Below are 72,089 nucleotides of genomic sequence, written 5' to 3'. Positions count from 1 at the left end.
ATCTAAATCACATACTCACAGAATATGCTCAGCTGGAAGGCACCCACAAGGATAATCGAGTCCAACTCTTCACCCTGCACAGGACCATCCCCAAGAGTCACACCATGTGCCTGAGAGCATTGTCCAAACACTTCTTGAACTCTGTCAGGTTTGGTGCTGGGACCACTGCCCAGGAGAGCCTCTTTCAGTGCCCAGACACCATCTGGATGAAGAACCTTTTTCTAATATACAACCTAAACCTCCCCTGACACAACTTTAGGACATTCCCTCAGGTCCTGTCAATGAGAAAGGATGTAACTAAGTGTTTCTATTCTCTGCTGGTGGTCATTATTTGGGTATGGTGTTCATTCAGAAAGAAAATGTCAGGGCAAATAGTCAAACCTGGTGCAGCTGGCAAGAGCAAATGTACACATGCAAACTGGAAAGAAATTTGAGAATTAGTCTCTGGTTCAACACTGGCAAGTATGTTTGGAAAGAGCGTCTGCCACAAAAAAACCCAAAGGGCTGCAAACATGTGAAGGTCTTGTCATGATACAAGGCTGTAAATATGGATCTGGAGATATATTTTGTTTACAGCTTAACAGGAGAAAACTTAGCAGATATTTTTTCCTATTTCCTTCTATTCCACTGTTCGAATTATTTTTGTACTTTATAGTTTTGGTAACAGAAAAAAAGGAACATGATATTGCTAGAAGTTTTTGGGTGCAGGCTGAATTGACTCAGTTGGAAGGATGAAGGACATAGAAAACAGATTTATAAGAGGTGCTTCCATAGAGAAGTTACTTACTACAGAGAAATAATCCAGTAGAAAACACATGATTATGGGTCAGAGGTTCTTAATTATACTTCTGGCTCTGTCAATTACCTGCTATATGACTTTGAGTCACATGATTTCTTCATTTTTCTCTATCTAAACACACTACCTCCTTCTGTTGAGATTTTACACTCAGTATTTAAGCTTTCTCTTGGAAGCCTTCTTTGCAATCGTGATCTAAAGTGGACTCTCCTCTCAGTATTAGTCCAAAAAATTCTCTAGAATTAAAAATGTCTGAAACATGGGAGAGGAGTGTACTGATTTTAACTCTTTTTCCTACATGGCAAATTCTTAATTAATTTTTTCCCCTAGCTAAAAGCACAGTGTGTTTCCTCACCTTGTTACTTTAGAATTTTCAAAACAGTTAAGGCACTAAATGATGAAGTAAATTCTGTACAATATCACACCCTGTTTTCCCCACTCCCATGTCCCCCAGATCAGTGAGCAATATGTAAAAGCACAAAAAGACAACAGGCTCATATAAGAATCCATAGCATAGCATTCTAGAGGGGTTTTATTGGTATGTTGCCTTAAAGACATTTAGTCAACAAAATATCCTATACAAACCATTCGAGTAATTCAGCAGTTACAATGCTTTGACTCCTACTTCTAAGATTGCTAGAAATTAATAAATTGAGTCTTTTGACAGAAAGAAACTAATTTATTCCTGTGAAAGCACACTCTTGTGAAGTATCCAACTGTCTCATACAATGGAAGGCTAAAACTGTGCAGCTAAGTTTGCAAAGTGTCTAAGGATTTTACAAGGCCTGGATGACCAACTTAAAACATCCTTTTGCCCAAGTCCTGAACACTACAACCCACTCTGGGGCTTTTGGGAGCTTAGACATGCTGTATCTGATCACACTGTTATCTCTAGCTGGTTTTTACATCATGGTTCATCTTCCATATACATTTTGGCTAAATGCATTACTTCACTAAGGTCTTGTTTTAGCCACATCCAACACAGCAATAGTGTTCTTTAGATGTTTTGCAAGTTCATCTGCTTTTAGCTTACCTATAATTTCCAGCATTGTGTGGAGAGAAGTGAGAATCAGCTACCATTCAGTGGCTGCCTGTAATCACAATCACTCTTTTCTGTTGAAGTGCTCTGCCACTAGAAAGTAAAGGTAGGTAGCTAGAGTAGAAGCTTACAGTTAGTTAGTATAGCCAGTACTCATTTGTATGCCCTGGAGAAAGCAAATTGATAACAAAGTGAGGAGCTGCTCCCTGGCAATACCTGATATCTTGTACTTCCTATAAGGTTCAGGGTCCCCAGAAAGAGAAACACTACTGTATACTACAATATTTTCCTTTATGTTTAATGAGATGAAAATTTTACAACCAATCAAACCTCTTAATAGCCCTAATAGTCCTCTGTGAAAAGACTAGAAAATATATTACTCACTACCTGTACAAATTGGCCTGTTGGGAGCTACTCTTTTTGCTTGGCCATTGCTAATTTGGTCTGCCAATTCTGAACAAACACCATTGCCAAACGGTATTAATTCACCATCATATAGCTTGCTATTGGCAATGGCCAGTCACTGCTGCTAGGTAATATCCATCCATTTTCTGTACTTCCTTTGTTCCAACATTCCATGTTTTCCTCATGTTATGTAATTTTGCAGGAAAGAGCTGTAAAGTGATATATTTGAAGATGATGAACTCATTTTTAAAAAGAAAATACTTTCACAGACAGTAGTACACCTGGCTACTCTGAAGTCTTAGAGAGAAGAGATCAAGCCAGAGATTAAATTACAATGATGTAACGAGCTACTGCTCATTATCCAAATAATTGGATTCATGATAAATGATTGTGTGCAGACATATAGTCTGACGAATAAAATTTATTACATGAATCTCCTTTGAAGGTAGGTTGTTACACTACAGTAACACTTCTGATTGAATTGCTTTACTACTGGTGTCATTTTCCCATCCACCTTCTGCCCAGTAAACTAATCAGGAATTTTTACTAAATGTGTAATGGTAGGACTGAAAGGAGAGAACTTGGAATGACAGCTTATCTGAGAACAATATTGGGGTTTGTGTAAGGATGAATTTAGGAATTTACAAGCTACTTTCCCTCTGCTGAGAAAAAAAACAAACAACAAAAAAACCCAAAACAAAAAACCAACCAAACAAAATCCCCAAACAAACAAAAAACACGCACAAATAACCCCAAAACCAAACAAACAGAAAACCCACCAACAAGACAAAGTTTTTTATTGTTCAGTTGCTAGCAGTCAAGACTCTTACCTAGGGCTTGGTTACTCAGATTACAGTTCTAACTTTACCTGACCTAGAGGTGACAAATGCTCAGGCCTGCAGAATCACACCATCTAGTGACCTTAGCAACTCATCCTTTAGGGGAGAGATTTTGACCTTAAAACCGTATTAGCCATAACATGTACTCCGTATAAGACTGTGAGATTAATAACTAGGACACAAAGACCTAAAATCAAGTCTTTGCTATCTTCAAGTTCACGCAAACATTTCAGGACTTATAATTGACCTTTACTATAGCTCAGTAACATCCTGGAAGATCGGATGATTGTTTAGATCTAGGATGATCTGCTTTTTCTGTGTATTTTACAGGCATGTGCTAAGCCAGAGAACATGGGTGATGCAAGCTCTAAAATTCTCTGTCTCCAGCCATCCTGCTCTCCAGTTTCTGTCCATAGTGATTGGACAGAAAGAAGAACACAATAGGCAGCCTAATGTGGACACCACAAGCTATCATTAGTACTTCTTACTCAGCACAGGCAAGAATTGTTTTCTTCAGGCTGAGTCAACCATCAAATGCATACATATCCTAAGACACCTGCATTTTAGATGACTATTATAACTGCCAAGTAATTAATTGGATCGATCTCTCTTTAAATTTAACTAAGAATTCCATATCTGACGTGAAAAATCCTTACCAACTAACATTTTATTGGCAACAACACATTTCTGGGGGAAAAATGCAGTTTGGCAAGTAATATAAATAAATATAGTTTACTCTAAAAACTCTCAACTGGTTCTAGCAAGTGCCTGAGTTATCACTCTCAGTATTTTCAAGCATAAATGTACAAGACATATGTCAGTGTACCTCCAATTTTCTGGTAGCTGAAGCCTATACTTGTTCTGTAGCTTAAATACATTGTTCATAAGACAAAATATACCAAATAACTGGATCTCAAAAGTAGTTAGGCAAGTAAGAATATTTCAATATTATCAGGCACATAACAGGTTAAGTGTGTTCTGAGAATACTCTATTTCTGGCCTGTGAATCATCAGCTGGCATTTGAAGGGGGGATTTAAAAAAAAACTGAGGTGACATCATCTCATCTTCCTCCTGTAACCATGTGTTTGGGGTTTTTTTTATTTAATTTTTAGTCCAACTTTTTGCTAGTATCTTACCACAACTAAACAAATGGAAAAGCTCTTTTTTCTTAGCTTGGCAACTGTTTTTCCATAAGATGGTGTTTTCTGGTGCTTGTAGGAGCAGCAACTGAAGTAAAATTAAATAAAGCTAAGTGTATTCAAATCTCAAACAAATACACATTTTAAAATACACATTAAAACCAACAAACATCACACATGAAGAGTATGTATGTGAAACCATCTCATCATGCATAGAGAGTTTAGTCCTTCCTTTGTGCCTCAGACTTTTTCGTCTTTCTACTTGATTTCTTTTTCACTTGGATTTGTATGAAGAGTTTGTAAGCCTCTTTCAGAGGAGAATCTAGATGTAAGAAACCTCCTTTGCAGAAGGCTGCAGCACCTCCTGAGGAATTTAGCTCCAGGTTTAGGGCGGCTCAGGTGCCACATTAGTGCCATAGAGCTGACTGTCTTTGGGAGGCAGTATGCTCCCGCTGCTTCCCAGCTCCAGCCTCGCTTGTTTATGAACAGGTCGGATTTCTCTGCATGTGGGTGTGTCCAGAAGCCTTGGCCAAAGAAAGAGCCTGCGAGAGGCAATCCTATTATTAGATACCAGCATCCTTCAGGTACACACACACACAATTTTTTATTAAATATGGAAGCAACACCTTGTCAGCTGCCTGTAGAGATGTTTCTTCTTTTAGTAGCCTTCTCATATTAACGTGACTGGCTTTGTTTGTTGTTCATCTTCTCATTTGGCAGTGGTAAAGCATTGTCAATGCTTGAAACACTGATGTGTATCAGTACTAAGTGATCTGAGGCAGTTGTTGAATGTGCAGTTGACTACCCCTGACATTGTTACATGGTGATTATATTGCATATTCCTAGTATTACATCCCCTCACAGCACACTGATGTTTCGAAGTGCATGCTCTGCATTCCAGCCAGACATCTTATCAAGCACCATTCTGTTCCAACCCTGTGTGCATCTCATGGTATTCATTAAAGGTTTTGTAAGATTCCCTCCAGACATGAATAGTACTTTGAAAGTTTCATTTACAGCATAGTCTTATAAGCCTTTTTATAGCTCTGCACAGTTTTTTTCCTCCAGGACAGTGATGTTTGTCAATGCTCAGCCAAGGTAGCATTGGTACTAAAGTTCTCAGAACAGTGAGCACAAACAGGCTGCACACACAACCTAAGTCATGAATTTCTCAGAAACAGGACCGCAAGACTGAAATGTTATTCACAACCATCTACTTTATTTTCAATAGATAGGCACTTCCTAAGACTGTTGAAGTAATTGTAACATTCCTTGCATCATGCTATCTGGTCACTATTGTTGCTGATGCAGGGCTGAAGATGACTTTGGGTTAATGTGAAAAGTTCAAAGTTATATGCTTCAGGTAAGCTGTTTTTCATATCCCATTCTATATTGCATTCTTAGGAGCTTGGTCCAAGGTTTCTGAACAATCCTTTAAGTTTTCTGCCTAGGTTTCCTGCACTAATGAGGTTAATGAGGTGGGTGGAGAGAGTAGGATAGAAAGAATGGCATTTTGATAGGGACTGATAAGTGCAGGCATGCTGAGGGTATTTTGGGAAGCAAGCTAGGATGTTGCAGAAACAGGCAATTGCGTAAACACATTTGCAGTTAGTTGTTCTGGAGAATGATATTTTTTCTTTCTTTCTTGCCTTGCCTTGCCTTCCTTTCTTTCCTTCTTTCTTTCTTCCTTTCATCCTTCCTTTCTTCCTTTCGTCCTTTCTTTCCTTTCTTTCTCTCTTTTCCTTTTTCCTTCTGTCTTCTCATTCTCTCTTTCTTTCTTTCTTTCTCAAAACTGAATTGCAAATGTACTCTTGCAATGGAGTATCCTAGTTAACCAAATCATGACATTAAAACTACTGTGAAATTCAGAGCTTTGTTTCTCTGTATAACTGGCAACCGTCATAGGTGCTGGAGAGAATTTATTGCTCTGTAATTGTAATGATTCTACACTTGGATAAAAATCACCAGTGTGAGAACTGAGCTTATTCTTTTAACTAGTGGGCAGGTATCGTGCATCTTTTCTGTGGTTTCTTTTCCAGGGAAGACAACAATTTTTCATTTTCCCAAACCAGTCTATGAGGAAACTGGTCTTCAGTCTAGAAACTATGGAGTTAAATTCTTAGCTTACAATTCATTGTAAAACTACTGAAGTCCAATAAAGCTATGTCAGTCTACCTATTCCTATCAGCAGTGTGGTCCATTAACACTATAGTGTATAAAGAGTCTTGGGAATTGGGGACTACTTAAAAAGTTTCAAAAATTGATGTTTTTAAAATATTGCTTAAAGGAAAAAAAATACACAGGACTGGTTAACTCTGAGCCCCAGGTTATCTGATTCTTATATAAGTTATGCTCTATTTCTTCCTCTTTGAGTCCTGTGACTATCTTGTTTTTGCTCTATGACTCAGTCTTGAAGGAACTACTACAGTGAAAAGTGCCAAGACAATAAAGGAAGCACAAGCAATTTCATAGGAGCATAAGATCTTCATATAAATCCCCTCAGGAAAGCTGAACTACAAAATGACTCGTTTTCTAGTTTAAGGGCTTGTCAATACTTGAAAGCTATTCCAGATAAAATGTCATTATTCAGTACTATGCCTTATGTCCACAAACCTTTTTTTGTGCATTACTGGTGCTTTAATAACTGGTAATTATCCTCTGATGCCTTTGGAGCCAGAGGTGTGGGGATGATGAATTTCTAACCCATACCACATCTTGCTATCTGACAGCGGTACCTGCCTGGTAAACGATGTTGCATTTTAGCTATTTGGATTATCTGTCATTTCACATCTGTGTCACCTACTGGTTCAAAGTTAGCCTAACCAAGTGGCAACTCAATTTTAAACCAACGTTTTTGTAAGCCATCTAGAATTATCCTTCCCAACTGCCATCAGCTGCAAAGTTCACACAGATGTGCATGTGATCATGTATCTTAACCATGAATATTCACTCCACGGTTTTGTGACTCAGACTGCACTGACTTTCTCAAGAGAAACCTTGTAAATATAGTGCTGCTCTAATAACAAGAATCACATGAAATCAGTAGTTTTTAATGTGGTTGTGGAACAAATGTATGAACAAAGACATTTCAAAGGACAGTATACAGACTATAAATTTAATACCAGCAACAATTCTATAACTAGTTTCTCACAGTAGTGCATAACTAGTATCAAGCAGCAGCACACAAGCCTCATTAAGTCCAATCTACTGCTTAGAATGGATAACAGGAATGAAAAGGGGCTAAAAGCATCGAGATTTAAGCATTAGCATTAGCATTTGTATTTAGCATTAAAGTATTAGCATTTAAGCATTATTCCTTAGAACAGTGAATATAAGAAGGATTATATTAATCTCTGAAATTCTTTTCACTTATTTAAAAATACAGTAATTATAGTGTTTGATTAGAAACAATGATACGTCTCTTCAACACAGTGTTATCAGGTTATTTGTTACCTGACTTTCTCAAAGATTTGTTTTCAAAGAAACACTGCCAACATGTGGATAGACTTGCGGTGAAATAAATACACCACCACAAAATTCACCATGGGCAAGTGGAAAGAACTCTAGTTTCTGCATATATACTTAAATTAGAGCTCAAAAACATTGGCAGGACTTCATGCTTTCTTGTTGCCTTGAGATGCAAGTTAGATTATCATGGTTTTAAGTATACCACTGATACGCACACCTTGTTTAGCGCATGGCATGTTCTCTATCCTGTTACTCATGTTATCTGACTGAAGGCTAAATTTTCATATCAAGTAAAAGCTCTACAGCCTTCTAAATTTAAGATTATGAAAGAGTGTCACTAAGGAACGCTATTTTGCGACAGAAGCATTATTCACACTGTTTTTTCACTATTTTCGTCTATAATCCTTTTTAGATGGGTGCAAGGGGTTTTGTTCCCATGAAAGCCTTGCACAACTAGAATCAAATCAGGGATGTCAACACTGAACACTTCTGAGAAGTATATGTAATAATATGGATGTGTTCTGTATCAGCACCTTGACCATTCCACTATGCCTTATTCCTATGCTTGATATGGCTTATGGAAGACCAAGAACACATCAACCAAATTAGTACCCCTATGGCAGGCATGTGCACAAAACACAGCATATCAGCATCAAAGTTTCTTTGGATGGTTCACCAGTCTCCTGTTTCTCATATTCAATACTTCCATGATTCACATCTCTTAACTTTGTAATACTAGCACAGAAGTTATTAAATACATTAATAAAAATACATTGAATAAACAGTGCTAGTTTTTCACTATGTCTGATGAGTGGCTGATAATTTCAGTTCATAGTTCTTCAGCAGTTTTCCAGTTTGCAAAAGCAGAAAATAATACTATTAAGTTGCCTAACTGGGTACTTCAGAGGTGAGCTGTGAGCATGGATGACTTCTTAAATTCCACAGTGTTATTATGACTATAAAGAAGGGGCTACTTATGCATCATTTTTATAACTTATTTATTAAACACAGTAATTGAAGTTCTTGAAATCCACGATAGTTGTTGTTGCTTTACTGCTGTTGATGTCATTTAGAGTTGACTTCTATGCTGATTTTGACTGGAGTAGAGTTAACTTTCTTCACAGTGTCTAGTATGGGGCTGTGTTTTGGATTCGTGCTGAACACAGGGTTGAAAATACAGAGATGTTTTTGTTACTGCTGAGCAGGGCTTACACAGCATCAAGGCCTTTTCTGCTCTCGTACTGCCACACTGGGGAGGAAGCTGGGGGTGCCTGAGAGATTCAGAGGAGCCACAGCTGGGACAGGTGACCCCAACTGACCAAAGGGATATTGCAGAACATATGACATCATGCTCAGTATATAAAGTGGGGGGAAGAAGGAGGAAAGTGGGAGGGGAAGTTTGGAGTGATGGTGTTTGTCTTCCCAAGTGACTGTTACACGTGATGGGGCCCTGCTCTCCTGGAGCTGGCTGAACACCTGCCTGACCATGGGAACAGTGAATTAATTCCTTGTTTTGCTTTGCATATCTGTGTGTGGCTTTTGTTTTCCCTATTAAACTGTCTTTATCTCAACCCACAAGTTTTCTGGTTTTTGCCCTTCCAATACTCTCCCCAGTCGTGCAGGTGGGGGAGTGAGTGAGGAGCCACGTGGGGCTTGGCTGCTGGCTGGGGTTAAACCATGACACTTTAATAAGAAAAAAGTCCTGTCAACAGTGAGTGCTTTTGAAATGCTCAGTGTGTATTTATTTTGATCAGATTTTCTACTTTATAAAACTTCTGCCTTAGTGAATCAATTTGCTGCCATTTTTTCACAATATTCAAGAATAGTTATTTTCAATGCCATGAAGCTTCAATTAGTGGTGGAAAAGAGGAAGCTGAGAATGGAATCACTGGAAAAAGAAAGACAAATCTAGAGTTGGGATACAAACATACTAGAAATACTCCAAGGGAAAGAGAAAAATACACTGATTTAATTTTAGGACCTGAAAATTTTTACAGTAGCTTATTTATTTTTATGATTTAAACAAAATCATCAAAGAAAGAAAAGCATTTGTGGGCAAAGTGACTATACTGTAACAAAATGTTCTAACCCTGGTATGACTCTCCCTTCTTAAAATAGCCTGGGTTTTTTTATCTGTAATGTAGCAGGGTAATCCATCCAAAGGTTCATGTGCCACAGATGTTTATTTCTACATGACTACTGAGAATGGGACTGCAGTTGGCATCATGTCAAATCCTTGTTCCAGGCCACAGAGAATAAAAAGTTTGCGGGATTCTATGAAAACACTCTTGAGGTTCCTGAAATAGAAATGGAGAGAGGAAAGGAATAGTGTAAACTTAACTAAACTCTGTGAAAAATGGAAGGTAGATCTAGGAAGTATTGTGGGAAGGTATGTTGTAAGATAACATGAAGCACAAAGCAATGATGTTTCTGTGCAGCAACTGCTTCTCCTACCAAGCATCTGCAAGGAGTTAAGATATGCAAAGACAACCACGTCTCATTTATCTTCACTGTTCACAAAATCATTTACTTTAATTGTTTAACTGGATACACCTGTAGAAATAGACACATAGTTAGATAAGAATATTTATTTTGTAAACACTGTGCTAAGGATTGCTTGGGATAATACTCTGAACAGACAGTAGTTATCAACAGCTGTAGTTCCTGCTGGCAAGGGATGAGGGTGTCAGATTTATGCAGAGTAGTGTGCACAGCAATAAAACAATTTTGGCTTTAAATACAAAACCTTAAATTAAGGAAGAAATTAACATACTAGAATTAACCACTTGAGTCAATGAGTAAAAAGAACTTCCCCCCATTCCTTATCTCTCTGCTCAAGCTTTAGGCACAAGCATTAGTTGGGACAATCTTTTCATCTTGGTTTAAGGTTGTCAGCCAAATGAGTCACCAGTCCCACACCTGATTCTGAGCTACCTCTAACATGTTCTAGCAAGACTGATGAAATAACTCCCTTGCCTTCAAATCCCTGGAGGCCCGGCAACTTCTCAACTACAAAGCTCTACATCTTACTGTTTGTAGTTGCTTCTTATGGGCAGATCAGGTTGAAAACAATTGACGACTTTCCACTGCGTCAAAGGCACCCAAGGGCTACTGACATTTGTGCTGTTCGTGAAACCTTTGTTTGTTTCACCAGAAAAATAAACCAGAACAAAGAAGGTCTGTGTCATGTTTCCGGCTGTTTAGAAGCTGAAATATCTACAGCATTCTTAGAGATAACATGTCTTCAAAGATGAGAGGGAGGTGGGGTTGCTAGCAAACATGTTTTACCCCATGGAAAAGACCCAATTAAGATATTGCTGAAGCTACCAAAGTAAGTTGCAATATAGGTCATTACAGATGCTTTAGGGATATACTTAGGGTTTTGAGCAATCAAAGAAATGTTTTATTCTACGTCTCAAAAAAAAAAAAAAAAAAAAGACGTTGTAATAGTTGACTTAAGATTTGGACAAAGGTACCAATCTAAAATTCTTCACTTTTATAAATCTCTCATACTATAAAATATAACTAAAACCTATATTTTAGAGGAAAGGGATCTGTAACTTTTAGACACTTTTTAAAAAATCATATTGTAGAAATTCTAGCTTTTTTTCCCAACATGAGCAAAGATGAAGCTTCAGAGCCATTCAATTTTTGTTCTAAATGATGTTATACAAAACTACAGTGAAACCCTTATTCTTCTGCTATTGCACAGATGAAAATAGGTGCTACTGTGAAATAAGTTCTTTACCTGTATGAATAATTCCCATTGCATTACCTTAAAACCTGATGTTAATATGAAAATGTGGATATGGAAATTGCTGCACATGGAGCATGATCTTATTTTAGCTTTTCTGCTTCAGAGATGTATCATACTAATTAAGGATTTTCAATTAGCAAAATTGAAGAACAGTGAAAAGAAGTGATGAGGAGCTCGAAAACCACCATTCAGACTTCTCTGAAGCCTCTGCATAACACCGTGTAGGATCCCAGAACTGCAGAGTTAGACAAATAGTTATTAATGTTTCTTTAATTTATTTAAATACAGGCCAGACAGAGGCAGTGGTTAGAAAAGAAAGCTCTTGTAACATGTCATCCTATTAAAAGAAATGCTTTGCTGATTTAATAATTTGATATATGTTTTTCTTTTGCGGATGGGCTCTTGTGACATGTTAAGGGGTGTCTAAGAATACATAAATGGTTATTAAAACTCACATAGCTCTGTGCTCAGCATTAGGGCCAGTATTAAACTCCAAGGACTTAGTGTTAAAAATGGCTTTGACTTAGTTTGTGTTACAGGGTTGTCCTTATAACTAAGTCTATGAAACATACTCAGGTATGAAAAAGTGCACTTCTAGGTTTATGAAACAGTGAGAACAGGTACAGGGCTGCAATAGGGCCTGGGCTCTTGTGGACCTCTGGCCTTCATCTCCTCTCTCACCCAAAGAACGATTAATCTTAAGATTTTTATTGCTGTTTAAATAAATATGGGGCCATTAGATTTTGTTTTCTTTGGGATTAATCAATTCCCGTTTTCTCCCTTCCCAAAAATCAGCGGTTAAAAATCTCTCGTATTAAAGAAGAAAAAAAAGCCATTCAGTACATCATGTGACAGCAGAAGCATGACGGCAGGGGAGGAGGTAAGTCAGTAATGAGGCTATTTATCAAACACATGTAATTTATATATGTTCCTTTTCCACGCTAAGTATAGGTGGCCTGCCCAACTTGGTCAAAATTGGTAGAACGTTGTTCCAAAGCAACGGTATGTGACGCATCATGCCGTGACTCCTTTGTCACCTCTCCCTACAATCCGTCCCCGATGTCAACTGGATTGCAGTGGCTTTATTATCACAGTGTTCACTTTGATCTTATGGCTCTTTGTTGGTGTTTGCCCATATTCACAAGCTTTTGTCACTCCTCCTGACTCCTCTGGGAAGGTAGGGAGTGGCAGCAAGTGTTATTGTCACTTGTCAATACTTTATTATAGATATTAATACCTATTGCAATAAGTGCAGTAGTACAAGGTGCTACATAGATATTGAATATTACTTAGTTTAAGATGACACAATACAATGTGCTTTACAGCAAACATTTGCACAATGTCCACAGAAGTAAAAAGTGCCCTGGAAGCCAGGACATGGGCAGCTCTCTCTTGCCTCGAGCTGGAGAGATGCAGAGCCTTCAAAAGTTCAAATTGCCATGACACCACTTCCTATGTGTGCCAAGGGGAAAACCCATAAACACAATAATTATAGCATTTGTTAGTTCTTGAATGTGTTCTTGAAGATGTTTCTATTCCTCTACTTTTTCCTCAGCAGCCTCTTCTGATGATGTTTCAGTACTTTCATTTCTCACAGCGACATGCACCACATACGGTTTTCTTTCACAGAAAAACCAAGGCCGGTTTTGTATGTTTCGATCTCTTGCATTTGGTTCCTGGAAACACTCTATCCAACCTTTCTCTTTAGCCTCGTTTGATAGTACTTCACACGGTTCGTTGTGCCTTTTGGCTCTTGCGTCTCGCACAGAAGAACGGCACCCAACAATACGGGGAATTATTATTATTATTATTATTATTATTATTATTATTATTATTTTTACAAAAATTAAATTGCGAGACGCAGGCAAAGCTGCCACGGCCTGCCGGGTGCCGCAGCGGCCGGGTCACCCCGGCTCTGCGAGGCAGCCCCGGCCATCCCGCGCTGGGCTCCCGCTCCCTCGCTGCCCTCAGCGCCCGCCACGGCATCGCCGGCGAGAAGCGAGCCCATGCGAGGAGGAGGCGGCGCAGCGGGGCCCAGCCAGGGGCGAGGAGGAAGCGAGGGCTGAGGCCCCGGCGGGAGATGGTCGGCAGGAGCTCCCTCTCCCGATAGAGCCGCCGAGCAGGGCGCGGGCCGCCAGCGGGGCGGTGCTGGCGGTGGGCAGGGACTACGCCCGCCCTGGGAGCATGCGGCGGCAGGAGGAGGAGGAGGAGGAGGAGGAGTGAAAAGCCGTGTCAGCGCCTCCGCGTCGTTGCCCGCCTCGCCAGGGGCTGAGAGCGGACTCGGGGAGGAAGATGGAGCCCTTTCCCAGCGGTGAGTACCCGGGCGGCCGGCGGAGCCCCGAGCGGGGCCTCCCGGTTGGAGGCGCGTCCGGCGGGAGCCACTTGCCCGGAGCAACGGGAGAGGCTTCTCAGTCGTGCTGCCCCCGCGGTCCGCGTCTTGAAAATTGCCTCAGGGCAGGTTTAGTTTTGGTTAATTAGGCATAGGTGCCTTTAGCGAGAGAGGTGAGAGGAGGAGCTCTCTCTTTCTCGGCGCTGTTGCGCTTCTCAGAGCCCGGCCGTGCTCTGACCGACACCAAGGAGCCGGGGCGACTTCTACGCCAAGGTGTGCGCTCGCTGTGTGTTGCACCGGTGAAAGAGCCTTATGGGCGTCTGGAGTGCCAAAGCCGTCATGACTGATGGGAAGGAGGAGCCAGACTCGCTGTTCATGGCGTTTTCCTGATCGGGGCACTCTCGTCAGAGCGTTTCCTCCCACCGAGCGAAAGGAGAAATAAAATACAGAAGTGTCTGGGGTGTGCGAAATAATGTTTGAGGGTGCTCACGAAAGCCAGAAGGCTTTCAGAACTGCCCGTGCAGTGACAGAAGTGCTTGAAATACCGACGTGGTTGCATATGCTCCGAGGTGAGCATACGGGAGCGTTTGTTGACATCGTGATACAGCAGTGTGCGTGCATCCTGCTTGAGACTCAAGTGAAGCCGTGTGAAGTCCGTGTTGCTACTACCTCGTCTAACAGCAACTCGTTCTGCCCGTCCAGGACAGAGGAGGAAATGAAGCTCTCAGATCAAACTGAAACTAGAGTACGTTTGGTTAGATGCAAGACCATGGCCAAATATGGAATTAGTACTAGACACTGGGTAAAACAGCAGCCTTCCTGTTGAAAACACAACACTTTTGTTACAGGTGGGATTTGGTCTGTTAAATAACTTGCACATTGAATAATCATCGTTAAAACACCGGGTAGAGTTTGCTGCATTATATTTTAACTCCTCAGAGGCCTGACAAGTCAGAGTATAAAAAGCCCCATGCAGTAAAAAGTAAATTTTCTGTGTCATGGCAGGTGAGTTGGAACTAGATGATCTCTAAGATCCCTTCCTATCCAAACCATTTTATGATTTTATAAATTTATTATCACTGCCTTGTGTTTTCCTTTTCTCAGATACACTAAAAATTCTCTGTAATTTGATGTTGCTGTTAAAAATCTAAAGATTATGAGCTTTGGGCATATTTTGGTGGTGAAACTAGCAAGATAGACCTTTTCCCTCCTTCCCCCCCCCCTTTTCTTAAAATTGCAGTTCGTAGAAGCAGTTGATGTTTTAGTTCTGTAGTTAATCCTGGCCTTTGTAAGAGATCTTTCAACTTCAGCTTATTTCAGTCACAGGGTTGTAATCTGCATTCCTGTATGTGTTTTAAAAAGACCTTGTATTTAATAGTAATGCAGTTTGGGGGAGAATTTTTTTTCTAAGTCATCTTGCTAAGTATGTTCTCTTTAGAAGAGACAGACATCATGTTGCTTTAGAAGTCTATTTGACATAATACTCTTACTGCATTATGCAAGAAAACATAAAAAAAATTCAGCTCCACGTGACTGGAAGAAATGGCCTTGTGGGCATAAGCATGTAGCTTAAAGGTACTGAGAAGCAGTGTTCATGGACAGAGCTTCCTAATTGTGTTCCCTAAAGTAAAAAGCCTGGAGGTGATGGTGAGACTGTTTGGAAGAAAATTTGGAGTTGAAGCTGGTCAATAAAGAAAGCTGGCTCTGCTGGAATGGACACTACAGAGAATGTGCAAATATTAGAGCAGAGATGTTGTTCCTTGTGTTTGATGACCTTGAGATGTGTTTGGTGCTCAATAGCAGCTGCTAAAATCTGAAGTGAAGAGGTTGCTTACATTGTTGGCTTTTTGAATTTTCCTTTTCGTGGCTGTTAATCTAGAAGCTCTTGTGGACATCAAGTCTTTCAAATAAACTGAAAGGGTGTTTGTTTTGTCTTATACAGTAGTAATGAGTTCTGTTTGTGAGTCTGTATGTTGATTTCTCGTGAAAAGTACTGTGTAAATTCAGAGGAAAAGATGTCTATCTTACAGTATCTTACAATATTATATCTGTAGGTCTCCTTAGTTCTCTAGGGCTTTTGCCCTTGTAAAACAGAGGGAACAGACTGGATCTTAAGATTTTCCAGAAGTGTTTCAGTTCAGTTCAGAACTATGATGCCCATTTGTAAAACTGGCAATAAGACAATGTCTTGTTTTACTTTATGGATGTAGAGCTGTATCAGAGTGGATATGTATCTTTAAATAGTCTTTTTAAGGCAACAGATGCTCTAAAGTGGGTATGGAAGATCACTGGTTTTCTACTTCAGTATTTGGTAGGGTTTTTTTTCTTTTCCTTAAATAAAAGAAAAACCGTACCCATAATGCGCTTTGAAAGTCAAAGAAACCCTTGTCCTTTCCTTGAAATGCTAGTGGGTGTGCTGAACCTTATATTGTTTTAGTAGTTTTTGCGGTGGAAGTCTTCAGATAACCTAATTAAAAATACTTAAGGTTTCTTTTTTGATTTCAGCCCTGTACTGGTATTTTGGTCCTCTTTGCAGAGATCTCTGCTATGCCTTCCCTACTGCCTTGGAATTTAGTTGAAGATAATATGTGAGGTCTGTAACTCTGGAGTAAGTCAATTGAAGATTTATTTTTAGGGCCTGGAATAGCTGAGTTAATCATAGAATATCTTGAGTTGAAAGAGACCTATAAGGATCATAGAGTCCAACTCCCTACTCCTCACAGGACTACCTAAAACTAAACCATATGACTAAGAATGTCATCTAGACTTCCTTTGATCTCTGGCAGCTTTGGTGCTGTAACCAATTCCCTGTTCTAGTGACCAACCACCCTCTCAATGAAGAACCCTCTCCTAATATCCAGTTTGAACTTCCCCTGAAATGTTATGAATGCTATAGATTAATAAATATTTTAGAAATGCTACTAGTAAGACTTTTTTTTTTTTTTGAGAGGAATTCCTCTGTTTTACATGACCATCCTTAATTTGAGATCTTTTCCAAAAAATGAATAGTCAAAGTTTAATTAGAAGAGCATGTAAGTCTTCCTTATTGTTGCACACTGGTTTTTCTCCTATGTTGTATGATCTCAATTTCCTCTGAATTGGAAACTGCAAATTAATGACCAGTATTACTTTTGACTAGTCATTTGTTACTTCAACAGTTTCACTATAATAAAAAGAAACAAGCAAAAAAACCAAAGCAAACAGAAAAATTAAATAAAGGGAGTATGTCACATCTTTTGGGATGTCTCTCTTTTGGACATTATTACAAATTATTTTGCAAGTCTTTTGCCTTTTTTTAGGTTGCATGTGTTTCTGAAAGATCATTTCCTTTTTAATGCATTAAACATGGAACCTGTCCATTTGAGATGAAAGTAAAAGGTAGAAGTGACCTATTACATGTTTTTCACTTAAGACAGGTGGTATGCATGAACATGCAACTGCAGAAGGGATAACTTATGATGATTTGCTGAAATACAAATAACATTCACATTCACTGACATCCCTGATTTATTTTTATCCTTTTTATACACAGCAAATGGAATCTTTGATATTAATTACATGACTAAACTGATGAACAAAATAAAAAAAAGTCTTTCCACGTGGAAAGAAGTAGGAGTTTTTGTTTGGTTGGTTTTTTGTTTTGTTTTGGTTTTGGGTTTTTTTTGAAAGTAGAAATAAATCAAGTTAGCCAGTTCCTCTCAATTCCAAAATGTTTTCTTTCTTTGTGTTAGTTTCGTTCAGTATGTGAATGTATTGGAGAGTGCAGCAGCATGTTCTGTGTGCATAGCCTAAGTCTGTTGGGTACAACAGGCAATACTATATACTCTTGTGTCATGGAGAAGAAGGATTGCTGGGTTTTATTCAGTCCTAAACAACAGACTGAGTAATCTTTTTTTCGTAAGATGGTAGATAAAAAAATCTAAGAGGTCTGCTCTCAATGTCTTTTTTTCCCCCACCCATATTTTGCATATCCCATGAAATATTACTGACAGAAAAAAATGCTGATTTCATCTGTTCCTAAATTTGAGTTTTATATTGTTCAAGTGCATGTTGCTGGATAGAATTTTCCACTAAGCTATGTTATAGTATCTGCACTTGTGTTCCTGTGCCAGCTAAGCTAAACAGAAACCTGTTTTCTCAATGTGTTGGGTATGTATTTGCTTTTACTGCATTTCTGTGAATTCCCTGTCTAACAATGGATGCTCAGAAGGGAATTCAGTAAATTAAAACTGTGTCTGAAGATCAGAGTATAGGTGTTCACCATGGATTGTTTGTTAGTAATTTTCTACTAAGGAATTAATATTCTACTTGCATATTTGATGGACATTGATACAGTAATTACATAAGAATAAGAAATTGAATTTATCTTTCTTATTGCATCCTCTGATTTCAGTAGTGATGAATTCAGAGAATACAAGTTTTTCTTTTCCTCCTTTATTCAGTGATTTGAGTGAAAAGAATTCAGTGAATTTCCAGATCTGCAGAACAGTATTTTTTTCATTAAAAACAAAAGTAAAGAATTCGTAGAAGAGCAAAAACATTAAAATGTCTTTATGAGTGAAAGCAATATTATTCCTTTTTCTGTGTTGCTTATACTTCTGTCCAACAATAACTTAAAATAACATCAAATTAACTTTTAAAATACACCAGGATTTTGTGTGATCTGGGTTTTAGTTGCCTGTAAATGTTTTAAGGAGTACATATGGACCTTCTAATAGTTATGTTTTGACTATTCATGATACTGCTTTAAATAGTGGAAGTATACTAACCTAAAATTCTACTAATCCCAAAAATATTGTGTGCCTTCTTGTCAGAAAGAAAGGAGGAGGACAGATAGATACTCTTGAAGGAAATTTGGAGGAAGGAGGAGAGGGAACATCTGTGGAAGTCTCATCCAGTTGATCAAAGAGACAGGAATTTCAGGGTAATACAGTGTTTTGGGTTCTGCCCAGTTTGCATCCCTAGGGCACAGCCGATGCTTTATTACGTCATAAGTGTTGTCTTGCAATAGATATTCAGAGAAGACCTCAGAGGCCAGTTCTTCTGATGGATTGTTCATGATGTGTAGTGGTTTACTGCACCACTGGTCCTCTTTACTACATCTAGTGAAGAGTGAAAAAGTGAAATCCTGATTCCGCTGAAATATGTGACACTTTCGGTCATTTGTTTGTTCATGTAGAAATAAGGTGGATTTTCATTTGGGGATTATTTTTCCCCCCCCTTCAGAGCTCCCACGGAGATGTTTGGAGTCATCTGTTTCACTGCACTTTATTAAGCATAACTGAGTGCAGAGAACTTTTATTTGGTTGTAGACACTCTGACATTGAAGGAATAGATTCTGTAAACACTGGAGTTCAAGTGTAGCAATTCTTCCATCAGTACTATTGGCTTTTATGGATAACCAGCTGTGCTCAAAACTAAGAATGTGCCTGATTCACCTACTGCTTTAGGGCCTAATACTGCTTTTTATTTAAGGCTTTCTTTTTGTCTAAAAGCTGATAATTTTTTTTCTGCAGTAACAATGAATTGTTAACACATCAATCGAACCACTTGTAACTCTGTTTCATGCATGAAAGCTAAGCTTCTGGAAACAGCAGATTGTATCAATGGGAGTCCAAAATCTTCTATATACTTCAGAGGCCTCCTTACTTCTGAGCTGTAAACCGTTATAAGAGAACAAGGAAATGAGGCTGTGAATACAGCATGTATAAGCTGTTAGTTTTGTTGTCAAAATTTGTACCTTTTATCATTGATGGAGATATTAATGAGGCCTTGGTATGTCTTTTGGCACAAGTGAATATTCATAAGCGTGAATCATAGAATGGTTTTTGTTGCAAGGGACCTTCTGAAAAGTGTCTGATATCTGAGCTCACCACTCCCCCATGGTGGTGGTTGTAATGAAGATAATTTCCAAGCTAATACGTAATACCTGGTTAGGGCTTTGAAGTAATTTAGATCTCAGTATTTCTGGAGCTACCATGCAGACATGCTGCCACTTCTATCTCTGTCAATATCCTTTGTCTCGTTATATCGTGAGACTGACAAATATTTAGGTAGATGTCTTGTTGCTCTCTTAAGAGGGTATAAAATTTACAGCGTTGCAAGTCACAGGCAATAACCTTTAGACATTTTTGCTTCTGTGAGATGAAACACCAGTTATGGAGCAGAGACTTTTTAGGACAAGAGGGTATGATTCTATGAATCTATTGCTTAAAAAGAAAAAAAAAGACCAAGCAAGCATCAAGTTGTATGCAGTCTGTCAGGTTTCATATCTGACAATCTGTTAGATGTTTCACAAAGCTCTCAAAAAATTTTTCATTAGAACGACTGACACCAGCAGAGAAATGTTTTGTATTTTCAGCTGTGATGAACCTGGTATTTATCAGCTATGAAACTGATGGACGGCTGTTTTGAAGAGGATAGTCAGCAGTTCTGAATAGGGGAGTTGAGTAGTTCAAGAAATTCAAGAGACAACTTCCTGCGTGTCTCCATGGCTCAAGGCCTTTTCATTAGACCCCTGTGGTTAAACATTTTATATGATTTTAATTGCAAAACGTACCCTTGGTAAGATTGAAAACAGGAAACTAAAACCCCATGTTCTATAATTAAATGTCAAAGGCTTCTTTCCTAGCCTGTATTTTGTTCAACCAATGGCTGAGGATTGAACATTGGCTTCATGTTGTTGGGTCTTGTGGAAGGTTTTCTTTCTCAGTAGTGCTGAAAGAGTAAAGTGTCATTTAAAACAACCTCCTCTTCCCATCCCTCCACTTCCCCTGCCTTGCACAAGATTGAAATTTGGAATTATATGGATGGTAAGGTGTGAATGGACATGGTATATCTCTGTTGGATATGAAAACCCAGACTAACCTTGAATTGGTTAGCCTTAAATTCTCTGCTTATCTCCATTGACCTTCTTCAGCCTGAGGTCCTGCCAAAAAAATGCAATTGGACTTCACTTAAAAATCAGGAAGAGACTTTCAGAAAACCTTTTAGAAGCACCCAAGACCAATAAACAATTACTTACTTGAGATTACACTCTTAGCTTATGTTTCTTGTGGCAGCTTCAGATAGAAGAGGGTCTTAAAATACATAATCACATATTGGTTTTATTTCCATTATACAGTTAGTTGGCAGAATTTTACTCCAATGTACGTGCAGAAGCTTGTCTTGCAGTATTTGATCTGATATTCATTTAAAAAACCCACACAAACAAACAGCAAAACTAGACTTCCCAGTATAGGTTGAAGGAGCGAGTGACCTTGTAAGGCTTGGAATGCAAATTCCCTTCCTTATTTTGGAGTGGAAAGGAACATTTATGCTCCTTTACAGTACAGTAAAACCTGTTAATTCTCAAGTTATCTTTTTTTGTGAAAAAAGGCTTTTTTTTTTTTTTTCCAAACCAGCATCTATGTAGTATGTTTTTTGTCCATACCATGTGACTTAATTGTGGAAACTGTGATATGTGCTTAACTAAACAGATTCTTGTAAACTTCTACCAGTTAGATTACAGTTTGTCTTAGCTTTATTTGTCTCTTGAAATCAAACCCTTACAAAGTGGACTTCACGTACTGCCTGCCCTTTGGTAAGAGCTTGTAGTAAAATTGTGCAGTCATCATACCTGTTTGCATGTAGATGTTGAGTACAAAAAACAACAAAACCCTGTTTTGTTTTATTGGAGTCAATGTGTGCCTTTTTTTTTTTTTTTTTTTTGGTACCTAAGTAATATTAGAAAGACTAGAAAATGTTGATTTAGGCTCATTATCCACGGGAAGCATAAGTGGCTTTCATGTTTCTGTTTCTTTTTAAATGATTGCATTCAGTGTAGAAAAGTATATAAGCATATATGTCTGGGTTTCATCTATTAAAAATGTGCATATGTAATCTTGCAGCATCATGGGAATTAAGGACATGATGTTAGCCTATCTGTTGCTTCTGTTCTATCTCTAAAAAGCAGGTAAGTCAACATGGATGATTTAGATTTTAATAACAATACTTCATATTACCTAATATTCCTTGGTTATTTTTTTCTATTCGATTATATCCTTTTTTCCTCTGAATTCAATAATTTTAGAGAGAAAGTGGTGACATCTATCTTCTAGCAGGCTAACTTAGGTTTTTTTTAGAAATGTTTTTCTTCTGTGAAAGTTCTAGAAGTGAGATTTAACACGTTTAAAATAACTACAAGCATGAAAGTTTTTATTTCTAAATTCAAATATTTGTGCCTTCCTGTAAGTGGCTATATATTGCCCTTATGCACTGATTATATAAGTAAGTAAAAATTCTGCTTAAACTTTCTTCTTGTGGGTAAAACCTGACAGGCAGCTAAGCTCCATGCAGCCACTTGCTTACCCTGACCCAGCAGGATGAGGGAGGGAATCAGAAAGATAAAAGCTGGAAAACTCGTGGGCTGAGATAAAGACAGTTTAATAGGGAAAGCAAAAGCTGTGTACACACAAGCAAAGCAAAGCCCCAGCTCAAGGTCATAGGTGAAACCATGGTGAAACGAGAGCAGAGTGGTTTCCAGTAGGACTTACTGATTTCTCTGAAATTCCACAGGCTAGTTGTGTCCTTATTTGTTGTTGGAGTGAAGGCTATAATTGTATGTTTTCTTATTGTAAAGAGATGCTGATTTGAAATCACATGAATGGCACTGTGCACTCTTCCTGTTTTAGTAATAGCAAATAATTTTTGTGTATGGAATTTGATTATTTTCCTGCTCTGAAGGAATTTAAAATGCATGGAACTGTTAGGGATACACAGTAGAGAAGAAGGAAACCTTTAGTCAGAATCTTAGCATAACTAATATGTTTGTAGATGTAGCCTTTGTTTGCTGAACAAGCTTGTTGGAAAAGACAAGATAAGCTTTCCTCCATTGCCTCCAGTCACAAGAGTTTTTTATGAATGAGTTGGAGAAAGCCCAAAGTATAGCAGTGCAGGAAGTTATTCACATTATAGAAGGAAGAACTAAACTGATATGACAAGGAATAATCATCACAAACAAATAAGTACCTTTTTTTAGAGCATGCTGAAAAGAAACCAGGCTCGCCAGTGATGAGCGATGGGATGGTGTGCCAAAACTCAAAGAAACAAGCACTAATGGGATCCCTCAATCTGGTTCATGAGGTGTTGGCTACAATGTACCACGCCTGAAATGTTTCTACACCAAATGTCCTCAGCATGAGGAACAAACAAGAGGAGCTCAAAGCTTCGGCCCAGTCCCAAAGCTTTGGCATCGTTGAGATAAATGAAACCTGGTGGGATGAGTCCTGTGACTGGAGTGCCCTGTTGGATGGTTCCAGGCTCTTCAGGGGGGACAGGCAGGGCAGAAGGGTGGCACTGTGTGTAATAGAAGGGTTAGGATGTATGGAGCTCACAGTTGGCAAAGGCACAGTTGAGAGCCTCTGGGTAAGAATCAAGGGGCAAACAAATGATGCAAATGTCATCGTGGGAGTCTGCCACAGACCTCCCAGCCAGGACGATGATGCTCACGAATTCTTCTTTGAGGAACTAAGGGACACTTCCAGGTCAACTGCCCCTGTCCTTATGGGGGACTTCAACTTGCCAGAAATTAACTGGGAGCATCACACAGCTGGTACAGTCTGGGCCAGAAGATTCCTAAAATAGAGTGGGGAATGAGATGCTGGAAAGCAGTACCATGGAAAGGGACCTGGGTGTCCTAGTCTATGGCAAGCTGAGTCAGCAGTGCCCTGGCAGCCAGGAGGGCCAGCCCTGTCCTGGGGGCATCAGGCAAAGCATCACCAGCCGGGTGAGGGAGGGGATTGTTCAGCTCCACTCTGACCTGGGGCAGCCTCACCTTGAATATTTTATGCAGTTTTGGGCACTGCAATATAAAAAAGATATGAAGCCATTAGAGTTGTGTCCAAAGGAGGGCAGTGAAGATGGTGAAGGGCCTTGAGGGGAAGCCATGTGAGGAGCAGCTGAGGGCACTTGGGGTGTTCAGCTGGAGAAGAGGAGGCTGAGGGGAGACCTCATTGCAGTTACAACTTCCTTGGGAGGGGAAGAGGAGGGGCAGGCACTGATCTCTTCTCTGTGGTGACCAGTGACAGAACCCAAGGGGATGGCATGAAGCTGAGTCGGGGGAGATTTAGATTGGATATTAAAAAAAGGTTCTTTCCCCAGAGGGTGGTTGGGCACTGAACAGGCTCCCCAGGGAAGTGGTCACAGTACCAAGCCTGACAGAGTTCAAGAAGTGTTTGGATAATGTTCTCAGGCACATGGTGTGACTCTTGGGAATGGTCTTGTGCAGGGCTAAGAGTTGGACTTGATTCTCATGGGTCCCTCCCAGCTCAGCATATTCTGTGATTCTGTGATTTTAAAATTAAAAGTCGACCTTTTAAAAAATTACTGCTTTCTTGAATTGTGTAATTTTTAATGTATGATGTGCCTGTTGACGCTTATCCACGGGAAGAAATAGTGTAATGCAATACTGAAGTGTTGATACAGTTACTGAAATTACATCTTCAACAACATGCAATTGTCCAGCAAGAGTTTTGAAAATATGAAGGTTTTTACTTGTTTTACTCGTTACTTATGTTTTACTTACATACTGTTCCACTAACAAAGTACAGCATCTTTCAAAAATTAGATTTCATAAGTAAATTTTCAGTTTCTTTTTTTTTTCCAGAAACGTGTGCACTCAGAGATTTGAATATGTCTTGAATTTAAGGAGTTATGCTTGTCTTCTGTAGGATCCATGCAAGCAACTTAACTGCATAGAGTTTTTCTTTAAGTGTCAGGGTCAGAAATCACTTCAGATGAGTAATTTGCTTTCATGCAGACTCTGAATAAATATAACTTCTTGCTTGATGTTCACCCTTACACTTCCTTTCCTCTGGGGAAGGAGGACAGAACCAAAAATATTACTGCTTGCCTGACCCATGAAAGCATGAGGTTTTAGTTAGGATTTTGGATAGTTTTCCCAATATACTCTAGGGCTTTGCATGTGATCATCAAGAGCCTGTGCCAATATTCTTCTGCTCTTTCTGCAGGTGAATTTCTGTGTCCCAGAGAGGATGAAAACAGCAACAGGGAATATTTACTGATTATGCTGTAAATCAGTTGTCTGTGGGCAAAATTTAAGAAAACTGATATGACTTCTATTGGGTGGTGTTTTAGAAGAACAGCAAAGCTATTTTTTAAATCAATATTTGTTAGTGAAGTACTTTTTTCCACTTTAAAGTTTTTTTTATCGGTTCATCAAAAATTTCAAGGCATTTATTTTCAAGCTGTGACAAGACTAGACATACAGTGACAGGGAGGGGAGAGCTGGCAGTTAGAGAGGGGAGGAAATAGAAGTAAGGTGAATTCTATATGTTTGCTTGGAAACCAAAGTAAGGAAAGGACTAGTTAAGAATCTGTGACCATTCCAGGCTCCAAAATAAGGAACTACATTAATTCTTGTGTTAACTGGTCTTGGAAATAGGAGTACAGTCCTACAGGGTATCGGTGGATATAGTGCTCAGAGGAGAAATAGGAAGAACTTGCATACATTTTTAATCATTTTATCTTCTGGGTAGCAGCAGCAGGATGTCCAAGAGCTGTTATTCTGAAAGGAACAAAGAGGAGAATGGAAAACAGAACAGTATTTGCATTATCTTGAACACAGGTGTCTGGAAAGGAATGGTGGGATGTGGTGAGAGGATGATACATCTTTCCATTAGAGAAAGGAATGAGTTGGGAGAGGGATTAGTCACAATGATGTTCACTGTGTGGTGCTCTACCAGTTTGAACAGCAGGGAATACAGTATACCATGAGCAAATAAATTGAGAAAGTCTGCAAATTGAGCAATGCACTTGATTAGGACAGAGTTATAAAATTTGTACCTGATATTAAAAATCCCCACAGTAAGCAATTAATTTATAGAATCATTTAGGTTGAAAAAAACCTTTAAGATCATGAAGTCTAACCATTAACCCAACACGGCCAAATCCACCACTAAAACATGTCCCTAAGTGCCACATCCACATGTCTTTTAAATACCCATAAGGATGATGATGACTCCACCACTTACTGGGCAGCTGTTCCAATGCTTGATAACCCTTTTGGTGAAGAAATTTTTTCTAATATCCAATGTAAATCACCCTTGATGCAACCTGAGGCCGTTTCCTCTTATACTACCACTTATTACTTGGGAGAAGAGACCAACTCCACCTCACTACAACCTCCTTTCAGGTAGTTATAGAGAAACGAAGTAAATTGGACAATTTCTTTCTTTCTTAGTTGGGGTTTGGGTTTGTGTTTTGATCTTATTTTCTTTTTTTTTCCCCCTCCAGAATGTATAATTGAAATTTGATATAAAAATGGGAATTCTTTATCTTGTTTGTATGCGAACTGTCATACAATTAAATAACTCAGTATTTTGGCTCTAAATTTTCTACTATTATTTCAAGTCCCTTAAATTTAGCCTGATTTACTGGTTGATAGAGCAAATGAAAAAGAAATATCCCAAAACAGATTTAACTAAGTAAGAATTTAATTTCTGGAAAGAAAACATTAAATCTATATACTGCTTTGAGTTCCTTCATCATGAGCATACAGAGATGGCTCTGTGAGTTGATGAGGTCATAATCTGAACAAAAGATACTCTTTGTTTTTATTCCTATTAAGAGGAATTGCTTAATGATCATCAATTTTTTTCCAGAAAAATTTTCATGACTGTAACTCAATGTGTAAGTTACACTTGTTCAGGTGTTTTGACCCTAAGCCTACACAGTAACTCAGACTCTCTGAGAGGTAGGTATGGGCATGCAATGACAAAGTTGGCTGTCAAGCCTCTGAATTGTGGCTTTTGTTTTTCAGCAACAAACAAATTTCAGACTTCTGTCTGCTTGTTTCGTTTTTCTTTTAAATAACCCACTCTATACCCATATGTGATGTATTTGAACTGATAAATACAGAAATCTTTATGAACAAGCCCTGGGTATTTTCATTCAAGTTTTAAATTGAAGAGCAACAAAAACTGAGAAATGGAAAAGTTAGTAACAAATAGTTTTCTGAGTATTTTTGTTGGTTTACCTTAATTGGAATTCACATACTGTGAAGGTGAAAAATGGCTCTGTGCGATGGGAAAGAAGGATCAACAAACAAAAGACAAAAAAATTACTGGTTTGGAAGAAATTTTGAGGGCAGTCAAAATATCTGCATAGAAGAATGTGCAAATGAGATGCTGTTTTCACTTGGGCTGCTGAGATTCAAAATAATTCATCTAAGAAGAGATCATTGCTGAACTATCAAGTAACACCCTTATCTCTTTTTTAAACCTCTGTTTTACAAAAGAGGAGAGAGATCTTTAAGAGACCTGGTAACAAAAACGAGCTGTTGTTAATCACAGCCTTTTTATTTTATTTTTCTATTGTCTGTACCAGTAGTTTCAGAAATCATACTGTGGACACCTCTGTAAAGATAAATTTGTAGTAACTTCATGGCCTGTTTAACCACTAGAAGCCTTTTTTGTTCAGTTTGAGCCTTTTGCTCAAACCTTTAAGTGCTACTTCTGACTCAACATCTGTCACTGAAGGGATCTACTCTTACTGCAGCCCAAGCTACAGGCCATATTAAACCTTTAAGGCCAAGAGTTGCCTTGGAGTAATATGTATTTTTAAGTGCAGTTATAATAAGTGGAAAAATATTTAGAGGAATGATCTCATTCCCAAATAGATCAGAGAGTTTTGTAAACCAGGTGAAATAACTTCTTTTAAACCTGTCAGAATTTTTTTCTGAAGTTTTATACTCTTGGGCACAGATTTATGAATGCTGCTTGCTCGTCACTGTCTTCTATCCAGAAGAACTTATTAGCAAGCAACAAGTGAAGATTATGTTCTCTCAAAAATAAATACCTCTCAGATGGACTCATCCATACAGCACTTCTCTTAACTGTTTATAAGCACGGGTCTGATTGACTGTTCTTAGTATAATTTTCTGCTAAATGTGTAAAATGTCTGCCTTTTTTCTTGGCCCAATTTCTATCTTTTTTTTTTTTTTTTTTTTTTTTTTAAGTAAAACAATCTGCAGAACCATTATGTACTGATTTTGACCACCATAGTGTACATCCAGGAAAGTTAAGACACTAGACCACAACAGTCAACAGCTGATAAAAATGGCAAATCTAATCCTTAAAGAATGGCTGTTATGTAGAACCTGCAGTTCTGGGAATAATTGCCTGCTGAGCATGGAATATTGCTAGCAAATAAACTACAGAGGAGTGTATTTTGCGTTACTGACATTATGGGATATTTGATTTCCACTGCACCTTTTTTTTGTTGGATGCTGAAGACTTTTCCCTTGAGGTAGTGAGTAAGCAGTTAAATAAATAGAAGGTATTCCTAAGATAAGGTAAAGGGGTTGTGGGATTTGGTTTCAAATTCATATAATTTCATTCTTTTGAGAATAGATTTGCATGTGAAGTGTCTAGCTCGTCCATCAATTCTTTTGGTTGTCTGTGACAGTAAGAACTGGACTGCATAGCTCCAGTCAGTACTGTATTTCTGGTGTTTAATTCTGTGATTCAGCAGAGTTGGAAAGGAATTCTGCTTCACAAGTAACTTTGGAGGTGGTCTCCTTTCAAGTGTCAGAAGGTAGTGAAGCTTCTATGTACTCAGGTGAAGTTCAGGTGGATTGAGAGGCTCCATCCCGTTCTTTTGGACTGGCCATAAACAGACTATTAAGATGACAAGTACTTTTGCATATGAGTAGGTCTGTTTACCTGTTTGCTCTAGCTAACTTTGAATGTAGACTTCATATTTATATTCAGTGCTCAGAAAGCTTGGCTTTCCTTTCACAGCTGCTGATGCTGCATCAATAGGTAATTAAAAATTAAAGGTTAACTACTGGTGTAGTTACTTTTAGCCAGTTGATTCAAATGTCTCTTGTATAATTTTGTTCAGATCATGAAGTGAAAATGATTTGCCTAAGCAAGAAATCTATCATAAGCCTTATTACAGAACTGAGGTTATTTCTGGTTTGATCAGCAACTTTTGAAATTGCAGTAACACAGAAACCAGCTCTGAGTCTGCATCCAAACATTCATAAAGAGCTTAAAGAAGGCTTTTGATAGCAGGAGCTCTGTCACTCTTAAGCACTTGTAGACTGAGCAGTTACTGGCATAATCAGTCAGGGATCAGTCAGTGCCAATTATTTGTATTCTTTGAGAATTTTGTGGGGGAAAAAATCAGATGTCATCTAGAAGAGAAATAGTCATCTCTGTGTTCAGATCCTGTGCCAAAGATCTCATGATACAGCATATAAATAGAGCATAATAGATAGATATGAATTTGAATTATGCCTAAATAGAAAGGGAAGTGAGACCAAGAAAATCAAAAGAACCCATTGCCTCAGTATTCATATCTTTTGGGGATTTTATTCTTAAAATACTTATTTATTTATCTTCCACTAAACTATTGATATAAAATATCAATATATATGATATAAAATATGTTCTGAGTTGTCACTTCTGGTTTTTTATCTTCTTTTGTCTTATTTCACTTGCTGAAGTGGTTAAGTAGGGTGGGATGTAGTGGCAGTTTAGTTGCTTCCCTCTCTGCTGCATTTTTGAAACTCCGTTCTATCTTATGAGATTATGCAATTCATAAATGGCATCAGCTAAACTTTGCAACCTTATTTTATCTTTAGGTTTAGAAAAATATTAAGTTTATATATAAGAAGATGTTAACAATTAATGTTTTAGGTGTGCATTTTCAAAGGCTACTAGTTTAGATTTTTAGTTGTCAATTAAGCCTCTTCTTTGCAAGTCAAGGCTGTTTTGTTACTCATCTGTTGGGAAAAAATATTGCATAGCAAGTTGTACTTATCTATACTACTTGGGCATTCTTATTTCCATTGACTTAAAGTCTATTTTTTTTATTTAAAAAATACTGATTTGCATTAGTAAAAATTATAGCTAGTGTTGTTTGGAACTATGACTTTAATTGCAGCCTCTAGTGAGGAACCTTTTGGATTTCTAGTGTAGTATTTAGAATCAAAATTTTCTTCAAAATGCCTCTGTATGCCAGTTTCAGCAGCTGTGACAATGAATCTGTGTTTGGGCACTCCCTTTTGGGCTACCTGCCTCTCTTCTTTTCTCTCAGCCAAGGCAGAAGCAATAACCATGACAATAGTTTTGGCTGAGAATAAGGTCAAGATTTGGAGCAAGTCTCAAGCAATGAATCCAGCATGGGGTGCACAAATAAGAGTGAATGTTCTGTTCTGTACTCTATAATAATGTTAATATTTGACAATTTGGAATTGTGGAGATGGATCTGTTTCGTGTTAAGCAGAACTGGTAAACTACCATTAGTAGGAGCAGAAGCGGAGTATATAGTTCTAATTTTTACAATCTGTTAAATTATGTTTTTACTAAGTAACTCAGCATAAATGGATTTATTGCTTTGATTAATTAAATGTGGAAATTATGCCAAATTGAAAAAAACCCAAGCTTAGAAAAAGGTGATAAAATCCATATGCTATGTTTCTTTTCCATAGTAACAATTCTGAAATTTTAGTCAGGACAGTTCAGACAGATTTTGAGTATTAAACATTTCTCTCTCTTTACCTTCCTTTTATTTGAGGTTGAAGATACAGATTTGGGGACAGACAGTTCAGGAGAAAAAGTGTAACCCCTTAATAATCTTTCCAAATCCTTGGTGCCTCAGATGTCCTTACACACATTTTAGATGACTCTTTAGTGTGAAAAGTTAGTTTTGTTTCTACAATCAGGTCAAGCTTTCCTCTCCTCCCTAAAAGGGATATTTTTTTTCTGGTGATAGCTTTAGTGGCTTGTACATTTAAAATGTTGACTTATTTTAAATTTATATAGAAACTAGTATTTGTTTATCTATTGATTTAATCTTAACAAACCCATAGCATTTCTGAAAACTTGCTGAATGTTCCCTACACTGTTTTCCAGTGGCTTGTTTTCTTCCTTCTTTCATTCAAACTGTACAATGCAAGTACATCTGGTTTTAATTGGCTCTCATATTTCATCTCGTTCTGGTCACTAGCTTGGGAGGACTGATGACATGAGGTATGTGTGAGAAATTTCGCTGTGTAAACCTAAGTAGATGTATTTTTGGTTTCCTCTCTCATAAATGTAGATGAATAAGTGATCTGTTCATCTTTTCCCTAAAAGAACAGATTCTATAGCAGGTACACCTGTAAAATTTCTGGTGGCATATCTGCACGTCAACTGCACAGATTCTCTTAAAGACAATGCAAGTATAGCATAAAAATTTTATACCTTTGTCCTGGCTATAATAGGTTCTTTTTAATTTATGGAGTGCTTCCAAATTTTTTTTTTTCAGATACAGTGAGAAACTTTTATTTCACTAAGCAAAATATAAATTTTAATGAAAGCATTCTTTTGATATCTAATTTTCAACCTTTGTTTTTTCTTCTTTTTTTCTGGAAACATGGTTATACTGAATATAGTGCTTTTGATATGAGGTAGTGCAGCAACTTCACGTCTCATTATTTCTGCAAAATTCCTTCATGGGCTTTTCCATGTGACATGATGTTAGTTGCTGACAAGGATTAAGTAACTTAAAGAGCAGTAGGATTTGACAGTTTTGTATCCATGGCTGTGTGTCAGTGACCTGCTTTGGCCTTCACTATCACATTCCTTTCCTTTCCTACTAGTCCCAAAGACCAATAAAAGAGAGAAGATCAAGTTCCATGTGCTCTAACCAGTCTTACTATGTTTATAGGTGACACATACATATAAGGACACAGCTCTCTGCTTGAATTGTGCTTACCTGCTTCACACAATGTATTTGCAAGTGCTTGTAAGTGCTTCAAATCATTCCCTGGAGTCTTGGAAACAAAGGGTTTTATGCTGATTGCTAAACCTTAAGGGCGTAAAAGTAATTTTACAATTCTTAAGGAACAGTGGAGTCTTTGCTCTTTTGGCTTTAGACTATGTGGCGCAGTATTTGTGCCCAATGGCATTGTTTTCCCAAACTCACTCTACCATCCTGGAAGCAAGCTCATTCATATATTAGGAATCACATATTCTGATCTTACTATCTGTGCCAAAATCTTGCAGGTGTTTCACGGCTACTTTTGTGTGAGGAAGCATTTAGACCAGTACACGAAGATAAAATGTATCTTTAAAGGGAAGAAATCCACCTCAAAGTTGCCTTTTGCCCTGTTGGATGACCTCAGCAAAAGCAACTAGACTTTAATAGGAGCAAATCTATAGAATTTGCTGTTTCGTCAGCAACTGCTTCTGCTAAATTAAAAAGGCCAATGCTTTTAAATTTGCGCGTAAAAGTTAGGTATACAAAACAGTATTATGGGTCTTAATAGCTAATGGCATTGTTAAACATCTGTAGCTATTCCTGAGATCACTGGACAGAATTATTCTTTGACATGATATCACTGAGGTGCTTGGTAGCAGAACAGGTACTTGATTCACGGTGTTTCTGTGTTCTTTCCTGATCTGCCAGGCACAGCTGTCTGATTTGGGGCTGGAGTAACTCTGTACCTTCTCTCCCATTGTCTGTGTACAACTGAAGTAGTTTACATTTGCTGGGAATCAGTTTTTACTCCGGGTAGTCAGCACACTTTATACCACTTTACACAGCGCAGTTTGGTCTGGACTTGGGTTTTCCTACATCTGCTGGTGTGTGCTACCTTATAGTTGTTTAACTCCAAGGTTTCTCCAGGGTAATAGAAGGTTTCCTATTATCTGCAGCTGGAGTCTGGTTGCTACAAAATGCTGGGTGTTACTGTAATTCTTTTAATATTTTTTCAGTTTAAGCCTTCTGTGATATTTACTCACTATTTAAAGATGGTGTTGTGCTGAACTTCAGAAAGTGGCAACAATCTGTCTGAATCTAATAGGATTTGTTTGTTTATTTTTTATTTTAACCTCTTAATTAAAATAGAGAAAGTTGGAAAAAATGCCTTTGAGTATTTTCTGCATATGTTTTAAAAAGGAATGAACTTGAGGAATGGGTCACTTAGATTCATATAAGAATTTTGACTGTTGAGATTTCCATTCTGACATATAATGCCCAGACACAAATCCTGATAGACAAGTTTATTTATTTTGCTTTGCAAGAGAAAAGTACATACTTCTAGAATTAAAAAGAGTTATCAATAGCATTAGAGGAAGATATTGTCTCAGAAAATAAAGGAATAATAATTTTTTGTATTTTAGAGAGTATTTGTAATGAATTCCAAAGCCAAAACATCTTAAGATACTTTGTTGTTGCACATACTAAAATTGAGTAGGTGGTGTTGCCTGAGGCTTTTACAGTTCAGGGAAAAGCTTACATTCTCCTCATTAATGAAAACAGAGCTCTTCAGACAAAGTAAATACTTGGAGGAAATGCCAGACTGTTTTACTGCAACACCTGATTGTTCCTGCGTGATCATGTTTCATACTGAAATTGAGTATTGTAATAAAGTTGCTTTCTAAGTTAAGAGACTAATTTGTGAAGGGTTGTAGGAGTGAAAAACGTATGTGTTGTAGGAAAAAGCTGTGTGACTTGGTCTGATTAATCAGTCACCTTTGTGTCCTTGAGTCATGCCACCGTTTACCAACTAGATATGACTACAGGAATCACGTTATCAAAGGGTGCAGTACATACAGAGAGGTTGTTGTACTGTTGGTTTGGTGCAAACTGCATTTGAAGTTTGTGACTAAGCACTGTCCTCTTCATAGAAAACAACAGACCCAGGTTGTTATGATCCCCTGAACATTCTTGTAATGAGGAGATATGTTGAGATAGGTTTATGGGCATTTCTGCTATAGGAGGCAACTCTGAAGAAACTTTTTCAGAACAATCCATTTGGAGAAAATGTCTGCCTTCCTTCAGCTTTTCAGTATGAGGAGGATTGGTTTTTTGGATTTGTCTATCACATAGCATTTAACCTCACATCTCTTCTCAGGATTGTTTCTAAGCTGTGACTATTCAGATTGTTCTCTGCTAGATGTGACATTAGGTATGTATTGGGGAAGACGTTGAAAATCGCTAAGTTTTGGATTAAAAATTTTTAGAAGAATTGTGTAAAATCACTTTTATTTGGGTGTGTTTAAGCTTTTAGCTGCTGTAGCTAAAAGCTTAAGCTTTAGTCTTTAAACATTTAGCATAATTTCATTAGTGCCATTTAGGGAGCAAAAAGATTCAACTCCATGATTTTTTTTTTTTTTCTTAGAGGAAAAAAAACCTCTCACACTAAGGAAAGATTTAGGTTCAGATTACCATGCCCGATGACAGATAGTTTTTGTAGTGCATTTTAGCAGCTTGGATCGGTACTTCTGTAATTGTGGACTAGTGTGACCACAAATGTCTCTGGTGCACCTGCAACCTCTGGCATGTCAGTGGTTGTTCATTGGAACCATATAGCTTCTTTATGGGTTATGCTTCCTAATCTTGCAGTTGTACAAATTTTTCCTATGTTATATTTGGAATCTGAATTAATCTGCTTGAATATCTGGATTAACATGCTTTTATTATGTTTTACAGTGAGAATGTTTGCCTCTTGGCCATACATGGTATGAGAGATGACAGTGAAATGTGATGCTTGCAGTCATGCTCCTCAGGCTGCTGCTTACTCCTTGTGGGTTGTTTCAGTTTAAAAATACTAGGTTTTCCCTTTTCTGTGGGCAGCCCATGGGTTAAAACCGATACATCTCAGAAGTTCAGTTCGCTCACACTGTCATGTTATCAATTCCAGTGAACCAAACAGGAAGTTTACAGTTACCAAACTGTAAAAGTTTTAAACAAATTTACCATGGTTCATCCTCAGAAAATGTATTCTATGAATAAAGAAAATTATAAAAATATATCTGTGGTTCTGTGAATGCATATGTCAGCATAAATACCTTTTGGTACCTTGTCAGTATTCTTTTCAGTGGAGAGTAGTAATCTGGTGATACTCTTCATCTGCAATAAGGTTTTGATCTTACAGATTTTGGTTACTTCCAATTTTTGCAAACACTTCCATAGAAATTGGCTAAAACTGTTGTTTCCTAGAAATTAATGTCTCTTAGGTATTAAACCTGTGAATTGTCTTGAAACTAACTTCTAGTTTAACTTTTCTATCTTAGTTTCGCTTTGATATTTTCTTTGTATAATTCTTTTTGACTAAAATAGTTGTTAGTGCCTGCATGCAACTTTGCAAATATTAAGGTAGTTGTCTTTAGAAGAAACTTATTAGAGAGTAAGCTCTTCAAAAAGCAAACTGTTCTATGAGCAGCACAGCTGATGAAACCTACTTTCTGCTAGATTTATGCGCTTTATCTTTCTCCTCCTTCCCTCTGCAGTGCCTCCCCTGTCTTCTACCTCTTTTGCTGGCCATGCAGCAGCACATGCCATGGCTGGGTTTGGAGCTGTGTACTGATTGACTGCTACCTTTTGGAGTGGTTAAGATGTGAGTTTTAATACCTGCCTTTTCTACATCACGGATATGGATTTGGGTGTTGTCCACCAGCAGCTAGTTGTTTTGGGGTGGGGTGGCACTGGGACTCAAAATTTGGTCTCGACTCTGTTTTCAAATTGAAGCTAGTCAGCAGGTTTCAAAATCAACCAGCTGAGGGAAGTAATCAAATACCTCTGCTAGAAGCAGTATGATGAATTCCTGATGGACTGTTCCTCGGTAGAGGAATTGTGAAAGAGCTTCTGTCTCACAGCACTTTTGTCTTTCCACCTTTTTCTCCCCTAGTTTTTCTGTGTGTTTTCATTTGTAACTTAAATTAGCTTTCTATCCTCTATATTCTGTGGCCTCCAGTCTGAAATAGGAGTGCACGTGCTCCAGTGTAGAGCTGGAGCCATAGTACTGGGCCACTGAACTGCAGCTGCCAGCCTGAAGGGTGGCACATGAGCGCTGTAGTGGGAAATGCCACAGGGACAGGAAATTTCAGAAGCACTTTTGCCTAGGGCTTTGAACAGATAGCCTTCTGAAGTCAACTCCAGCCTCAGGTATCTTGTGACCCTACAGTGCCATTCCTAGTTAGAGCAGCATGTTTCCAATGGGACAAAGGGTAAGCAGGTAGATACAAATTCCAACAAATCCCTGCTCTTATGCATCTCCATGTCTCTTGTCCAGATTGGCTAGTGCACCTTTTTCTTACTGAATTTTGTGGGTTAAGATTTTTTATTTTCTTTTTTTTCTTATTTTAAGGCCTTTTAAGTGTTACAGCTACTGACACTATAGTCTTCTGAGTTTGTGGCCTGAAACAGGAAGTCTTGATACATGTTAGAGTAAATGCTGAGGACTCTAGTACATATGGTTTGAAAGTATTCTTGCCATCTTTTCTTTAAGATACTTTATTTTCACCTTTGCGAATTTCAGCCATATGAAAATCTGACTCTAATAAAATACAAAATAAAATAAATAATGTATTATAGGAACACTCGTATTCTAAAATATATAGAGATTGGCAAAATGTACGTTCTTATCAGAAATTAATAAAAGTTGACCCACTTTTCAGTATGTTTAGATCCAAAGAAAAATTCAGCTTTCTCATTCTGAAAACACAAAATATGGAAGATAGGGGTGCAATGGGATAGTTGTTCACTTGGCAGTAGACCTACATGTCTGAAAGATTAGTTTAATTTCTGAAGCCTTGCAGTTGAACAAAAGTTTTGTCTAGTCCCTTAGACAGAACTGTGACAGGAGAATAATTCAAATTAATTTCAAGCCTCTAAAAAGTTGATAGTGTGATTTCTTGAGCTTTTGGGAAAGAAATCACCATATAGATAGCTTTTCCATTTGAATGATTTCGCTTTCTAGTCAACTCTGCGGTGTCATAAGAAAAGCCAATCAGCATCTTTTCTGTGTTGTTTATGGTGATTTGGATTAAATACAATATGAAAACAAAGTTCCTTGCTGCTAAGTTAGCTACTTTTGGATGTCCATGTCCCATTCCCTATACAAAATTCCAACAGTGTTTTTGTTTTTTTCCACTTTCCACTGAGCAGATTAACTGAAAGATAAACTTTTACATAAACAAAGATAAACTTTTACATAAACAGTTACAGGTATGATCAGAATTTTCATTAAAATATAACTACATGCAGAATATGAGAGTATCTGATGCTTTTAGAATTTGGTATGAATTTCAATTCCTCACTTATGTTCAGTGATACATTATCTATTAAGGACAAATTTTATGGAGGCCAGCAGTTTGATTGGCACTGATTTACCTTCTTAGTTGCATGGACAGTTTAAAACACTGTACAAGCTAGATCTTTTATGAAGATCAATTTGAACTGTAATTTTTATACTGCTATTTTAATGTGAGAAATACATTTTTATAATTTTGGGGATGTGTGTGAAAAATGAAGTTTAAAAATGTCAAATGGATGTTTTATTTGTGTGGCTGCCAACACACTGGCAGATTTTCTCCTCTGCTAAAGAACTTAGTAACTAGTATATTTGGAAGCACCTCTAAGACTATATTGGCTACGGTGCTTTACCGTGCAACATAGAAAATAATCTAACTCAGATAATTGAGTCAAATACAAAAATAGGTTACTGGGGCAGAGGAAATGCAGCCAAGACAGTAACATAAGTGAACTGTGCAGTGATTTAGCTGATCTCCAGTTATGGTGCAAAACATTTACGATCATGCACAAGCATCCTTTTGAAGATACTGAAAGCAAAATTACACTAGGCAGAAAGGCACAGAAATATTTCCTGGAAACAAACCTAGGAGAGAAAATTGAAGAGGTCTTGGTGGCATGTGCTGTAAAAGTGTTTCCCACTCTGTAATTCGGTAAAGTATCTTTGAGGTATTATGCTCAAGCCTTTTGTTTGTGATGTAATATATATGGTTATTTCTTTTTCAGATCGAATTCAGTTACCCAGGAATATGATTGAAAACAGTATGTTTGAAGAGGAGCCCGATGTGGTTGACTTGGCAAAAGAGCCTTGTTTACATCCCCTGGAGCCTGATGAAGTGGAATATGAACCAAGGAGCTCCCGTCTCTTGGTGCGTGGCCTTGGAGAGCATGAAATGGACGATGATGAAGAGGATTACGGGTCATCAGCAAAACTACTGGGGATGTCCTTCATGAACAGAAGCTCAGATCTGCAGAATAACATGTCTGCATATAGACAAAATCCAAATGGATCGTGCTCAGTGCCCTCTGTGAGGACCATGGTGGTTTGCACAGTTGTTTTTGTGATTGCAGTTTCGTTAGTAATAGTGATTTATCTTCTTCCCAAATGTACCTTTACCAAAGAAGGCTGCCATAGAAAAAATCACACAATGGAACTAATATACCCTTTGGCAACCAATGGAAAAGTATTTCCATGGGCAAAAATTAGGCTTCCTACTGATGTTGTACCACTGCATTATGATCTTGTCTTGCAGCCAAACCTAACTACTTTGAAATTTGCAGGCTCTGTAAGAATAGTGGTCAGCATCCTCCGGGTAACTCAGAAGATTGTACTTCACAGCTCAGGACTTAATATCACCAAGGCAACCATTACTTCATCACAAGGGCATCAAGCAAAGCCAGTTGAATTCCTGGAATATCCATTGCATGATCAGATTGCAGTCATGACTCCAGAGGCTCTCCTTGTAGGACAGAATTATACTATCAACATAGAATATTCATCTAATTTGTCGGACACCTACTATGGCTTTTACAAAATTTCTTACAAGGATGAGAATTCTAAGCAAAGGTATGCCCACAAATGCAGCTTCTCTCTTCTGTCCCTTCTAGGCTGTGCTTTGGTAACAAAAAGGGTTGGGGGTTTTATCAGACGTTTTCTACAACTTATTCCTATTGAGAAATATCAATCTTTATAATCTATCTGAAAAATGTCTTTCATGGGTGAGTTCATTAAGTCAGGGCAACCTCTCCTACAGTGGAACGTAGTGCAGTATAGGGGTTGTAGGTAGTTGTAGTGTGGCTTTTGGTTTGTTTAATTTTTAGTTTTTCTCTTTTGAAATCCTTCCCACATCTCTCAAGTCCTTGAGTCTCAAGACACGAACAAGGGGAACAAAGTCCCATCATTACAGGAGGAGATCAGGTTCAAGACTGTTGGAAGAACCAGGACACTCAAGTCCATGGGCCTCAGTGAGATGCACTGCACAGTGTTAGGGGAACTGGCAGATGTTGTTGCCAAGCCACTCTCAATCATATTTGAAAAGTCATGGCAGTCAGGCAAAGTCCAGGGAAACATAACATTCATTGGCCTCTTCCTGAAACTGTGGGTTTTTTCTAGCCTGATGTAGTTGAAATTTTCTTTTCTTCTTGTATTTACTGTAGTAGAAAGAGAATGTGTGATCACAGAGGAAAAATATGACCTATAAGTTCGTTCTTGAGTTTCTGTCCCCCTTTGGTCCAATGCTACCTACTTGTGTTCAGGAACAGGATGTAGCACATGTTTTAACCTGTATGCTTTTCAGTAAATCTGTTTCAGGTAACTCTTTGCTGCTGTCAACACTGCCGTTGCCTTGCCTGCCTCTTCTATTTGCAGAGGCATTGTCTCTGTGTGCCTAATGTCTGTGCTTTTACAAATGCAGACTATTCTGACAACCTCTGTTGTTACTGTATTTTCTGTATAAAAGTCAAGCTGTCAAGCTGATTTTGCTAGAAAATGTATTTTCTTCTAGTTTAGTTTTACTTTATTTTAAAGATGTTTTATACTGTCACAAAAATATAAAAAAAAATATAAAATGGCAAAATAGCTCACTGTTGCCAGAAGCAAAATAAAAAATTAATAAGTTGGGCCGTACTTATAATTTTTTGCGGAATGATTCTTTATTATTTGTTTTTCTTCTGTAAAATCGTGGAGTAAAACTCCACCGACTTGTCAGGAGGAAGAGAAGAGTGAGAAGTTGAAAGCAGGCATGGAGTTTAGTCTTATGAATTGTCAGCAGTGTGCCTTCTCAGAAAAGTTGTACGTCTAAAAATGTTGGAGTCATAGTGTGGAACAAATAAACCCCCAAAAAACTTGTGGGTAACTTGGCAGTAGGTAACAAAACAAAAAGGGGGAAAAAAAAAAAAAGCAGTGTGAACCACTGCTCTCTCCACTGTTTAGCTCCAGTAGATACACAACTTCAATTAGTAAGCTTCTCATTGAACTCCTGTTGTTCTCTTGCAGGAGCAGAAGTCAGAGATGCTCACTATCAAAAGCCATAGTTTCTGCAACTAGTTAGTATAAAAATACTACATTAGTAATGTACACTGCTGAGAAGTCTGTGATATGACTGACTTTTGGATGGGAGACAAGGCACTGCATGAACTTAGACAGAATCCATCTCCTAGCCAGCACAGGGAGCAGGCATACATTTGGTTGAGCTGTGGGAGCATCTGCAGGAAATGGCATGGCAATTAGATGAAAAAACTTCCTTGTAGTCCTGTCTGCTGCTGAGGTTTCAAAACTCTTGTTTAGTGGGCACGCCCTCTAACTTCATTTTTCAATCTCCTTTTTGTTCCTCCTTTCTGGAAACTGGCTGGCTTATATTTTGGTGATTGTTCTGTAATTGTGTTATTCCAAATGTATTTTCCTTTGTTCAGAAAGCAAAAATCAACCAAGCAAGATTACTCCTCAAATAAATACAGTACTGAGTTTTAAAAAAACTGTTAATGAAATGTTTATTCTGGCTGGACCAACCTTGTAATTTACAATTCAAAATGCTACTTCCACAACAAGCTCTCAGAAGGTTCAGGAGAGAAATTACTATTTTATCTTAAATAAGCTACGTTTGTCCTTTCCATATTTCTTATTTTGCTCTTCTCTACTCTTCCCATTAGGTGGTTTGCAGCAACTCAGTTTGAGCCTCTGGCAGCAAGGTCTGCTTTTCCATGCTTTGATGAACCTGCATTTAAAGCTACTTTTTTAGTCAAGATCAAAAGAGATGAGAAACTTTCCACTCTGTCAAATATGCCAAAGGTACATGCTTTTGTAGAGGAATTCTAGTAGAGCTGCTGCTTAGGTAATCTGTTTAACTGCTTTTGATTGTGTTTTTATTGCATTAATGTCCAGGGAATTGACTAATAACGCCAAGGTCATGGGTTCAGTCTCCTGTATGGGCCATTTACTTAGGAGCTGGGACTTGGTGATCCTTGTGGGTCCTTTCCAACTCAGAACATTCTGTGATTCTGAGACTTGAGTGGATAAGCTATAAAGTGTATGACTGAGAAACAGGTGTTTTATTCCAATCTCAAAAGCTTGAACTTTCTAGAGAAAACAACTGTTCAATGCAGTGCATGGTGTAGGATGTTGCTGTCGGACAGTTAAATGGTTGAGGGATTCCTGTTGAAATTAAATGAGTGATTATTTTGCAGGAGTTTTGTTGGTGGTGATGTTGGTCTCAACTGCCTCAAGTTTTCTGTCCTTGCTAACTATCTTTACCAGTAGTTTGTGTAACTAGCACCAACTCTGTGAAAGATATGCCTGATCTTGAAGGTCACACTTCTGTACCTAAACAAGGGGAAGTGAGGTGTGAATACAGAGTCAACTCCAGATTGAGGGATCTGAAATTCCTTCAGTTAGATCTTTTCAGGCAAAATCTTGTAAGAGCATATCTGAATTTTATGATGATGTTTTATGCCATTAAGCCTTTGGACAAGCCTTTATAGAAGCCTAATTTATTCAAACAGACCAGCAAGACTAACACTTTCTAGTCTGTGTGAACTAGGTCCTCTCTCATCAAAACGTTACCACAATTTATCACCCAAAAGAAACTCAATGCTGACATTGATCTAACCCATAATGAAAAAAATTACACCCCTGTTGTTGGTGGGACATGCATGTGCACTGTGCAGCTTGTGCTCTAGAAAGTTGTCTAAAGCTCAGGTGCTGATGCAGCTACCTTGTTTTTGAAAACGCAGCTAATGGTTGCAATCTTGTGGAATAATATCTTTTCACAGTGTACAAATATTTATGTTCCTGGATTTGTGTTGATACTTTAGAATTACTTTAACTTTAACTTTAGAGTTGCAGCACTTTAGTTTACATCCAGAGCTAAGAGCACTTTATTTGCTGTTCTTTTCTTCACTGAGATTCTGGTGGACCACTCTTGTATTTTATGTAAAACAAGGAAGGGTGCTCGCTCATTCTCTTCTGCTAGGAGCTGGACAAGTGCCTAAGGCATCTCTCAACAACTTGCCTAGTCCTTCATGTGCAGAAAGTAAATGATGGTTTACCATTGCTGCATGTTTGTAGCAGACATTCTGAGATAATTGTCCATACTCTATGAGCAAGAGATCTCAGAAGCAGGCCCTGTCAGCTAGCATGTGCATCACTAACAAGGCAATGTATAGTGGCTGACACATTAAGGATAGAAATAAACTGTGTGGTTTGGGCTTATGGTGTTACTGTTTGTGGGTTTGTTTGGTTGGGTTTCTTTCTTTTTTTTAAAATGAGGATAACTGATTTTTTTTTAACCAGTTAAACCAGTTTAACCAGACTAATATTAAAGAAAACCTGCGTACCAAAAGTTAATTTGAGATACACTGTGGTATCTTATTTCAGAAGACTGACCACTCAGTTACTTTTGACTGTGTATGTTTAAACTGGGCATGATTTTGCTTTCAACTAACTGGAATCATAGATTTTTCCCCAGTTTTTTTAAATGCAATTTCTTTCAGTTTTTAAGAGTGAATGTGAGGGGTATTGTGCTCTGTTTTAAAATAATTAATGATTCTAGTTACCTAGTTTTGAAGAGACTTCTAAGAAGAGACAAATATGTAACTCATGCAATACCAGTATTTTTAGTAGGCTATTCTGAACTATGTCTCTGATCTAGCCTAGAACTCCCTTGAATTAATGCTAGTCTTTATGTTGACTTCGGATTATACTGGGACTTTTAAGTGTGAATTAAATTAGATGGACTGTTTCTCCAACAATGTAGTTGTTTGGTAATACTTCATAATAAAGCTTGACAAATAATTTTTGGGTAGGCTTAAATGTTTGTTTTCTTCTTAAGTTTGTTACACTGTTGTAAGTATCATCTGTCCCACTGAAATATAACCAAAATATGAAGATATTTGTGTAAATTTGCCTGTAAATTGTTCCTAGCATGAATTATTTAACATTGATTCCTTGTATGTCTTAGTGTTCTTTTGCCTGCATTAATAATATTTAATTTCACCTGCAGAAATCCACTACTCCTGTGACAAATGGAATTGTTCAAGATGAGTTTTTTGTGAGTTTGAAGATGAGCACCTATCTAGTAGCTTTCGTTGTTGCAGACTTGAAAAACATCAGTCAGGAAACTAATGGGAGTCTGGTATGTGTTTGTTTCACTTTTTCTGCATCACCTGCCCAACCAGCCTACCAAAACAAAACAGAAAGATTCCCAAACCAACAAGCAAACTCTGTTTTCTTTTAAATTTACATTTTTTTCTTGGTTTTATTTTACTCATTATAGGTAGGGAACAAAAGCCATATATTGTAAGTTGAACTGAGTTCAGGGCTTATATCAGGCCGTGAATATTTTTACAGCAAGGGGCTCAGCATCAGATCTTGTTAACGAGGGAAATTTACAAAATGTAAAATTCCTAAGAGCTGTTAGAGCTGGAAACTTTAAACTCTTTGTTTCGCTGCTTCATCTGTGAGCAGTAATGTCATGCAAGCCAAGAGTTGTTCTTAGGATGTAAAGAAACGTTACAGTTTACAGGAACACCTACACTTGGTTTAAAGCAGTGTCACAAGTATTTTCTGTACCAGCAAAGATAACCTACCTTAAGAAACCCATCCCCTGCAGTAAAGCAAATTTAGGCTGATTTTAAATCCACATTTAGTTACTTAAATGCAATTACTTCATCGTGAAGGTTTTGTTTTTCCAAAGGTTCAAAAAAATCAAACAGTTGGTCCTGTTTGATCTTTGTGCTTTGCAAGGATGTGACCTGTTTCTACGTGTGCAATTAGAGTAACTAAAGAAAAAACATGGTAATATTAGGAGTTGCTTCTTCATCTTGTTTTAGAAAGTGCAGAAGTTTCATGACAGCAATAACTTTCATGACTCTCTAGCAGGAACTTTCCCTTTGTGGTGAAATGTCATTATGTACCTAGAAAGAGCCAGAGGGAATAGTGCTAGTAGCACTGCAGAAGAAGAAGCCCTCACTTTAATCCTATATACACAAAGGCTTTGATTCTCATTTAGACAAATATTTCTGTATACAGCTGAATGGAACAGACGGTTTAACTTTTTTTCCCCCCTTGTGGCTACTATTCAGGTCTGTATTTGAAGTGTGTTCTGGTAAAACCATATAACCAGTTCTTTGAGGCAAAAAACTTTTTAGCTTATTAAAAATACTTATTACGTTCTAAAAAAAATTTATTTACTTACTTATTTACTATTATTTTTATTTATTAATATTTTTAACTTCTTAAGAGTACTTACCAGCTTGAAGGGAGAATAAAAATGATCATACCAGAGTCCAGCTAGTGGGTTTTTCTGTTGCCAGCAGTGTCTAGTAGGCCAAGGAATTCAGTAAAAAGGAAGCATATAATGACATTTCCCATGAAATACAGACTCAAGATGCTTCTAGCAATTTGTCGCTGGGAGATTCAAAGCATTTGAGCTAAGCAGTTCACATGGAGTAAGTTTATTATCATGAATGCTCTAAGACAGCTTGGAATTGAAGTAAAGTTGCTTTTCTCAACTCCACAAGATCCTGGGGCTTTTTTATACTTTGGTTTTGAGCTTAATATGTGCAGCTAATAATACTTTTGAACTCCAGGAACACTAGGCTAGATTCTTACTTGTGTATGCTTCATTCAAACTCAAAAATCAAAAGGTCACCTTATCCATCTATTTGAAATGTCATTTGTTTACTAATTTGTATCAAAGTGAGAGGGACTTTTTTTTTTAAATGAAACTGGAAAATTGATCTCCACATATTTTTGCTTTTGTTAATGAGAGGGTGTCCTAAACCTCAGCCGACCTGTAACCTAATCAAAGTTGTTTTCTTGATACAGACAATTCAACATGAATAGAGGGAGACTATAACCTCTCAGTTTTTATGGATGCTTCTTGCATCATGTCTGATGTGGCCCTACCTTAGATAGGGAAATGGAGCTTTATGCCAGTTATTGTTTCTTGAGAGAATTTCTGGCAGGTTGCACCAGTGTTATCATAATGATAGTGATACTAAAAGTAGCAGAGACAAACCTCTTAACCCCAGTCTGTAGGTGTTAAAAAGGTCATTCTTTATTCAGCATGCTGGTTGTTCAGAGGATAGCTCCTCTAACTGAACATACTGAATAACAGACAGATAGGCCTTTTTATTACCCATACTGTTTACATAGTCATTAGATACTCTCACTTACCTAATAAATATTCATTAGCTTGCTTTACATAGTCACACCCTTGGTGGAAGTCCTTTTTTGGTCCTTCTGCATCTTCTTTTGACATCTTGACCTCAGTTCTGGAGCAGGCAGAGCGTCATAGCATTTCACCGCCGAAAACTGTAACATTTGTTCTTTATCTTATTTGGGTACACAAGAGTTTAGTTTACATCCATTGTTTGAGTTACATCCTTTGTCTGATTCTCTAGGACTTTTCTAGGATTATATTATTCCTTATTTGGGCATTCTGGGATACTGTGAGTAAATTGTGTGTGAATTGTTCTTGCATACACATTGGTCAGTTAGACACTGTGCCTGTATTTTGGCTAGTTAATAAGCTCTTTCAAGAAAAATTAGCTTTTTATTGACAGCTTGTGTTTGTAATTTATGAGTGTACTGCCAAAACTGTGTCCTGCCTGTTTCAGGAACTCCTTCCAGCTCCTCCTTCAGTTCCAAATCTTCTGTAGCTATAAGTTTCAAAATATTTTCTCTGTTTGGACTAGGTATCTGTCTATGCAGTACCACAGCATCTGAACCAAGTTGGGTATGCCCTAGACACAGCGGTGAAACTTCTGGAATTTTATCAGAAGTACTTTTTAATGAAATACCCTCTTGAAAAATTAGGTAAGTTCTTTTGAACTTTTTTTAAACATAAGAAGAAACCCTAACCTGAAAAATGCGTGGGAATTTTCATTAAAAAAACCCCAAAAGTATTACAACTATGAAATTATTAAAATAATTTTAAAAAATCATTACATGTTTGACTGAGTGCAAGTATTAAGCGAGTCCCAGGCTGGAAAGTTTTTGTGAGCTTTTGGAACCAGATTGCTTAAACTTGTACATAAACAGCATCAAATAAATAATTCTGTGTGAATTTAACTTGGTAGTGAGATAATTCTCAGTCTGTGAACCATGTTCTAAAGTGCAAGATCTGCAGCCTGACTTCTCTGCATGCATTAGTTTGACTGGAAAGATAGCGAAATATAGTTTTCTAAGACACTACTTTCAGTAGGGGCCACCCCATTTCCTTATTACTTTTGTTCATGCAGGATCCATAGGGAGTGTCTCTGAAGTGCTTTAAGTTTCTTGTGTCAGAGTACTACTAGAGAAACAGGATTATTAATCTCAGGCTTTTTGCTTGAGTAGTGAGTGTATGTTCACACCACAGGATTTAAATAATGAGGTTTTTATTGATTATGTAATATAAAAGGTAGGCTTGAAGGACAGAATTGCTTTAACAAGCAATTTTCAAAAGCTTCTTTCAAATCCTTTCCAGATCTGGTAGCAATTCCTGATTTTCAGTCCGGTGCGATGGAAAACTGGGGCTTGATCACCTTCCGAGAAACAACACTCTTGTTTGACAATAATACTTCTTCAGCAAGGGACAAGAAGTTAATAACTGCAGTGATAGCACATGAGCTTGCCCATCAGGTACTAGACTGGGAAGATTACTGTTTTCTCCTTTTTTGTTTGTTTGGTTTTTTTAAGTGCAATCCTGTCCTTAAATTCACCCCTCCCCTGACTGTGACTGGGTTGTGCACTGCATCTGTTCAGAAAACCTGCAGCTGTATTTTCTACAGCACGACAGGCAGAGTGCAACCACCGTGACGTACCTGGGGAGTTGTGCCTGCAGAAACATTACCGTGGTTTTGGCTGAACTTGATTTTACCACAAGATAAGAGGATGGATGGAGCGGTAGTGTACTCGTTTGATTTTAATTCTAGGAAAACAATGATGGTTTTGGTCTTTCATAGTGGTTTGGCAATCTAGTAACTATGGAATGGTGGAATGATCTCTGGCTGAATGAGGGATTTGCCACTTTCATGGAATACTTTGCCATGGAGGAGATTTTTCCAGAATTACATTCAGTAAGTACTTTCTGTAACTATACTTTACCTTCACTATTATCTGTTTTTAATGCTGCCTGTAAAGCACTGATACTTACATTCACTGTGGGCACCATTGGGATCATGCTACGTCTTTGCTTTGGCACTCTCATTATGGTGAAAGTGGCTTCGAGAAGGATACATTGTTTTTGTGATTATTTAATATTTTTGCTTTATTTTGCTAGTAGTCTACATTGGAGTCTACTACTTAGTGTAGGTTAAAGCATTCTGCACAAAATAGCAGGTGTTAAAAAGTGTAGGTGTCTGTATATCACATTATAACTTAATATTTTTAATAAACAAGTCCAAATATATTGTTGACCGAGTCTGTCTGCCTCTGCTTTTCCTGATAGACTTAGGAGGCTTTAGGTTACTAAATATGACTGGAGTAACTCCTGCCTTTCCATCATTGTCATACTTGCTTTTGTCTGAATCAGTTTGGGTTTCACAAGTCAGTGGACCTGGTAGTAAAGTATCAAATGGTCCCCCACAGAAAATTCTGATAGCGTTAACTTACACTTAGTAGTACAATGCACTGCTCCCATAGGCACTTCTGTTACCTATATGGCTGAAGGGTAGAATATTTTTTATATAATAGGATAGTGATTATTTAAAAACTCATTCAGGTACTAAGTGACCTAGATTTTCAGACTCTGGAAAACATGATGGATTCAAATTTGACCTTTCTTCTCCAAGGAAGTAATAACAACTATTGTTATAAACCATTCCTGTCGCTAAGAATCACAGAGAAATAAAGATTAGTGGAACTAAATGGAGGGGGTAGTGGAAAGACTAATTTGCATTTTGACTAAAGGTATCTCCTAGGAAAAGACATACCTGAGCTCTGAAATCAACTTCTGGGTGTGTTTGTGTGATTTGCGTTAGTCATGGGATTAAACACCTGATGTGTACTGACTGTTTCCTGCTTGATGGATTGTGTCCTTCTCAGCATTCAGAATTAAGTGTGATTTTTGATTTCTTAAATCACTCTGTTAGTATTAAGAAACTTGGGTTGCTAATACGGTTCAGTAGAACTCCTTCTCAGCACTGGGTGTTTCAAAAGTTTTTCATTTGGCTTGGCTTGGTTGTTCAGTTCGATTGTCACTAAAAGTATGCTTATATAGGTATTCTACTTGTTGGGTGCATATGTGCTGAGGGCAGGACACAAAACTAGCATCCCATTTCAACAAGGACACATCTAACACCTGCATACTTCATTCTGAAAGGTACCTGACAAGGTGCCTTCACCAATATTTCATTGCACCACTTGATGGTGCCAAAATGTGTTTTGGTAAGGAAAAAAAAAAAATCACCCAGAACGTCTCCATTTAAGAATAGCTTTCAAGTTTTCAACTTTAATTTTTATTGTGTTTCACACAGGTTGTAAATTTTTTAACTTTTTTTTTTTTTTAATTTTTTGTAACTCTCTACTGCATAGAGAATTGTTTGCTCATCTTGATGAAATGAAATGGACTAATGACAACTAATATGGTACAGTCAGCTTGTTTACAATGTTTGGGATTTTCTTGTTCTGGTACCAATGTAAAAATAAAATTCAACTATCTTCATTCTAGAAGAAAGAAGTAAGAGACCTTGGTAATCACTAGATAAGGTGCTGTTTACATTCTCACAGACATCACTGTAGTGAGTAATTTCTCTAGACTTCATGCTGAAAGCATACTAAAGTCATGTTTTTGTATTCCCTGTGTCCTGTAAATGAACTGAAAACACTGGTGAGCCAAATCTGAAATGTGACACACACTTTATTTAGAAGGTGTAGTTTTTTTGTCTAGTGCCAATGATGCATTTATATGAGACAGGAGCTTAAGGGTCTGGATAATGATGCAAACTCAAAGGTGAGATTCCACTCTTAAAATATGGCAGGGAAAGAGTAGATTGTATAAATGCTACCCCTGATAATTCTGTTGCTACATAGAGCAATGGAAGAGCAATGCAGAGACAACTTTTACTTTCCTGCTTACCATGTGAGCTCCTGCTTCCTAAACACTTATAAGTGTTTCTCTTCTAGGATGAAGATTTCCTTAATTTAATTTTCAAGGCTATGATGAAGGATTCCTTGAATTCTTCACATCCAGTCTCTTCTGCTGTTCAGTCTTCAGAGCAAATAGAGGAAATGTTTGATGCACTTTCTTATATCAAGGTAACTGTAAAAATATTTGGAAGCATTTGAAAAATTACGTAGTAGCTATTGAAAACATGAATGTGGAATCATGAGCAAGCAGGCATGTATTGGCAAACGTTTGGGGGTTATTTACACCTAATACAAACAATGCAGGATTTCTCAGTAATGTTTCTGACCATCTACGTAGCTTTCAGTTAGGAAAATATTATGTGTGTGTATTTGTGTTCTTACTTAATATCTTGGTGAATGCTTCAGCACAAAGTATAATACTCATGAAGATGTAAGTATCTTTATCTACTGGGTGAAGTGACATATCCAGTTAGACATTTATTCTTTTTCCGATAGCAGACTGTAACAAATGCTTAAGAAAAGAGTAACGACAAAACATTTGTTGAAGTAATCACTCCTTCTTATACTCTCCCTGCTTTAAAAAAGTCCCAGTATTTTAAAGACTTCCTGGACTGGAGGCTTGCCTCTGAAATGTAAAATTATTTTACTGCATGTCCTAGTTGTCTGACAGTTGAATATTTCTAATGTCTAGTGAGGGTTGTGTGTGAGGCTTATGTTATTAAAACTTCACAGTGCCTCATGTAAAAATGCATAAGAGAAGAAATACCTGTACTTGCAAAATTTTTATTCACACTGTCTCAGGTTTTAGATTCTGCATCCCATGATTTTGGTAGTGTTGGAGGAAAGCCTTCTGTATGTTTTGGATTAGCTGACATTTTTTCCATCACTGTATTATACTGTGATTTAATTAGAAACCATGGGGACAGCTATTGTTTACTAGAAAATAATCAAATACTGACTCTTCCTCTGCCTGGTGGAATGCAGTTCCCATAAAAGTCTTGGTTTGTCTACTCTGATTTCTTTTGGCAAGTCTCAACTGATCAACACAAGTTGTCTGGCATCCTTGAGTAACCTGAGATGCCAGATAGACCTGCAATAGTGATGTGCTTCCGTTTATTTTGGACTCTTTTTAATGAACTACAAGAACAGAGATGTGTGATTTTCAGTTTACCTGGTGGCCCAATTGGAACTTCTCTATGTAATTTGAATGGAAATGTTCCCCAAGTGATTGGGTTGGAGGTTCAGTCAATTAGTATGCCGTTATATTTGGAGAATTGTTTTATTTATTGCTTCTAATAAGTACGTGCACATTCTGAATAGAATTGTACCAATCTACAGCTTTGAGTTTAAGAGCTAACCGAAAGAGGTTTTGCCCTTGCTTTGTCAGAAATGGTGTTTTCATCGCTGCTTTCTGTGTTTCAGAGGATTTCATTGCATAGCTTCTCATTCATGCATGCAGTCTTCATATTCCACTGCTTTTGACCCTGTAGCTTAGCTCTTGGCAATTTGAGTGAGAAGACACCTGCAATTTAGTCCCTAATCAGCTAAGGGTGGTCTGTTACTGAATTGTACAACTTAATTTGTTTTACTGTCCTGCCAACAGACACAGATTTGTAGGTGGCCTCTCCATTGTACTGTCTAGAATAGGAATTATTGCAGGGTATTATTTTTAGCTTGGCTGTTTTGCAGACTATCAGTAAATCTAGCACCCATGGGTGGGACAAAATCCACCTGCAACAACAGAGTGTTTGGAAGGATATGACAGTAAGAGAAACAAAGTGGCAGAGCTGTAGTTGAAGTATGGATGCATGAAGAAGAGGAAATTATGACCATATTATTAAAAAGTACAGTAGGGGCTGTTCCTGCAGTTTGATGACAATGAATAACCAGGCAGCCTTCAGTTTCCGGTAAGATGTTACTCAAATTCCAAAACTTGATTTTGGAATGCGTGAGAACAATACGTGATCTCTTTAAAATCATCTTTATTTCTTGTTCCTTTCTCAGAAACAGTGAGATTCCACTCTGAAAATATCAAGTGCACCTTTAAATGATTCATAATGTATGTCTCTGATCTGCACTCAGTTGTACAGTATGCAGGTCCTCAGGAGATTTACTTACTAGTGACTGTGAAGCATTCGTAGCCATTTTGATATTAAAACTACTCAATTACTATTTTTTTTTTTATAATAAAACATGGCTGTATCTAAACACTGTCAAAATGCACTTTTCATTCTCTAGTCAATTCCAGCCTACCAAGTGTATCTCATTTTTTTCCTGTACTTTCAGGTTTTTGGTATAACTGCAGATCATATGACTGTTAAACACTGTCTCACAAGTGCTGTTCTTACCATATAGATGAGTACTGGTAATGAAAAAGGGCAGTTAGAAGAGACTTATTAATAAGAAGACAATGTTTTTCAGATGATGTTAAATAGAAAAAATGTCAGCTTCTGCTAGCCTGTTGTATAACTGTAATTTGAGCCTTTAAAATATTTTTTTCCAAAGCAGCTGGGACAAATTTTCAAGCTGTATTAGTCTTTTGGTAACTGTGTTTGGAGTTTATGAAATATTAGAAGAATAACAAAATTGAAAAGAATAGCAACTGAGTTTAAAGTAATTATTCAAATTATATTGTTTGGAATAAAATCTCCAACTTCTGAGTTATTCTTCTACTGTGAAATAGCTACAATATGCATATGCTTTAGATGGTTCTGTAACTTTACTTTGCCAATTCATTTTCCTTTTTTTTTTCCTCCCTACAGGGGGCTTCACTTATTTTGATGCTGAAGCATTATCTCACAAAGGATGTTTTCCGAGCTGGCATTGAGGTATACTTGCATAATCACAACTATGGAACTGCTCGTAGTGATGACTTGTGGGACAGCATGAATGAGGTACCCATCTTTGACACACTGTTATTTTCTTTTTTTTTAAATTTCTTTAAGAGTGTCATTAATTTTTATTTATTTCCTTGTTTATGAAAGAAATAGGGTAATAGTCTGCAGGTGAATACAATGAAGTTTTTGCTCATCCTATTCCAAAGTTCTGTCATATAGATATGGAGATTCCTGTAGCTTCTAGGACTACACTGAATATCATCCCAAAAAAGCATTTTGAGTGGCTATGCACTGCCATGCATATCCACATGTGTGGACACATCAGTATGGACATATCTTCTCTAGAGTTACATTGGTAGTGTGTTAAGACCAGAATGAAAGTAATCCAATGCAGGACAAAATTTCCTTTCACGGAATAGCTGAACCCAACCTCGGCAAAGGTCTTGGTTTACTCTCTGCTACTATAACTTCATTTCAGTGATAGCTTCAGTTTCAGCAAGTGGTGTTGGAATTGTAGGAAAACAGATTGTAGGGGACAATTCAGTTCAGCAGCTCTCAAATTATAAGGCAGGCACAAGGCTGCATCTGATTTTAAAGTGAGTGTGTAGGGCTCAAGAAGGCAAGGGCTTGGGCAGAAGAAAGCAAAGGCTGTGGGAGTCAGGAAGGGCGGGAAGGAGGGTAGAGAAACAGCAGGAGTGAGAGGGCAAAGAAGGAGGATCCAGGGATCAGCCTGGATAACAGAAAAACAAGTCTATGATATTCCGCAAATTGACTGGCTCTTTTCCCCTTTTGCTCACATTAATTATGCCTAGGCTGAATGTGCTTGAAAATTCAAACCATAGAAGTGTCATTTTCTTTGAACATAAATTTTTGCATTAATTTTTCGCACGGCAAAATGCACATTCACTTCTTAAGTCTTAACCTTCTGTATGGAAATGGAACAGAAGCAATCCTGTCAATCATAGTTGGAGTGAAGATGAGAAAACTGCATGCTCACTAAAAGAAAAATCTGTAATATGGCAGGGAAACTTTTGTATGCATTGCCTGGAAGGAAAAAAAATGAAATCCATTTCTTGTGTTGCTTTCATTGGAGTTAGAAGCTGCTGTTCAAAGAAGAGGTGCCAGTAAAATAAATTATTGTCAATAAATTCTTGCTACTATGAACTATCAACCTATAATTTCTAATAATTACTTTAATTTCAGGTGATCTAGAAGGATTCTGTATGAGAATAGAATTATTTCAGTGGAGCAAATTTCAGATTTATTCGTGTCTCTGTACAGATTAGACACAAACCTTTCTGCTAGTCTTTGGGTAATGGACAGTGGGTAACACTAATGTAACATTGTAGTAATAATTAAAACTTGTGATAATAAGATAGAGAAAGAAGATTTAGCCAAGAGTGGGTTTGGGGGAGTATGTAGAAAGTAAAAAAAAAAAACAGGTAGTCCTCAAATTCTATAAATTTGAAGCTTTTGATAGAGAGTTGCTTCCTTGGATTTGAAACTCCTATTTAAAGTTTATAGCCATTCTTTACATAAATAATATAGTGTTTTCACATGAGGGTGAACTCTGCATGTTATTCCTTGAACAGAGAACAGTGTGCAGTAAGATGCTGATGAGGTAAACTAGAAAAAGGCACAGTAGAGGTTGGTAAAAGGTAAATGTAACTTGAATAATGATATATTAATTTTCCGTATTCCTGATAGCTCAGCCTAAACCACATTTTTGCATGTTGGGGGACGTATTATCTTTTTCTGGGTGTATGATGATCTCTGCTAATCAAGAGATATGTGGACATTATAAAGTACTTGTCCTTAGTGGGGATGTTGTAGTACAAAGAGTTCCTGGGAGATCAGAAGAGGTTGAAGGTTAAGCTATTCAAAGACTGGTAAGTGGGAGGGGAAAAAAAGAAAAAAAAAAAGTTATAAAGTCTATGTAGTTTTTGTGGTACAAACGCCATCACTTTATTTCAGATTCTAGTATTCATTTCATAATTAAAAGAAGATTTTTCAACCTGAAATACTCACATAATGTCATCATACCAATAAGGAACGAAGAAGAGTAAGGGGGAGCTTGGGAGCTTACTGTAACTTTCTATTTTGTGACACTCTCTCTCCACTCTTATTACATACCAGTTCAACCTACTTGATGTTTCCAATCTGTCTTTCCACTGTGTGGCTGGTATCCCCTCAATTTAAAATAAAAACCGCTTGCTCTTCTAAATTGTTGCTTATGAAATTTACAAGATCATTGTCAAATTGATTGTTTACAGATACAAAATCACGCTACAACTTAATTGCTAAGTTAAGAAGGAAGTAAAGTGTTCTCCATTTGCTATTTTCTTGTTACGTTATGGTTGTTTTTACAGATTACCAATGGAACGCTGGATGTGAAAAAAATGATGAGGACTTGGATTCTGCATAAAGGATTTCCTTTAGTCACAGTTGTCCGAAAGGGAAAGACTGTTTCTGTACAACAAGAGAAATTCTTGTATCGCGTGGAACCGGAAAATTGGACATCAGATGCAAGGTTATTACCTTCTTAATACCTTTTATCAATTAAAAGCAACTGCAGATATCTGTCTTAGATCTTGTACATCTGTCTCACTTGTGTTCAGGGGTTTTACTGTTTTCTTTGAAGGCGGGTAGTAACAGAGAATTTGGCACAGAAATTCACACATCTATAATACCTGCCTGAAGGTCGATGTCTGTTTCCACCCAAGCAACTGATAAGAGTCTGTGACATCCTTTGTAATCTGAGTTTCCTTTCCTGAAGCTTTTAAGCTTGATATAACGTGTTGGTTTTTAACACCAAAAGGCAGATCTCATTGGTAAAGGTTTCTTCTAATTTAAGAAAGTTTTGAGTGAATAACAAGAATGTGAAGAAAGGCAGGTTGCAGAAGTTTACAGAAGTTACAGATGCATATGTCCTACTTTAGACCCTCTGCTTCTTCCTGCCAAAATTCAGTGTACATCTTGGGCTTCGTTAGAAGGTAGAGAAGCTAGAACCAAAGCCATCTTGGCTTCAGAATTTTAAGATGGCAATACCACATGACAACAAATGACTGAATATATAACAGAGGCAATATCCATTTTACCAAAACCTAAAAGGAAGTACATATGCACATACTGAAGAAGCAAAGATGTGGCAGTTGCTAATTTTAAAATTTAGTTTGCTATGAATACAACTTACATTATGAATCTCAACAGTGTTTTAGTATTTTACAAACTAAAATATGTAAATGTGAATTCTCTGAGGATTTTGCACATTTTATTCAGCTGTTTGAAGTTTTAACAGGAGCTGAGTCCTTTACATCATCTTGCAGAAAACTAGGCCTCTGAAGGAAATTTATCTCTTGAAAAGTAGGAAGTAACAGGGCTCTACTTTGTTTTTGTGATGTGAAGGAAGAAAAGCAATGTGTGGTTAAAAGGTAATGGAAGAAGGGAAGGATTGTTAGGCTTGGTAGTTTTTCTTTTCTAGTTGATCTCAACTTGGGTCGTGCATGAAAAGGTTTTGAAGAAGAGCATTCCATGTGAGTCATACACAGAAGGAGTCCCTGTCAAAGTTAGCTTAACATGTGCAACTTCTTTCATCCTACTCAAAGTGTTTTCTCTAAAGAGCCAAGTCCTTATTATCTTTTTGATCCTCCTTAGCATTTATTCTTCCCGCTTGCAGTTCAGAGAAAGCCTTTGTGGTATGCAATTAATTATGGTTTATATTACCATGATGTGGAATTTGAGTCTAGTACTTCAACTTTTTTTTTTTAATTAAAATTTGAAAAATTTCATGAAAACAGAACATTGGACTGAGGTGAAAATAATACTAAATGAATTTCTGATACAGCCAGGGATTTCCTGTCCATATGATTTTGGACAAGCTACTTAGCATGCTGGAATAGAGAAAGAAGTACAAGGAAATGTGCTGTCCATCAGGGGTCCTTACTGGGACCGCTGTGATTTGAAATCTTCATCAGTGATGTACACAGTGGGATCGAGTGCACCCTCAGCAGATTTGCAGATGACACCAAGCTGAGTGGTGCAGTTGACATGCCTGAGGGAAGGGGTGCCATCCAGAGGGGCTGGACAAGCTCGAGAAGTGGGTCCATGAGGTGTCACAGAATCCTAGAATCTCCTGAGTTGGAAGGGACCCACAAAGATCATCAAAGCCCAGCTCCTGGCCCTGCACGGTACAACCCCAAGAATCTTACACAATGTGCCTGAGAGTGTTGTCCAAACGCTTCTAGAACTCTGCCATGACCGCTTCCCTGGGGAGCCTATTCCAGTGCCCAACAACACTCTGAGTGGAGAACCTCTTTCTAATATCCAGCCTAAACATCCTCTGGCACAACTTCAGGCCATTCCCTCAGGTCCTGTCACTGGTCACCAGAGAGAAGAGATGCCTGCCCCTCCTCTTCCCCTCACAAGGAAGTTGTAGGTAGACTGCAGTGAGGTTTTCCCTCAGTGTCCTCTTCTCCAGGCTGAAGAACTGAAGTGACTGTAGCCACTCCTTGAGTGGCTTCCCTGCTCTCCAGCATCTTGTTCTCCAGTCTGTACGTACACACAGAGCTGCCTCATCCCAGGTGCAGAATCTGGCACTTGTTGTTAAACTTCATACAGTTGGTGCCTGCCCAGCCCTCCAGTTTGTCGAGGTCTCTCTGCAGGACCTCCCTGCCTTTGAAGGAGTCATCAACTACTCTCAATTTAGCATCACTGGCAAACTTATTTAGTAGGTTAAGCAAGACCAGGTGCACGGTGCTGCACCTGGGTCGGGGCAACCCCCAGTATCAGTACAGGCTGGGGGATGAAGAGCAGCCCTGCAGAGAGGATGGGCTCTGCCAAGTTGTACAAGCCAGTTGTATCCTGGGATGCATCCAAAAGGAGCATGGCCAGCAGGGCAAGGGAGGGGATTCTGCCCCTCTGTTTTCATGAGACCCCACTGGAACTCTGGGGTCCTCAGCAAACGAATGATTTGTTGGACCTGTTGAAGTGAGTCCAGTCGAGGGCCACAAAAATGATCAAATGCATGGAACACCTCTTCTTTGAGGACAGACAGAGTTTGGGCTGTTCAGCCTGGAAAACAGAAGGCTCCAGGGAGATCTCACTGCATTCTTTCAGTACTTAAAGAAAGATGGGGTCAGACTTTTTAGCAGGGCCTGTATCAACAGGACAAGGGTTAATGGTTTTAAACTAAGAGAGGGTAGTTTAGACCAGATATAAGGAAGAATGTTTTTACAATAGGAGTGGTGAAACACTGGCACAATTGATGCCCTGTCCCTGGAAACATTCAGGGCCAGGCTGGATGAGGCTCTGAGCAACCTGATCCAGTTGCAGGTGTCCCTGCTCATTGCAGGGGAGCTGAACTAGATGACCACAAAAGATTGCTTCCAGCCCAAGGTATTCTATGAAATTTATCCACTTCTCAACATGGTGGGAATAAAAAAATAATTACTGTGCATGCTGTGCATTTTTTCTTTTACCGTATTCTGATTATTTGAGTGAGATTTATACTTCATTATTTTACACAGCATAGAGTGATTCCAGTATTATATATAAAAATGCTTAAATTAAAAAAAAAAGAAAACAGGCCCTTCTAGACAGATAATATGTATATAATATGTCAGTAAATGTTTGTTTTCCTTTGCAGTTATCTGTGGCATATTCCTCTCACTTACATAACTAGTAAATGCAACTTTACCCATTGTACTAATGCATATTTACTGGATCAAAAATCGGGTAAGTGACTTAAAGCTTTGGTAGCAAGTTCCTTAAGTGTTGTAGATTTATGTTTTTTCTGGGCATACCCTTGCATAAAGTGTGAAGGTGAATACATACAGAATAATTACAAAGATCTGGAGGTAGGCACTGCTGCTGTTGTCATCATTAGAGAGTTGGTTTCCAATAGCATTATATGTACAAATAAATCACAGCAACTGGAACAGAAACACAGGTTTGAAATTTGTAAAAGCCTGTACTCTTTTCATCACAGTGCCTACAGAAAATCTCTGAAACTCTACATCCTTTAGAGAGCAAGTAATGTGAGAGTAGCTCTGCCAGTTTGATGAAATTTAAGGAAATAAAGTTCCACTGAAATACTACTTATTTTATTTAATTGTGTAAGAAAGTGTATCTGGAACAGATGAGGATTTTGAGAATGCTGTTGTTAAATTTGAAACCTTCAGGTCTTTTCACATACGCTCTCTGTTTTTGGTGCAGTGATTAGTTTGAATCCTAAACTGCTAATCTGTGGGACTATTTTTATTCAGCCCTGTTTTTTTCCTTACCAAATGAACAGTTACTATGCACTTTTATGTAGTGCTAAAATCACCTTGGCTGAGGACCTCAGTACAAGAAGAAGATAGATCTGTGGGACCAAGTCCGGAGGAGGGCCCCATAGTTGATCAGAGGGCTGGAGCACTCTCATGTGAGGAAAGACTGAGAGTGTTGGGGTTGTTCAGGCTGGAGAGGAGAAGGCTTTGTGACCTAAAGGGGGCCTACAAGAAGGATGGGGAAATATTTACGTTGTAGTGACAGAACAAGGGGAAATGGCTTTGAACTGAAAGAGAGTATATTTAGGTTAGATATTAGGAAAAAAATTCTTTACTCTGAGGGTGGTGAGACAGTGGCACAGGTTGTCCAGGGAAGTTGTGGATGCCCCATCCCTGAAAGTGTTCAAGACCAGCTCTGAGCAACCTTGTCTAATGAAAGGTGTCCTTGGCTGTGGCAGGGGGGTTGGAACTAGATGATCTTTAAGGTCTCTTTCAACCCAAACAATTCTCTAATTCTGTGATTCCTTTCCACTGACACGCATAGGTTTTTGCATTTGATTGAAGCTGGTCTGACTCATCACCTTACATATGCTGATGTATTTTCTTCTCTCCCCACCATTCCCCCCCTGCGCCATTAAAGTTACTAGGCAGTGCATTTAACTGGGAGTTATATTTAATTCATAAACCTATTTCACACCTCTGATTTTTGAAATAAAACTACACAAATTTTAAATCAAGTTCTTAGAGTTGATCTTGACATTTTCACTGTTTACTGATTTTTACAAACTGCCACTCCCCTAAAATTACATTAGAAATACTAAAAATAAGGCAAGTAGTTTTGCTTTATGTCATTCTGACATTGGTTTTACAAAGTCTTCAAGCCATTCTTATTCTTTTTTGTTTGAGATGGAGTTTTTAGAAAAAAAATTACTAATTATCAAAATGGAAATACAAAGCTCTTTAATTGAATGTGTTCTTGATCTTATTAGAACTAGTAAGTAAGTAACCTGATTTCATAATTTTCGTTTCACTTTAAATGGCCCTGTTGCTAGTCTCATGTTTATCTTATGAATTCCTCATTCACTGTAGAAAGTTGGATGTGGAGGATATGAGAATAGGAGAGATGTACAAAAGAGTTTGGAGTAGAATATTTACTAAATTTCAAAGGCCTTGTAGGTCCTGTGCAAATTGGTGGTTTTGTTAGTCATTATGGAATCAACTGAAAGGAAGAACTTTTTCCCAAAGCCTCTCTTTTTGTGTCCAGTTGACTTAGAAACTAGAGTGTGATCTTTCATCTACTTAAGGCCATCTCCATTTCTCCACTCCTTTATATGATACATGTAACTTCTCTTTCTGTGTGTATATATATATCTATCTATGTATATATATGAAAGTGTGTAAGAGAGATGGGGCTGTTTGAAAGAAGGAGTGGACAGGAGAAAAATTACTGCACTAAGTAATTACCTGCATGGATGCAACACGGGGCAGGCTGTGATACTGTTCATTCAATTACATGTAGGAAGAAGGAGAAAGAAATACAATCTGGAATTTCTGAGCCTTCTTGTGAAACCTCTGTGTGGGTTGTTCCTTCTTCATAGTAGGGGGAAATAGTGGGTGTAAAAGAATTTATTGTCTCTCTGGATCTAGTCTATTTCATAGACTTGGATTTGAACAAACAATTGTTAAATATTTGTTTCTGCTGCTAACTGATTTTCTGTCCTATAGCTGTCATTGAACTTCCAGAGGAGGTGGAATGGATAAAATTCAATGTGGACATGAATGGCTATTACATGGTACACTATGCTGAAGACTGGAAAACACTCATTGATCTGTTGAAACAAAACCACACTGCTTTGAGTCCTAAAGACAGAGCCAACTTGATCAACAATATCTTCAGCCTTGCAGGGTAAGATTTTCATACTGGAAAATGTATTTAATATATGTTTAAAGGTTTTTGAAGTCAAAGAAGATCATATTTAGTTTCTAGAGATAACTACTGTAGAAAAGTTTTAATTCAGTCTTTGCTAGCTTTGTTGGAGCTGTTCACCATTCACTACTATTTTTTTCAAGTTCTTTCGCTGATGCTTTCATACTGGTGCTAGATGTTATCTGCCTGTTTTTATAGCATGATCTATTTATTTACATCACACAGAGTCACACGATAACTTCTGTTTCAGAAAGACACTCTTTTCCTTAGTGACTGATAATCTGCCTAGCAGACTGTTTTCCTGTACTCAGTCAGTGAATGCTCCACTTTAGAAAAGTAAGCTATTTTCCTCTCAAATTTTTCCTGGATCCCTCTCATGTCTTTCACCACCACTGTCAGAGCAGGAGAGACTGAGCATTCTGGATGATCTCTTTGGAAGCTGCTACCTGTATCTGATGCTATGATAAACATTTCTAGACATCATTGCCATACTTGAAGGCGTGTTAGTGGCTATTACTCCTTTTCTGTAATCTTTCTGAAGTTAAAATATGAAAATCTCTACATGTAAATTGTTTGTTATGTCACTCCCTCTATTCACTTATCTCTCTGTTAATGTAACAGAAAGCGTCACTTCTGATCTTGTTTCAGGGAGTGATTTTGTTTTATAATCCATTAAAATGTTTCTATTCGTTGACCCACAGTCTAGGAAGAGAGTCTCTGGAAACGGCCTTTGAGCTGATTGATTACCTTAACAAAGAGAACAGCACTGCACCGCTCACTCAGGCTTTGTTTCAGCTGAGTCACATATACAACCTTCTAGACAAAAAGGGTGAACAACATCTGGCAGCACGAGTCATGGTATGCCTTAACTTTTTGTAAATTGTAATTTGAAATAATTAGCTGTGATGTAGTGTAATATAGTTACATTATCTTTTTAAGTGTTGACTGTTGAATGTATCCGGTAATTTCACTAAGTTGGATAGGGATTCTGAAGAGTTGCCGAGCTTGCCTGCTTTTGTTAATGATCTCTTACTGAAATGCTACATTTCTTGGACCAGCTTCCTTCCCTCTCCTTCCCCCATTTCCACACCATACCCACATGCCCCGAAATGTTTTGTAGGAAGGAACACAGTGGTGTGTTGGAAGGAACACTGCAGTAGGAACACAGTGGTGTCTGGGCTTATTTTACAGTACCTATAAAGGTCAAGTGTAGTACAAATATGTAATTCAACAAAAGTCCATGACATTTTTCTTGTGCACTAAAGTTATCCCCAAAAATTAGAGTGGTTGGAGATCATAGGTCTAATTGCTTTGTGTAGAGGCAGGAAAAAAAACCAGAACTATTTTCTGTAAAAACAGGAACACATGAATGGTTATCATTGTCCCATTCCAGTTGTATGCTAGATTAATACAATATAGTGTTACAGACTTAGCAATGAAATTAATACTGCAGTCTCAATTCTTGATGAGAATATGTTTTTCATTTCTCTGTTTACTATCTTATTATGAAGCTTCTTGTCTATATTCATCTACTGGCTGAAAATACTCCTTGCTGCTTTACCTTGTAAAACATCAGTAAAGTGATATAGTCTGTAAGCAAAATTATTAAGTTATTAGATAAAATAGCAGATTTTTTTCTTTATGGTAGGTATGGATAATTAGCAAGTACTTAAGGAAAAATAAGAAATAAAAAGCACTATTATAACAATTTGCCTTATTTAGAATTATTTCAAAGTTTTTACACATCTGCTAGGATAAACAACCCAAGCTATGGTTTACAATGCGGTGTCTGTGCAGTCATATGTAAGTTCAAAACTTTTCAGCTGAGATGTGGTAGCTGGTCAGATGCCTAGCTGTGGTTTTGGCAAGTTACAGAACTACAAAACTGAGGGGTGCTCAGCCTGTAGATAGATAAAAGTTGTTTCTTTGTGCTAACCTAAAGTATTATTAACTGTCACTTGGTGAAGTTAAAAGCAGTTAAATATACAGAAGTTGTAGTTAGTTGAGATGGTAAGCTGTTTACAAGCAAGTCTGAACCATGGCTTGAAGAGCAGTCTTCAGTTTCCATGTGCAATTTAAGATGTAGACCTGGCCCATCTTTCAGATCTATGTAGTATCAGATACTTATTTCTACAGATAAGGAATAACATTTTTAAATTGGAATAAATAGATGAAAAGTGTCATGTTTAGCTTTCACAGTTCTAAATCTTAACTTTTTTTTTTTCTTTTTTTTAGACTAGTTTTGTATTATAGAAAATAATTTTTGGAGGAATTAGCTATTGCTGGTAATTTTTTCCTCTTTTAGCATAGGATAGAGCACTTACTTGGAGATAAAATTGATCAGCAGCATTGGACAGATGATGGGACCTTGTCTGAACGAGAGCTCCGGTCGACACTCCTGGCTTTTGCCTGCACCCATGATATAAGAAACTGTAGAACAACAGCCATGGAGATGTTTGAGAGGTGGATGAAGTCTAATGGAACAGTAAGGTACTGCAAGAACTGAGCTTCCAGTTCTTTTATCTGTCTGTTTTCCTGTGACATTGCCGCCGTTGTATTGGGGGAAAAATAGCACAACAAACAGAACAACCAAAAAGAAAAAAAATCCACCACACCACCGACTGAGCATTGATAAAGCACTTCATTCTGTCTTTTACTGTTCCATATGTAAAAGTAATTGCTGTTTTAAGATGACAGGGAGACTGTGCTAGACTTCGTCTCCAGTCTCATTAAGTGCGACTGCAAAACCAGCCACAAATTGCTTCCATCTGCATTTCCTAAGCTGCATGCTGAATGAAGGAGGATTACTTAGTGGCAATGTCAAAGCATACCTTTTTGCCTTGCAGAATTCATTCTGTTCTGGATTCATTGTGCATTTTGAGCCATAGAAAATTACTCTATTTTTTGTGCAATTGACCATGTTTTCATGTGACTAGTATGATTTGCTTTTTCCTAGTGACTTAAAGTATTAGACCAGCATGAATTCAGTCCAGCAAACTTTAACAATTGCTAAAGAATTAAATTTCTCTAAAGAGAGAGAATTAACTCTTTCAAGTTAATCCTTTAGTTTTTTGACTTTTTTTCCTTCTTTTCTCAGATGAGCATTTTTATGTCCCCTTTTTCTGTTTGTTTGTTTTGTTGCTTTTGTTTTTCCCTGTAGTCTGCCTAGTGATGTTATGAAAACCATATATACAGTTGGAGCCAAAACTAATGATGGCTGGGAATTCCTCCTAAACATGTACTCCTCTTCAGTTTCTGAAGCAGAGAAAAGTAAAATGATTGAAGCCTTGGCCAGCACAGAGGATGTCAGAAAGCTGATCTGGTATGAAGGAGACAAAAAGTTGTATGCTGTGTAAATTAGAAGCATTAAAAATCTTCTTTGAAAAGTGCGTTGTCTTTTCTGTATTGTTGAAAAAATTTCTGATTGCTAAAGAAAATCCATCCACGTGTTTTGCACACGCTTCCATTCACATGAAGAATTTATATTTTTCACTTAAAAATAATTTATGTAAAAAAGCAGCACAAAAGACCAAACTGAGTATGCATTAAGAGAAAAAAATTTAACTCAAAGACTTTGCACTACCAGTAACACAGAATTTCAGATTTTATGGTACAACTAAAAAATTGCAGATTGTTCTATAGAGCCTAAAAAGATTGCTATATTTTTATGACCAAAATAATAACTGGTTGGGATATTTTTTTTCGTTTGACATCTTTTGCTCTTTTTTTCTTTCTTTGAATGAAATTTTGACTTTATGTTGTACTCCAACACCCCTCTATAGAGCAAATCTCAGTACTGCACCAAAAACACCAAGTTCTACTAGTTTATTCTTCAGCTTTCCCCTTTATCTTTTCAACGTATTATTTTTCTTTAACAAGTTGTTAAAATTTAATTCATTTTTCCCAACAACAATGAAAATTCAGATACTTAGTTTAGAGCCAGGGTCACTGATTTCTGGAATTTAAAGCTAAGTTAGTACATTTTTTATGAAATGTAGCACTGGTGTGTTCCAGATGCCAGAAGGTGCTTGTTTGATGTATTATGTAGTCCTTTTCCATCAAATAGAGGACTATCAGAAAAACCATTTGAAAATATTAATAGATTTTTTTTTCCTCTCTCTTTTCGTATGCTTTGTCTCTTAGGCTAATGCAGAACAGTCTTGAAGGAGAAGTCATCAGGTCACAGGAGCTTTCACATATCATAGTAACTATTAGCCAGAGTTTGCCTGGATATTTGCTGGCCTGGGACTTTGTCAAAGAGAACTGGGAAAAGCTTACACAAAAGTAAGGCTTGTGATGCAGTTGAAACTTCAAATTCACAGTGGCAAAAGCACCTGTTTGTTTCTTTCCAGCATAAGACCATAAGTAGTTGCATTCATATAAAAAGATTTGCATTAAAACTGTAAATCATGTTTTAAAATCTGAGTTTACGAATAAAACTTGCCACATAAGCTTTGAAGTCTCACCAGTCGTTGATGGGACTTGAGCTTCCTAGAACCTCATAGTAATTGTAAACAATCTTGATTTTAATTTCTCTTGAAAGGTTGCTATCTCTAAGATGATTGCTCTAGTTGCAGGATGTTTGTGTGGATCAAATGTGTTTACAAGCAGACTCATGGAATTAATTCAGCATTTATTTTTTATACCTTTTACAGCACTCTCAAAACAAAATAACCAAAAATCCCACTTGCTTCAGAAATATATGTTCGTCCTAACTGACCTTGAAGGGTACCCAGCAGGAGAGCTGGCTCCCAAGTCTTCAAAAAGCTGACAGCAGTGGACACCTCTGTTCCTAAATCTCAGCTTTGATTTGAAACAATTATACATTGCTAAAAAGGCTTCCACTCAAAATTTCTGCTCTATCAAGCTCTTCAGTTATGCAGTTACGAAGTTCCTGTGCTTGAAACAAAACCTGGTTACCGGTTGAATTACTGCAGAGCTTTGGAACACTTACCACAAACAGAGATCTTGGTATTCATAGTGTTATGTCCTCAGTTCTTTGCTGTTTGACCTGTGATAAAAGTTTGACAACTTTCCATGGCCTTTGCTCTGAAGTTCCATTTTCAGAGGGAACAGGGAACTCGAAGCTTGGATTTCTAAGACTATATATTTCTTTTGAAAAATAAGATATGTAAAATTGAATTTGTGCTTCTAATTATTTCCCACTACTAAACAAAAAAGGAGAAATAGAAATAGTTGAAAAGAATGTGTACGTATACTGAAACTGCATCTTAAAGTGTCTCCTAGTTAAAAATATTTGTTTGCCTTTCAGGTTTCACCTAGGCTCATATACCATCCAGAATATCATTAGTTGGTCAACTTCTCAGTTTGCAACAAAACCGCATCTGCTTGAGGTTGGTGGCTTAATCTACCAGAAAGGGTTATTTACTAGTGCCAGTGCTGTTTTCATTTAGTTGAGGGATGAGGAAAATGCATGTTTACCTGTTATTTATATCCTTGAGGCCCTTCTGGAAGGATATACACATCTATTGCTTTCCCTATTTCACACATGGCAAATATATGCATAAACATGTGAGAGGTTATATACTGAGACTGTGACAGAGTTGAGTTGTAGAGTTGAACCCACTTATTGGTTTATACTGTTTTGTTTTCCTGTTTACTGGAACACACTGTCTCCCAAAATAATGATTTGATCTATATACAGTTTTGGTCTAGATTTTGTAAACAGGGTATGCTTTCTGCATCTCTGGAATGTGGTACTGTGCTGTAAAAATTTCTTTGTGCTGTTTTTAATGTCAGCAATACCAAGGAGCTATTGCAGAAGTTGAGTATTGACTAAGAACTGGTTAATAGCTGTTAGAAAGACTCTGTTGTCTTCCCTAACAAGACCTTGAATTTAATATGTCAAGAATGGTTTAAAGTTTAGACTAATGTTTTTGTTCAGATAATTTGGTAGAGATAGTTGTTTGTGGTTTGATCTATAATAGTTTAAGTGTTAGCATAGACAACTATAATGATGAGTGGGTGTGAGGACCATTCCAGAATGCTGAAGAGGGTTGCTTGCAACAGGACTCCTTTTCAGAACTCTAAGTACTGTCTGTTTGCTTTGTGAGGAATTTGATAAAGTAAATGTCTGTTTATTGCTGAAATAATTCATTGAAACCAAATGAGTTATTGCTGCTGTATCCTTGAAAAATGCTTTCCTTACATTTTGGGAGCTCCTTTGAGAATTTTGCTTACTACATAGGTGCAAATGATTCTCAAAAATGGATTTCCTGCAACATATATGTAGCCTCTGCTTCTGAACATATTTGTGTGGCCAGTATTGATTTTAATTAAAATTTTATTTTTCTTTCTTTACTCTTGCTATGCAGGTGAAGTCATTTTTTGAGTCAAAATCAGAGGAGAGTTCTCAACTGCGCTGTGTAAAAGAAGCAATTGACACAATTCAGCTCAATATCCAGTGGATGGAGAGGAACTTAGCAAAGCTGCAAGAACTGCTGTAGTGCACATAATACTGTGGTGTGTCAGCCATTTAGGAGCTCTGTGAACAGTTACTGTGTTTCCTTTGCAAAAGCCAGGGTGAAATCAGGCATTGCTGCAACATTGCACTATTAAGGAGTCTAGATAGCTCAGGGCATGTCTCAGATAAATTTTTATTTTCCTTGAAGCGTTTTTGAGCAATATGTAAGTATTTACCCTGAAATGGTTTTCATCTATAGACCAAACGTCTGCACAAATGATTAAATATAATTTTATATGTGAAACTCACACCCTTTCCTTTGGAGTTGTGTTGTAGTTTCTTAGTAATGGGTCAGTGTTGACAGTCAGGTCAGAAAGAAAGAGTTACCATGAACTATTACTTCTCTGCAGACTCTCATTGAGCAGTAGATTTTTGTTTAATGCAAAACTGTATGTGGTTTCCACATTTGTAGATATAGAAGCTATTGTGAAAAAAAATCGTATTTCAGGTACATAAGTAGTAGTGAATCTTAAAAACTATACAGCTGAGGCAAAATAAATGCAATTCCAATTTGATTTAAGTTTGGGGGTTTTATTTTCATGGTGTTCTTTAGGAATTACACATGCGAAAATAAATCTCGTGCTAATAGTATACACTTTGGTGTATAAAGTGGCTGGATAGTAGTATGGAGAAGAAGAAACAGATAGCAAAACCAAGTGTTTCAGAGATGGGATTCACAGAAGCAGTGGTGTGACCTTGGAACTTTTACTCTGAATTTGTCAGATAGTTTTGAGAATCTCATAATGAATCACTGAACTTTAACTGATTTTGCTGTATTGGTCTCTGACCAGCTGCACAAAATTGTGTTTTTCCAGGTTGGTTCATCTCTTAGACTGACTACTGATTTATGCCCTTTTGACTGCTGATTTTTAATTTCACCCCTTGTTGCAGAGGGTTTGCAGTTAATAGATGTGTCAATCACTTCATTTATGTAAACTTCTGTTTTTTCATTGCCTGATAACTTGCAGATCGCAGTATAATTCGTGAACATTGCTCATTCTTTGTGACATAAACTTTAGGAAAGCTTCTGATTTAGATTTTAATTATTTGTTTTTCTACTGTTGTGACAAATTCTGTGAGACGAATCCTCAAAGTCTATTACAGAATGGGAACTAAAACTCTATTGTGCTACACTAGAAAGGCAGAATACCTGCACTGCAGTCTGTATCTTTCAAAAGTAGCAAAAAACCCCATTTTTTAAGTATGGCATATGTATACAACACATGCAAGAGTAAACGTACCTTTTATCTGGAGATCTGTTCTACTCATTTCACTACCAGTGTGTCTTCTGTGGACTCATGCAAGCAGATTTAGAACTGTTGTTAAATTATGGAATGAGAATTGCAATCAAGTATATTCTTGGGAGTTTTCGTATTGTTATGTGCTATTGCTTTAATCCCTCCTTTATTTTATGTCTTTGAAATCTTTACAGAAATATTGTTTCCATCTTTGCGTATTTTATATGTATATATCTGTGTATATATGTATATATGTGTATGTATATATATGTGTGTGTGTATATATACACTTTCACTTTTCTGTCCCTTCTGTCTCCTCATATGCATTTTACTTAATCCCTGGGCACAGTATTGAGTCTTATAAAATTTAAAATCAAAACTGTGGAAAAGGATCCCATCTTCCTCCTGATTTCTGCTGTGGAATTTTAAAAACTTACTATTCTATTCAAATACTTTAGTGATAATTATGAAGAAATAGTATGGAGCTGAGTTTTAGACAGCAAACTATACCAAGAAAATCTGGAAGGTTGGGAAGGTTGTTTTAATTTTACTGTTAGTTGCATATGCATACTTCGGTGTGTCAGTTGTAGAGGTTTTAAAATTATTTTTCTGTCATGGAGTCTCCAACCCAATATTAAAAAATTGTACTAGAGCCCTCTTTCCATAAGAAATGCTTAAAGGTAATTCTCCCTTTTTGAGTATATTGGGAATTGATGAAGACTGAAATAGCTAAGAGCTGGTGCCCGGTGGATAGCCTTTGCTGGCAAGGCTCATGTTGGACATGGGCTTAGGGCAGGATGAGGGTCTGGAAAAGAGTGGCAGTGCAAGACAAAGAGCAGAACCAAGGGGTTAGGAGGGCTGTGAAAGCTGAGGTAAGGTAATGGCTGCCACTTCTTCCTGAGAGCCAGAGAGAGCTGGGTGTCCCATTAGCTGGGTTCTTGTTAGGACTAGTGGGAGGGTTAAGCTTAACCATAGGTGCAGGACAAAAAGCAAAGCCCCAGTGTTTATGGGGCTGTGAAGGAACAGCCAAGGGAGCATGAGGACATTCAAAAGCTTTTGGTCTAGGCCATGAAAATGAGAGCCACAGCTGGCTCCCTGTTGGAGCTGGGGTCCGATAAAGGTTAATACAAGGGTGAGAATTAGACATAGGTGCAAGACAGAGCCCTGCAGTATTTGTGGGGGTGCAAAGGAGCTGCAAAAGAAAGGTGAGGGGTACCAAAACTCTCAGACTTGGCCACGTTTTCTAGGGAGCTATTGCTGGCAGAGTTTGGGGTGGACCTGTGCGTCACTTAGGGTTGTGATCGTGATGTCAGTGACCATTACAACGTGCGAGAGCAAACACTGAGACCCACTGCGAGTTTGACTGTGAAGGGTCTACCAATGAAAGGTGAGGAGTGCCAACACCTCTCACTCCTGGCTACTTCTTTTGGGAGCCCTGGGTGGCTGAAGTGTGCTTTGGAGCTGGACCCTGGGTGAGACTGAGGTGGTGGGTGAGGGTTAGGCAGTAGAGCAACTGCAGAGCCCCAGTGTTATTGGGGCTTTTAATGAGCTGGCAAGGGAAGGTTAGGGCTGCCAAAAGCTTTCAGTCCTGGCTGTTTCTGTGTGAGAGCCCTAGCTGGTGAGTCAGTTTTGAAGCTGACCTCTGGCTACGTTTGTCATGATTAACTGCTAGAGCAATCACAGAGACGTGGTATTGGTGGGGCTGCAAATGAGCTATCAAGGGAAGCTGAGAATGGCCAAAGATTTCATTCTCTGCTGCTACTCTAGCCTGTCCTACCCAACTCTACACCAAGCCCATATCCAAAACAGAACCTTGCCAGCAATGACTCTCAAATAAAAGTCTCCAGGAATTAAAGCATTTGGCAGCCTCTTCAAATCATCTCAAATATTGGGGCTTTATTATTTGTCCCCTCAGATGAGACTTCTGAGCAGCTAGTCCAGTTGCATCTTGAAAACATCTGGTGATGTCAACTCCACTACATCCCCAGGGTGATTGTTCAGGTGAACAACTGTTCTCACTGTAAAAAAACAAATTCTTTTTATATCAAGATGAAATCTCTCCTGGTGCAAGTTGTACCCATTACTCCTTGTCTTCTGCTTGTGGATCGTTGTGAACAGAGAACCTCTTTCGTCCTCATAGTTGCCCTTTGAGTGCTGAAATTCTGTGATGAGATGAGGCCCCCCTGAATCTTCTTTGGGAAGATAAGACCTAACCCATTCAGTCTTTCCTCTTCAGACAAGTTTTCTAGAACTGTCTCCAGTCTATCTGCGTTTTTCTTGAACTGTGGGGACCAGAACTGGACACAGTACCTCAATAGTAAATAATGCTGTTACCAATTTGAGAAAATACAAAAGTTACTTTGCACTTGTAACCTTCCTTAGAGTCATAATCATCTCTGAGTGTCACATGTTGTCTGCCACTCCTTCCTTTTCACACTCTTAAACAGTGCCACTTCGTCTCAGACGAACAACCAACCCCATAGACCGACTTGCAGAAGACCCCCCATAGTGCCCACGTAGCTCCAAGATGATTAATGAATGCTGTGGCTTGACTTACAGTAGTGGTCCTGCTCTCTTAGGGTAGAGTCCTCCTGTTTCTCTTTCCAATGCTTCCAACTGTGGGGCTGGTGATGCCAATGGCTTTGCCTCTCCAATGGCATCTGCATGCCTGTGTACAGGATCTGGTGGTCTGCAAAACAGTGGCATTTACTTCACTCGTGGTATGGTGGAGATGGTTGATGCAGAAGACACGGTTAAATCAGTGCATCCATCCCACGAAGAAACACCAACTTCTTTTAATTTTATTTTCACTGAATCCCTGAATGCTACAGACGATTTCCAAGCCCATTTTACTCAAACTTTGCAACAACAGAGCAACAACAAGTGCTTCTAACAAGCGTCCTGAAATTATGGAACCTCTTTTCTATTTTAAGCTTTGGCTGGATAACTCAGACTTCCTCATGAAGCAGCAGCAGAAAGTAATTATTTTTTAAATATTTTTATGGCACAGTGCAAGAAGAAAAGGTCAAATCAGTCCCATGATAATGAACTCAAGAACAAAAAAAGAAAATCACAGCCCCCCGTCAGCAGCCATCATGTCATTCTTCCGACCTCTTCAAGCCAGGAGCAGCCTCTGTGAGAAATCAAGCCATGAATTATCCAGCCCCATGGCTAAAATTCACACCAGGGCCTCCATGGGGGCTTTTTTCTTTGGTTTAGAAGCTGTAATATTAAAAAATTATGAAAGTAAGTGAGCTTATTTATGTAGTAGCACAGCACAGTTTGCTTCACGTGCTGTGATGCTGAGCTAGGGATCTTGTGGGGATTTTGTGCAATGGACAAATGAACTGGGGCGGTGACCCTTCTAACAGGATCTCAGCAGAGACTCACCTTCCAACTCTTCCTTCTCATAGTGAATATTGGCAGCATTGCTCGTTCTTCCCTGATCAGTCGCTGCCTCTTCAGTGTGCCTCTGTACAGCAATGAGAAGGTAAAACCTGGGGCTGGGTGTGTACAGCTCCCCTGTGTCGTCCCAGCCATCATCCACCTCTGCCTCCAGGCAAGTCCATAAGCATCACACCTCTATGTGCCTCCTCCTCCAGGCATGGTTCTAAAAACATGGACATGCCATAGTAGTTTTTCTCATACCCAAATAAGAAGCCCGTAACATCATATAACATATGCAGTGGGAATCTGGAAGTGTTTATTACAAGGGGAGAGGCTGAAAGTTTCAGAATAAACCTCCTTTTTTGTTCCTGCGCTAAGGAGAAAAAAAAAAAAAACAAAACAAAAAACCAAACACAAAAAAACAACCAAACGAAAAGCCACACCAAAAACAAAAACCAAAAACAAAAACCACAGCAAAAGAACAAACCTAAAAACAATGCTTTTGGCCACAGCAAGTTCCAGTCTCCCAGTGTGACACTCCCAATGTGCAGGACTCGTAGACTGCACTTGACCACAAGGATATGGCCATCCACAACAAACGCCCTCAAGAACTTGCAAGGGGGAAGATGCTTCTTCAGTCCAACAGAGTGCAGGCTTCCCTTGGTGAAAGCACACTTTTCATGGAAAACTTAATTTTTCTCTGCAGAAACCAAAGGCTGAGAGCTAATGCCCACTTTGCCAAAAATACCTCTGCCAGCGCTGCATGAAGAACATTGGTGCCTTAAAAGCTAAAGGAGAACTAGAGGAGCAACCTGAAGTATTTTTGCTTCTCTTATCCCTTAGTAACCAAGGATGGGGAAGGGGATTACCAGAGTTACTAAGTTTGAAAAATAAAAAACCAGCCACGTCTCACATTCAAGTCCAACATCAGCTTGAAGAAGGGCAGTCTAGAGCATAAGGCATGCTACGGAGGGATGGACAGGCTGTGGTGCAGGCTGTAGTGAGCCATAACCATGTCC

General features: G+C 38.0%; 1 protein-coding gene and 1 long non-coding RNA gene across 3 annotated transcripts in view; both read left to right on the top strand.

The window, feature by feature from the left end:
• LOC113951769 overlaps positions 1–1,315 on the top strand; it is a 3,867-nt gene extending 2,552 nt beyond the window's left edge. Inside the window, exon 3 of the long non-coding RNA XR_003529269.1 lies at positions 1–1,315. This exon is cut by the window's left edge and continues 172 nt beyond it. This is a non-coding gene — a long non-coding RNA (uncharacterized LOC113951769).
• Positions 1,316–13,634: 12,319 nt separating this feature from the next.
• Positions 13,635–68,354, top strand: LNPEP (leucyl and cystinyl aminopeptidase). Of its 2 annotated transcripts, XM_027653101.1 has the most exons (19): positions 13,635–13,755; positions 35,061–35,167; positions 37,588–38,428; positions 40,510–40,648; positions 42,858–42,989; positions 45,556–45,676; positions 46,329–46,483; positions 46,807–46,920; positions 48,968–49,099; positions 51,694–51,825; positions 54,138–54,298; positions 57,413–57,501; positions 59,760–59,940; positions 60,663–60,819; positions 62,267–62,451; positions 63,122–63,283; positions 64,105–64,245; positions 65,234–65,315; positions 66,297–68,354. In XM_027653101.1, the coding sequence occupies exons 3-19, from the start codon at positions 37,611–37,613 to the stop codon at positions 66,426–66,428; spliced, it is 3,033 nt and encodes a 1,010-aa protein (XP_027508902.1). In that variant the 5' UTR covers positions 13,635–13,755; positions 35,061–35,167; positions 37,588–37,610; the 3' UTR covers positions 66,429–68,354. The 2 variants fall into 2 exon arrangements, with proteins under 2 accessions (XP_027508902.1, XP_027508901.1); XM_027653100.1 differs by lacking the exon at positions 35,061–35,167 and having other exon boundaries at positions 13,645–13,755.
• Positions 68,355–72,089: the final 3,735 nt, after the last annotated feature.

The sequence above is a fragment of the Corapipo altera genome, unplaced genomic scaffold, assembly GCF_003945725.1.
Source record: "Corapipo altera isolate COAL_440 unplaced genomic scaffold, ASM394572v1 61305, whole genome shotgun sequence".
NCBI lineage: Eukaryota > Metazoa > Chordata > Aves > Passeriformes > Pipridae > Corapipo > Corapipo altera.
This window is presented reverse-complemented; position numbering and strand designations above follow the sequence as displayed.

Bases quoted from the DNA above. Each gene is read 5' to 3' on its own strand.
- LNPEP (XM_027653100.1), top strand. The intron at 42,990-45,555 runs GTATGTGTTTGT...TGTTTGGACTAG, and splicing joins AGGAAACTAATGGGAGTCTG to GTATCTGTCTATGCAGTACC. The intron at 64,246-65,233 runs GTAAGGCTTGTG...TTTGCCTTTCAG, and splicing joins TGGGAAAAGCTTACACAAAA to GTTTCACCTAGGCTCATATA.